This window comes from Panthera tigris, chromosome D1 (genome assembly GCF_018350195.1).
Source record: "Panthera tigris isolate Pti1 chromosome D1, P.tigris_Pti1_mat1.1, whole genome shotgun sequence".
NCBI lineage: Eukaryota > Metazoa > Chordata > Mammalia > Carnivora > Felidae > Panthera > Panthera tigris.
Window position 1 is genome coordinate 88097436 of NC_056669.1, and position 60148 is coordinate 88157583.

Genomic DNA, 60148 nt, shown 5'->3' on the forward strand with positions numbered 1-60148 from the left:
TGTGGGCCTTTGTTCGAACCACTCATGCTGCTTCATTAGCTTACTCTGGTTATTTTCCATCTGCAAACTTTTGAAAATCTTCTCCCTGAACCGGAAGTGGGGAAAGGGGGGATGGGAGTGAAGAGGCTTTAAGCAGGCAGGCCCGGACTTTGTATTGTGTAATAGACTTTGCTGTGTACAAAGCAAATAGGGGTTGGAGCTGGTTGGGCCTCTTCTCTGAACTCCACGTCGTTGCCCTACTAAGAGCTGCCAGCTCACAAGTCTACTGCTTGCTTCTAGGTCTGTCAACCAGAGACAGTTTGTTCACTCACCCCCGTGTACCTCACTCCCGGTGGGGAAGAGGTGTCCTCCCCATTCTCTCCTGCCCCTTTGCTAAGTATGCTTTCTTGCTAAGCAACCGTCTCTCTCTTTCTCCCTCTCCCTCTCTCTCTCATCCCCTCTCATCTCAGCTTAGATTCCATGGACCACCATTATAATCACTCTCTTGCAAATGCCCCCAACTCCCTTGCCTCATCCTGTGTCCCATGCATCTGGCAAGACTCCAACTCCTCAACGAATGCAATGTTCTACCTCGTCCCTTCTCTGTGTTTCTATCTGAACAACTGGACATTGCAGAAGAAAATCAAGGAATGAAGTTCGCTGGTGTCACTAAAAATTCATGATCCTAAATCTCAAAACATGTCTAACAATTCTACCACTCTTCTCTAGATGAGTAGCCTTCGTGGTTTCCGAGGTGACTCTTTCGTACTCAAAATACGCTCTCTTCCTCTACTTTCCTCTGGGGCCCTGCCTGCCCCCCATACTTCACTAAGAAGGTAAAAGTGACCAGACAGGCACTACCTTAATTTCCCTAAGCAAGAAACTACAAACCTGTCTTCACGGTGCCCATCTCCTGCCGACCTCCTGTTTCCAAACACAAAGTGTCTCCCATCTAACCAAAGACCCGCCTTCTCTCATCCTTGCAAGGACTTTGATACTTGACTTATCACCTTCCCTCCTCTCTCCCCAATGCTTCCCCTTCTACCATGTTATTCCCATCAATACATAACTATAACGTAATAGTATTTATCTTAAAAAACAGCTTGAGAGTCCTTCATTAACTTAACGGCCCGCCCCCACCAATTCTGCTCTCCTTAGCCAAAATTCCCCTAAATTTCCCACATACCCCACATACTCTATTGCATATCTTCTCCCACTTAAGCTTCAGCTCAGTCCAGACTGGCTTCCGTTCCCACTTCTTACGTGAAGAAGCCACTTCTGTCAAAGTTACTGCCAGTTAGTAACCCTCCTGGGAGCTTCCCAGGTGTAATCTGAAGCTGGCCCCCTTATGCAGAGGGCAGGGAGAGACCAAAGAAAGAGGCCGCCACTCCAGGCTAGGAAGTGGCAATTTAATAAGCGAAGGGGACTTACTTGGGCAGCAGCAAGATGAATGGATCCCCGCTGCCAAATCTGAAAAGTTTATAAAGAGGCCTTAATTGGGTTTCAATCATGAATACTGCACACACACGTCATTCTTAACACCACATCACTCTCTTACGGCCATGTCCCTGGAGCAGCTCTGGGAGCAGGAGAGGTAAGCAGAACCCACGTTCCGAAGACAGGGTAGGGGGCGAGGATGGCTCGGGTCCAGCTCATGGGTCAATCGTGGTCATGTCTTCTCGCTCACCTTCCCCCATAGTTACCTATGACCTTGAAATTCAAGAGATGTTTTTTCTATCCTCTTCCTAACCCAGTTGAACCTCCACTCCTTGAAATGCTTTCTTCTGTTGACTTTCCTCTTACCTCACCATCTGACCCTGCTTAGTCTCCTCACTGGTTTCATCTCATCTCCCCAGTGTCCCAACAATAGAGTATCCAAGATCAGTCCTGGACCCTTCCTATGTATATGCTCATCTCAAGTCTTTACATACTGTCTATGTTGGTGTAGCCATCTCTATGTTGATGGCTCACGAATTCCTATGTCCCATCTGAAGAGCTCTCATGAGACCCAGACCGTGATAATAATATTATTAACAATAGTAACAACAACAAAAGTAAATAAAATTCAACTGTTGACCGCATGCCAGGCCTGTTTGAAACCCTTCACATGATGGAATCATGGATCTTCATCCCATACCTTTGAAGAAGGTACAGTGTAATCCTCACTTTATAGATAGGGGGACGGAGGCAGAATGCTTGTGCATTTTGCACCCCACAATTGGTAAATAGTATTTCTGGAATTTTAAACCATGCAATTGATTTTATCCCCTGGACATACATTTTAATACCTATTCATCCAGCATGTTTTCCTGATATGTTGCTCAGGACAGAAGTCTGAAAGCCATCTTTGGATTATTTCTTTTTCCCATACTCCACTTTTATTATTTTATTATTATTTTTTAAATGTTTATTTATTTCTGAGACAGAGACAGAGCATGAGCGGGGGAGGGGCAGAGAGAGGGAGACAGAATCTGAAGCAGGCTCCAGGCTCTGAGCTGTCAGCATAAAGCCCAACACGGTGCTAGAACTCACAAACCATGAGATCGTGACCTGAACCGAAGTCGGTTGCTCAACCGACTGAGCCACCCAGGCCCCCCCTCCCACACTCCACTTTTAATCTCTAGAATTCTTTGTCATTTCAATTTAAAAAAATGCATCTTGAATCCAATTCCTTCTTTTCAGTTCTCCGGCCATCACCTAATCCAAGGTTTGTCTATGTTGGTATTTTTGACATTTGGGCCTGGATCATTCTTCATTTGGGGGGCTATCATGTGCATTTTTAGGATGTTTAGCAGCATCCCTGGCCCTCTACCCACCAGATGCCAGAAGCAGCCCCCAGTCGTGACCATCAAAAACTGTCTCCAGACATGACTGCCCAGTGTCCCCTGGAGGACCGAGGTCAACTTGGTCCGAGTCCTCACCATCTCCTCACTGAACGACAGTGATCTCCTACCTGGACTTCTTGCTTCAAATTTTATCTGTATTCTTGTTTTGTTGTCCGCAAAGCAAACAGAAAATGGAAACAAGATCATCATTATTCCTGTCTAAAATGCCTTAGTCCTTGCCTATTGAATTTGCAAAAAGTTGAAGAAAAAAATATCAGATTTTTGAAAAGGCTTTGTGTGATCTAGCCTCTGCCCAGCTCACCGGTCTCATCTCCTATCACCTCCCCTGTGCCACACCCGCACAGACCTCTCGCCGCTCCTTCCACCGGTGGAGCTTTCTACCAACGCGCTCTTCCCCCCTCTGCCAGTTTGGCTACTGTTTTCTCCCCTTCTCGATGCATCTCATACACACACACACACACACACACACACACACCCCCTCTGCATGCTGCTCCTACTCTATCCTGTGTTATATGAAACTGGCGACTTGTCGTCCTTCGGGTCTCTGCTCTAACGCTACCTTCACGGAGAGATGTCTAGTTGCTCTAGGCAAACATCTTCCTGGTGGCCCCCTGCCATTATTGTCCACTGCTGCACCGCCCTCCGCTTCTTGTTTTATGTCCCTCGTTATTTGTTTGCTTTCAATCTCCCCTGGCCTACAAGTCCCATAAAGGCCCAGGCCATGTCGGTCCCGTTTACTGCGGTGATCCTGATGCCTGGTCCGGGGACTGGCACATAAAGACACAGCCAGTCGCTCAGTGGAGAGGCGGGTAAATGCACGTCACTTAGAATAATTTCCAAGACTTCCCCCAAAACCCCGATGATGGAGCACAGTGCACTCTTGGGGATAAGGATGTGAGTAAAGGAGGGGGATTTAGCCGCCACCAGGAGATTAATCGAAGCCGACATGGTTTGTCTTGGAAAAAAGGAAATCCTAGCTGGGCTACCACTGTGCATTCCCGAGCTATGAACTGGTGTGCCCCAGGTCAGGCTTATTATTTCTGGCCCCAGTTACCCACTACTGGCTAGGTCCTTGGGTAGCATGGTTTTCCCCCTTTCAGTGTGTGGTTAGTCACTGGGGGGAAGTACCCCATTATCAGTTCTGCTGGACCTCACATCCAGGATGTGAGGAAACAGGAATTAAGTACAACTCCCTGGGAGCTATTTCAACAGCTGTGGTTGGTGAGGAAGTTCGTCTCTTCCAGAGCCAGCTTCAGGGTAGAGGAGCTGCGCAGCAGGGACAGTATTTTGAGACTTCCTTCTTGGAACACACTTGCAGAATCCTCCCTGGTGCGTGCGTGCTTGGGTGTGTGTGTGCGCGCGCGTGTGTGTGTGCACGTGTTTGTGTGTGTGTGTGTGTGTGTGTGTGTGTGTAACGCAGGCATCTGAAGTGGACTAGACAGACATATCCAGAGTTAGAAGACTCTTTAGGCAATACTTAGCCCAATCTTCTCATTTAATAGAGGGGCTTTGAGACCCTGAGAAACTTGACTTACCTAATGTCACACATCTGGTTAACGGAAAAGCTGGATTCAAGTAAAAGTCAGGCCTCCTTCTACCACATCCTGCTGTCTGAAAGGTTCATTTCAAAGCATAACATTTGAATTTTTTTTTTCTGATTAAAGAGTCATAAGTAGATGAAGAATTCAGAACTGCCACTCTGAATGCTCTGGGTTTGGCTACCTCTTGGAAAAACCACTTCCGGCTTCCCTTCTAAGAGGCAGCACCTGGCGAGCCCCTTGCCAGAAGAGGCCCATCTCTGGGTGGAACCTCAGTCTTATCCTCTGACCTCACCTTAGCCCTTGCATCCCTACCCTGTTGGTTTTGGCCATGACTTATTAACCACTGGGAGGCCCGCTGTGGTTCCTCTTGCCGCCCAGTGTCCATGGTCCTGCTTTAGCCGCTGGCCAGTCCCTGCCATGACTCTAGCCCCCTTCACTAGCCTAGTTCTCGCTTGTCATGAACACATCTGAGCCATGCTCCATACCTGTGGACCCAAGCAACCCATCAGGCCTTAAGAGAATGCGAGAGTCCAGAATGACCCCATCTTCCTTGGTTAGCCTCCCGCTTCCCTGGAAATACTGAGAGCAGTGGCCACCACACAGGGTCCCAACTGGGTCATTTTCATTTTTCATCGACCTGTTTTATAACTTATTAAATTTTGTGAGCCACATCAAATTTGTATTGGAAGTGTCCAAAGGAATAATAGATATGAACATAAACAATGTGTTTACTGTGCCAGAAATTGGCAGAAGAGGCCAGATAATGTGAAAAATAAGGGCTATGCTCTACAGCCCAAAGTGGGTCCTTTCAGCTAAGAGTTTTTCATTTTTTCTTTTTTTAGTGTTTATTTTTGAGAGAGTGTGGGGTAGGGACAGAGAGAGAGAGGGAGACACAGAATCTAAAGCACACTCCAGGCTCTGAGCTGTCAGCACGGGACCCAGTGAGGGGCTTGAACTCAGAACCACGAAATCACCGCCTGAGCCAAAGTCAGACGCTTAACCGACTGAACCATGCAGGCATCTCAAAGAGTTCTTCTTATGTGTAAGATAAGACCCTTAAAAGATCTGACTGGAGAGATAGCTCTGCAAGGAATAACTATAGATTTGGCTTTTTTGGAGGAGATTGAAATACGTGGTGGATGCTTATTATTTTTGTTGGCTCTCCACCTTCCTGCTCCCCTTTGGGGGAACTTCCCCACCCCGATGTGTTTTGCATTGGTAGAACCCGGTGCCCTACCTCCTCCTATAGAAGCCTGAAGAGGGAACTTCTGAGTTCTGGCAGCGTGGGCTGTAACCTCCGCTTATCCAGTCAGATGCTCCTTTGCAGGACACGGAGTCTCTTGATCATGGCGTAGGATGGAGGGACACAAAGAAATACTTTAATCAGCAGAAATGGTGGTAACAGCAGAAGGAGGTCAGCTAGACCACCGGTAGTAGCCACAACATGTCTTGAACGAGTTCTTCCTAAGACATGATCTTGACGGTGCTTACTGTTCCCTGGATCCTCAGACCTGCTCTAGTTTCTGCTTTTTCCCAAGCCTCCCTCTCCCGCCTTCCTGTCTATTCTGTGAACGTCGCTAAACCCCACCAACAAATATCGTTTCTGTTTCAGTTAATCCAGACTTGATTTCTGTTTCTTATGCTCAAGGACTCAGGATCATACAACACAGAAGAGGTGACTTAACCCTCCATGGTTAATTCTCCATGGCACAGTTAAGTCGTGGCCTTTAGAAAACAAAACAGAGAGGTACCTGTATGGTCTGTGGTCTCCAAGGAGATGAGAGGAGTTGTGGTTATTGATGGCTGTTGATCCTCAGATCTGATGACCACAAAGATAAAATTAATTGAATGCATGCATGAATGAATGAATGAATGAATGAGCGAAATCTTTCTTCGGAGAAAAATTAACTCGCTTTGAGCTTCCGGCCCAGGGAGAGAACTTAAGTTGGAAATGACTGCACCGACGACTCTCAATTTTATAATCCCATTTACCTAAGAGGTTCAGAGTCTTCCTTGGCAGCGAAAATACTCTATCTGATCACTGACATACAGAAGAGAACTGGATCCTGGAAGTCCTGGTTCCTTAACCTCTGCTTCCTTCACATGTTCTGGAAGAAGGGCACCGGAAAAGGGATCAGAGGCAGCCGCAGACAGTCCTGGCTGAGAGCTCTGTTCGGGAGGTAGATGAAGACAGAAGAGGGATCGATTGACCTCTGGTTACTTGAGTCACTGGGGCTGCCGAGCACTGGGTTTATGTCATGTTCATGGATCCACCCTGAGACAGGTAGCTCCCGAGTTAGATGCTAATTCCCAAATATGATTGAACATGTTGCAGAAGGAACATTAGGCGATCTGCCGTGTGCCATCGGGCAGCCCTGTGGAATGCAAATTCTTTTTTGAGGCCTGGGGACCAGGTGAGCGGACTCCTTGCAGGGGCCCCACCCCCACTGCATCATTTCAGGGGCAACACCCCATTTTATTCATGGGGACGCTTTACCCATCCTCCTCTGTTGTTGTCGTTGGCTTGGTTTGTTCTATTTCAGTAGTCTTGCAATGAGCACGCATTTGCAAGTGTTCTAGATCACGCTGTCTCTAAAATCTAAGCCAGACAAGCAGCAGTTCTGGAAGACAAGAAGGCATTTCCTCTTCTGGAAAATGAAGGTATGGTGGACTAAAGAATTCCTGAATACATTCCTCCGGGAAGGCTGGGGCAGGCCTTTGAGGAGCTTTAAAGGCACAGGCTGCTATACACGCTGTCCTTTGCCTCCCGAATGGAAAGCTGTGCACGCCTTGGTAGAGGGATCACCTGAGGGCGTGTGGGGTCAGTGTTGGAAATCAGCGGGGAACAGGCTTGATCTTGATAGAGTGTAAGGGTGTGGGGAAGTATCTTGAACTAATTCTGAGTCACCAGGAGACCGATTTTTCCAGCAGGGGGAGGATCGAAAGAGGTAGGAACACCCAGTTCAAGCTGCTTCACCTTGGGTGTATCTAAGAGGGCAATCTGATTTTGCTGCCTAGCAGTGTTCTCATTTTGAACGTGCATCCCCCTCAGATCAGTGTCTTAAAGGTGCTGCCTTGTAAGGCTATGATCAAGGGATAAGTACACTTGTATTTAACATAAAAATTTGAGAACTTTCGTCTTCAACTACTCGCATTTAAATCCCTTGCTGCTTCTCACTGGGGCTGGGAGAACAACAACAACAACAACAACAAAAGAATACAATTCGCTTAGCTACCCACTTCAGAGAAAATCTGGGCTTATCTTTAGGTTGTACCGTTCCTGCCCAGGTGGTGCCGCTGAGAGCGAATGGACCATGGTACTATCTTGTCTTCACGGTGCCATTCTCTACAAATCTCCGAGCCTTGTTTTCATAGCAGAAGCGTGTTTTCCTCTGTTGACCAGGTGTCTGAGTTACAGAGAAGGTTGGATCCTGAAGGGTCCTAGTCCCTTAAGCTCTGCTTTCTTCCGACTTTTGGGAGGACAGACATCGAGGAGGGATAGAGAGTGAGAGGGTGTTAGGAAGATGGGCCGGGGATCCCCCATTAGGAGTCTGTTTACGTACATGGTGGCCCAGACTTTCGGAGATCTGGGTAGAGACAAGGGTGAAATAAGACTGTGTTTTGGAAACTGTGGTAAGAAGGAGGCAATGACTCAGTGCTTACTATCCCCAGAAAGTGATACTGCTCACTAGGGAGGCTTTGGGGCAAAGCCCGTACATGTATCTGGAGGTGGAATTGGAAAAGCAGATTGGCACCTGGGAATTTGGAAGGAAAGGCGTGGGGGGGTGGGGAGAGAGACTGTGAATGAACAAAACGGGGAGGGGGGGGAAACACATTGGGGAAATAGTACCGAAAATGGGTCCCCGAGGTAGAAAGAGCTGTCAAAACAGAAGCAGAACTGCTGTGTTGTACTGTTACAGAAGGGAGATTTGCAGGTTGTGTGGGAAACCCACAGACATTTATTTCATTTTCTTTATGCTTCTAATTTTAATTTTCTTTTCACTCCAGCATGTGTGAAATAATTGTGGTTTAGAGCAATGTAGTCTTGGGAACCTTAGGGCTATACTTAATGTCCAAGTTTAGGGTTTAACCAAACATAGCATACCTGGAAACAGTCCTTTATTTATCAGTGGCTGAAATAGAAGCTGAGTCACAGAAGTGACACAAACACATGTGGTGCCTTTCTCATACGTCCTAAGTCCCCGCGGTGTTGACGAGCCTTGCCTTTGCCCGCTCGGGCCTTGCAGTCTCCTCTCCACCCACCTTGCCCGGGGACAATGCCCCTCACACTGGTCCTTCTCTGATCGTTGCCCAGACATCAGGCCCACATGCTGACGATTGACTTTCAGAGTTGAGCTAGAGAACATTCCAGCAACTAAAGCGTCAGCAGCTCCACTCATTGTTCTAAACATTGGAGCTCAGTTTTGAAATATCAACTTTGCTTAAGTTGGATTTCATCTGTGCTCAAAGGGGAGAGGGAGAAAGGATCCATCTGGTCTGGAAAAAGACATTTATTCTTTCCCCACCGTGTAGTAATCAACGACAGTCACTATGCGCTCTACCCCTAAGCCCTAGCCCTGGTACAGAGGAAGGAATGGGCTAGGACAGAGGGTGCCGCTCGCTATCTCAGTGGCTCGGGGGCCATTAAACACCGTGGGATGGATTTACACCTGTAAGCAGGGTCGCGTCATCCCCTCCTTTCCCACACGTTCTTGCTATCGTAGATAAGACTGTGAGAAAGCTCCAGTGCAAGGTGTGCCTACATCAGGGGAAATCAAGATGATCCCTTGGGTGCAAAGAGAAAATACTAGAGCCTCTATTACATTTATTTAAAATTTTCTACTTTTGTGTGTATGTTACAATATGCATTATATATTAGTATGTTGGTAAATATACTATCTATCTATCTACCTACCATCTATCTATGTCATCTATCGTCCAGCCACCCATCCTATCAGGGGGCGCATTGAGCAGCATTGTGGAAGAACACACTCCTGGGAGATTCTATTTCAGTAGATTTCAGGGGAGACTGAGGAAACTGTAGTTATCGGACGCATTTATCTTCGTGAAAGAACCTTTTCTTAAATGTAACCTCACACACAATCCTAAGAAATACAACAGATAAGGATGGGACCACTCTTCTGAAGGAAGCTGGAGGCAAGGCTAGGGGATGGCCCGGCTTTCCTTGTCTCCCATCTCCCCTCCGCTCTCCTTGGTCTACGTAGGCTCTCCCTTGGAAACCATCATGGTAGCTGCTGGAAGATGAATCTCTGGAGGTTAACTGTTCCCGTGTTTGAAACGGAACTAACAGGCCATGGCCCCCATTCTCAGGTTTGATGTCGCAGATAGTTTCCACTAGCTGGATCGCTTTCGGTCTTTTTCTTGATGCCACTTGGTCAATACACCCTCATAGCCCAGGCTAAGTGAAGGGACTGACCTTAGAATAGACTCCTTCTTCCTAAGGCTCCTTCCCGAGGCTGCTTCCTACCACCCTGGGACTGCTTCATCTTTCTTAGCAAAGGGACTTCCCCACAGTAAACGGGCAGGACTCACCTATTCACGAGGGTTCACGTTCATCGGCAGAGGATGGCCAGACTGCTGCAGCAAGCCCTTCTCTGATCTTATTTCAGATTCGCAAGGCGCTCCCTCTGCAGAAGGAGACTCTGCTTAAATGAAACGCAGTCCCATATCCTAGGGGCACCTCACCTTTTAGCTGATTCAACTATACTGACGTATGGTTATAACTTTCTTTCTAATGTTGCTGGTTGAGAGATGGCCTATTTCCCAAGGGCAATTCACACACTGTCATTTATAGAGTTCTGTTGTCTTCGTGAAGAACCACAAAGGGTAAAATCGCCTCACAGAGTCAGGGGGAAGGTGGGGTGTGGCAGATACAGATACACTACCCAGCTACCCCTGTAAGATGGGACTCCCTGCCCAGCGATGGAGAGGGTAGCTAGCTCACAGCCTCCTCTGTGAGCAACTTTTGAGCCAAAGTCACACACGGTTCTGAGTGGCACTAGCCAGTAAGTGAGCAAGGCCATGGAACAAAGACCTGGCCATTTCCTCCTGATGAGGACTCGGATCCAATAGGTGCTTTTGCTCCGTATCCTGATCGGGTGCCTTCCTCATGACCATTCTTGCTTCCTCACATTTCCTCCCAGGTGTTACTCCCCCCAAAACCTTATGTACTCCTCGTCCTGTCTCGGCATCTTCTTCCCTGAGAATCAGAGGCGGGGGAGGGGGGAGGAGGAGGAGGAGGAAATGAGAACCAAATACAGGTTGCAATAGATCGCTTAGGTTTACAGTCCCCAGCCCCCGGGCAGGAATAGCTTGTGGGGAGCCTCAGAGTTATTGCAAGGAGTCTGTAAATATACACACGTGTCTGTGGCCTGAACATATCATATATTTAAATCTTTTGAATAACAGATGTGCTGTTTTTCAAATGTAGGAATCAAAATTCACTGAAGTCGTTTTTTAAATAGTGCATTTTTAGATCGGTGGTCACTACCAGTTACACACACACACACACACACACACACTCACACATCGAGGGACATTCTCTGTCCCTGCAGGACAGAGTTGTGTGGAAGACACTGGAGAGGCCCCAGTTCTGGGGACAAACGGTAGAGTTGAGGGCAGTGCGTGTCTGAAGCAGACTTTCCAAGAGAAGAAGGGGCACTGAGAGATGGCGAGGCTGCTAATTACCAACTTCCTTGCCCTCATCAGCTTGCCCCAGGTTGCCTATGTGAGCATAACACCTTTCCTATGTCCGTGGGTGTCATCTGAATGATACCAAGTCCTATCAAACCTTTGATCTTATGTTATTCATAAGATCTTGTCTGACCTGCCTTGCCTCGCCAGCCTCTGAACACTACTTTGACAGTGACGTTGCTAGCCTAGGCTGTTGGGTTTCCTGCCACATTTGGGTGTCTGCAGGGCCGTGCAGACCAACATGGCAGAGATACACGCTGCAGAAGGACGTCGACTTTGGTTTCAGCACGAACTGATTAGATCCTGGACGTTTCCCAGGCTACTACTTTTGTTGGCCTGGCACACTCAGGCCGAGGTGAGCCAAGGCTGGGAGTTTTGTGAGCGTTTTCGAGCTGAGTGTTTACCCCAGGTCTGTTAGCCATCTGGGCCTAGGGAATGAACTGGGGCACCCTCTCCTTTGAGTTCTTGCACCTTTTCACTCTGAGCCAAAAATATTTGTGAAGAGCCACTTCCGCGCATGGTGAGTGTGGGATGTTTACTCTCAGACTCACAAGTGTGACACGTGGGGGTCAGATTAGAACAGAGCAAAGCCTAAGAGTCTGGCCAATTGACTCTAATGGATTTTTTTTTTCTTAAAAAATGGACAAACAGTCATGTGGCTTTCTAGTCCGGGGCGTGACTTTGGAGTCAGACCGCTTGAGTTCATATGCTGACTCAACCATTTACTAACTATGTGGTTGTAGGCAGCTTACTTAATCTTCCCGAGCCCCAGTTCCTTTACCTTGAAAACAAGGACAATTGCATCTACTTCAATAAATTTGAAGCCCCTAGGGAGCGCTCAATAAATATGAACGATTACTGTTTCTGCTGTGCTGTAAAGAGATTCTGGGAAAGAGGTCTGGTAATTCGACGTCTCTGACCACCATTGTTATTGTCAGGAATAGTCCTCCAAGAGCGAACGTGATGTACTGCCACTTGCTTCGGTCTTCATACCCGGAAAATGAGACTAAGGTTGCGGGCTTTTCATACCTTATGGGATTTTGAGATGCATCAAATGCAGGAAGAGATGCCTTGAGATGTAAACATGTCCTCTGGAGCTGGGAGATCTTGTCCACGCTTGTCCAGCAGCAGTGGCTGTGGTGGCAATCGAGGGTCCTTGCCCGTCCTGCACCGTTCGTGTTGATGTTGCCTTTGCGTGTAGCTGTGATGGAGAAGAAAGATTTTGCTGGGGTGGGTGGGGCTATTCTTCCGGCACTGCCTGTGACACAGCCCCGTGTGGTTGAGAGCACTGCTTTTTGATGTCCGACGACCTCTCTCATAGGGTCTGAGGTGCTTCTGCTAGAGGTGACCGATCTCTGAGGTCAATGCCAGAGCCTGCTTTACAGCTCGAGGACCATAGGATGAGCAAAGCCAGGTCCTACAGCAGCAATGCGTGAGACTCGGGTGGTGGGCAGGCCCTCACTCCCTCTCCTCTCTGAAGGGTCCTTTTGAGAGGAGATGTTTGGCTGCCCCTGGGTGAGACATGGTAAGAAGTTTGCATTCATGGAAAAAGGAAGGGGAAAAAAAAATCACCAATGCTTTCATACGACCCAGCATGTCACAGTTCCTATTTAAGGGGGAGGACTCATTTTTCCCTAAGCTGAAAATATTTGGGCTAGGATGTTGAGGCAGAGGGTGTGCGGGGAGAAATTGACTTTCTATCCAGAGCCAGACAGAGATGAGCATATTCAATGAAATATTTGGGGTTCTTATCTGAGGGGGAGTTCTTTAGTTCCAAGCAAAGAAACACCAACATGGGCTAACGTAATCCAAAACTAAATTCAGGGTGCCTGAGCGGCTCAGTCGGGTAAGCACCTGACTCTCGATTTCAGCTCAGGTCATGACCTCACGTTCGTGAGTTTGAGCCCCATGTTGGGCTCTGCACCGACAGCATGGAGCCTGCTTGGGATTCTCTCTCCTTCCCTTTGTGTTTCCTCCTCCCCCATGCTTTCTCCCCCTCTCTCTCTCTCTCAAAATAAATAAACTGTTTTAAAAAATTAAAAAATACACACACACACACACACACACACACACACACACACACACAGAGGTTAGCTATACCATAGGGTAGCTCACAGAATCAAATAAAAAGCTAAGGAATCTGGCTTTGTACAGGACAGGAAGCTGGGAAACCTAGGTCGGAGAAACGAATGGGCTCCCCCTTAGCTAGGGTTCCCTTATGTCACTTCACTCAGGATTTCTCCTCCCTGGAGAGACTTAATCGGCCTTGCTTGGGGACAAACCACTGCTTGACCCGCAGGAGGTCAGGCACCTTGCTTCAGGCTTTGTCAGAAGGGCGAACAGAATGCTGAGCAGGCCGTAGAACAGATGTCTTCCACGGTCTCTGCTTTTTACCATCAGCCTCGTCACTATAATTAGTTCCCTGAGGCTGCCCGGTTTTACGTGCATCCGAGTGGAGTCGACACGTTCCTGTTTTAGAGCATCCTTGGTAAAAGTCGCCCGCGTAAAAAGTGGATCACAATCTTGTCGTCCAAGACGAGATGCCTGCCTCGTCTTGCTGGCCCACCTGGAGAACAGGTGCTTGGGCCTTCCCGACGAGGTCCGCCTACCTCGCCTTGCTGTCTCTTTAATAGCTCCATGCTCGGGGTCGTAGAAGCCTAGGCCTCAAGGCCCCTGGTTACCCGGCCTAACTGTTGCTTAAACAGCAAACTAAAAATACGTGTGCCCGGGACCGTTCATGCTGGCAGTGACAGTTGGACGGCCACCTCACCACAAAGACACTTGTCATTTGGGGGTTTGGAAAAGGGAAACACTTAAGTGCTAGTTTATCGGCCCAAAGAAGCTATGACAAAAAAAAAGACAAAAAACAAAAAACACAACACCCATCCCACCCACAGACTTCTGGTCAGAGTATCAGCTTACAGGGGCAAGTTTAGCCTGTTATAAATTAAAGGCATAGAGATGTTGCTTTATTTGCACATTTGCGGAGGGAAGAGGGGACGGTGCAATACCGCAGCAGCTGCCTTTTAGAAGTTTCCAGGGAAACTCTGAAAGAGAACAAAAGCGTTTTCTTTTTAAAGTGTCAGAACATTTGCAAACTGCAGAGGGGCAACGAAGAAAAGCCTGCGACGATGTGCAGTGTTCATATTTCGGTGTGGCTCCAGTCCTGGCTTTTAGATGAGGAGGAACGACTCAGGGGTCGGCGGCGCGGTGCTGTCTCTGACCCCTTCCAAGCCAGTCCTGTCTGTCCGCACTTGGGAACGGTGCCCGAAATAAAGTAAAACTTTAACAAGGGCTTTTAGCACAAGGACCGTGTGAACGCATCCCATTCAGAGTCCTCGTTTATGCACTTAACTGGAACGTGTGATGTTTTGGAATTTCCTTGCCCCTATCATTCTAATGGCTTTATGATAGTTCATCCAATGGCTGTTCCGTAACCTATGAAAGCAGGCCCCGGCCTTGGACGTGATATCTTACGAGGACTGCCGTGACGGACAACTTTGTGCATAAACGGGAGCACCATCTGTCAAAGAAGAGTCCAGCCTCGCCACCTGTCGGGTGTGGGGCTTCCGCACTGTCCCCTCTCTCTCCGTTAAAAAGCAGTGCTTACTTGAACGAAGTCTAATGATCCGTTTCGTGGGTTATTCTAACCCAATTTTTCTTCACTCTTGTCCCTCTTCTCATGTCTCAGGAAGTGATTTCTCACCTTGTGAGCAAGTGCACTGGCAAGTTAAAAAAGAGGACAAACTTTGGCTTAGGTACCTTTTGCTAAGTAATAGAAAACAGGTGATGCAGGACTGTAAGAGCCTGGGTGAGGTTTATTTAAGAAAATCAGATGGGGTGCCTGGCTGGGTGGCTCAGTCAGTTAAGCGTCTGACTCTCGATTTCGGCTCGGGTCACGATCTCACTGCTCGTGAGATCAAGCCCCACGTTGGGCTCTGTGCTGGCAGCCGGGAGCCTGCTTGGGATTCTCTCTCCCTCTCTCTCTGCTCCGTTTCCACTCATGCTCTCTGTCTCTCTAAAAATAAATAAACATTCAAAAAAAAGGAAAATCAGGTTTAGACACTGCCTTTAACAATATATTAAGTACTCTTGTATTTTCTCCAGATACATTTTATGTTGCTATTGTTTTGTATACTATCATTAGACACAAAGTAACTGCGTGTGTGACAATAGCAGCTGACAACTCTTGTTTTAAGGCAGGGAAAAAAATTTACAAGCCCACATTCTTATTCCTCTGAAAATAGCTCTCTTAAAAGCTCCTGGGGGCCCCGATATTGATATTATTACTCTTTCCTACTTCATTTAACTAATCACCTAGGCGTACAATTTTAGAGTATCTACTAGAACAACAATGATCAAAGCAGTTAACAGGAACTAACATTAACTGAGCGCTTACCGTATGCCAGGTGCCGGTCTGAGTCTTTGGGTGGATAGACTGATACACTTAATCTTAGCAGAGGGAGGATGTCTAAAATGCAGATCCGGCGGGACTCTTTGAGGAGGTCGCAGCCACGGGAACGGCAGAAGGAGACCACCCCGGCACGAGCGAAGGGCCCCAAGTGTGGAGGCGCATGGCTCTTCTGCTGTGGCTGGGGGTTAGTCAGAGAGCGGGAATATGGCATCGAATCCAGCTGGAAGACAGGGACGAGATCCAATCCTTATCTTAAGAAGCCCACACACATTTTCCACTTGGAGGTAGATTGCACACGAAGTGGGGTGTGCTCACAAAGCACAATTGATGCTGTTGAGGCAGTGGATGGTGGTAGCCTGGTGGAGATCATGGAGTGGACAGAAGTAGACTCAGGATGCATTTTTGGAAATGAAATTGACAGTACTTGCTGCTAAATTGCCATAAAGGATGCAGGATAAGGGGGTAACAAAGACCCAGCTCTGGGTTTCTTATCTGAGTACGAGGCTAATGGTGCCATATTCTACAATGTGCAAATCTGAGGGAGTAACTGATTCATGGGTAGGGAAATGGAAGGTTCTATTCTTACCTTGTCATTTGCCAAAATTGATACTCTGACCAAAAATAAAGAACACAAAACTGGAAGGTTGAACTTTTTAGTCATTTTTTGTTTAGCAAGAAGAGACCAGGCAGACCTAGGGCTAGGTTCAGACACACCTAACTAGGATTGCCCTTTTCAGGTTGCGTGACCTCAGTCAAATTCCTTGGCCACTCACCACCATTCGATGCTTCAGTTTTCTCATCTCTAAAAAGGAATTAATGTCCAGTGTCCCACAGAGCCGTTGATAGATTGGGTGTATGGCTCCTAGCTCAGTTTCTGGCACATAGCAATTCCATTTCTTTCTTTCTATTATTATTAATTTATTTATTTTTAAAAATTTTAAAGTTTATTTATTTATTTATTTAGGGGAGGAGGGAGAAGGAGAGAATGAGGGGGGAGACAGGCAGAGAGAGAAAGAGAGAGAGAGAGAGAGAGAGAGAGAGAGAGAGAGAGAGAGAATCCCAAGCACGCTCCACGCCATCAGCACAGAGCTGGATGCGGGGCTTGAACTCACAAATCATGAGATCATGACCTAAGCCAAGATCAAGAGTTGGAGGTTTAACTGACTGTGCCACCCAGGCACCCCGATAATTCCATTTCTTAAATGTTAGTTGCAGTCCTTTGAAATAACCTCACAAGATAATGCTGTTATGTGCAATGAATTCTTCCTTGTGGGGTTCCTGTCCATGCCTTAGCCTGGGTGACAGGCTATGACATAGATCAAAAACACCTGAAAGGCAGTGGTGCCCCCAGATGTCTCTCTTACCTGCTGTCTGAAGTTCCACATTTAAGTGTTTCATTCCTTTGGGAAGGCTTGAACTGAAACACCCACCTAGTTTTATTATTATTATTTTTTAATTTGTATTTTAAGTAGGCTCCGTGCCCAACATGGGGCTTGAACTCACAACTCTGAGGTCGAGAGTCACATGCTCTACCAACTGAGCCAGTCTGGCACCCCAACCCTTACTGAAATACCAATGGCCTTGCAGAAGAGAACCGTTTAAAGCGTATTTGTCAATAACAGAAAGTCACCATAATATAGTGGTTAAGCACATGGATGCTGGAGCCAGGCTGCCTGGGTTTGGATCTCATTTTTTGTCACTTATGAGCTGTGTGACCTTGGGCAAGTTACCTGACTTCTTTGTGTCTAAGTTCCCTCACAGGTGAAATTGGGACATTAATGATTCCTACCATATGGAGTCACTAAATGTTTTCATGGAGCTAATGTATATAAAATGATGCCTAGAAAATAGTAACCACTATATAAGTACGTGTTGAATAAAATACAAAGAGTTCAGGTGTTAGCAACAGATGACTTTGAGGAAGCGAGAGAAAGGCAAGGCTGGGGAGGCAAAGGGGGGGCTGAGGTTGCCGGGTGTCTGGAGGAAACAGGAATATGACACCGTGGACAATCATAGCAGAAGGTGACAGCAGACCTTTCTGCTTCTCAGTTTTGTCTTGTCAAGCCCCCAAAGCAAAAATCCCAGCGTGGCCCCAGTCCCAACTACCAGAGCTCAGTTTTTCCCACCTGAGACGCAGCCTTGAATCCAGGGTGCGCTCTGGCAAGATAACATGCGTTTCTGCTGTTTTTGCTTCCATCTGTGGAACTCTCTACCTGGAGACATGTCAAGGTGTCCTCTACCCGCTTGATGTGGCTTGAGTGCGTGCTTTCCTATGGCTTATCAAGGTTTTGACGGAAATCCGGCCATAAGGCTATTCCAAAGCTTCAAGCGATGCTCATCATTTCCGATGTTATTTGAAGTGGACTGGGAATGTGTGAGTTTCCTTTCTTGTCCCCTCTTAAAGGAAAATGCTTGGTGGGTTGTTCTACCTAGGTGACAGTTGGTTTTTATCGTTAATCTCCTACTGAGCTAAACTAGGAACAGAGAACATCAGCCTTTTGAGAAAAATAGGGCGGGAAAAAATCGGTTATTGAATTCCCAAACACCCGGACCCGTAGTAGCATCTAAGGAATACCCGTCTGTTTTTTCCAAGGGCAGTGCGAATGTGAAGGAGCTAGATCACTCAGACCCTGCTGCTGGACTGTAAAATGGTACGGCCACTCTGGAAAGCAGTGTGGCTGTTTCTCAAAAAATAAATATATAGGGGAGGGTGGGTGATGGGTATTGAGGAGGGCACCTGTTGGGATGAGCACTGGGTGTTGAATGGAAACCAAGCTGACAGTAAATTTCGTATAAAAAAAATAAATACGCAACTGCCGTACCACCCAGCGATCGCACTCGTGCCCTCTTATCCCCATGAAATGACAAATTAACTGTCACACGAACACCTGTACTCAAATGTTCATAGCAGTTTTATTGGTAATATCCTCACATTGGAAACAACACAGGTGTCCATTCACGGGTGAATGGTCCAACAAACTGTGGCATCTCCATCCCATGGAGTATTACTTAGCAATACAGAAGGAATGAACTGGAGGCATGCCTCCGAGGTATTACAGGCTCAGTTCCAGACCACTGCAATAAAGTGAGTCAAATGACTATTTTGGTTTCCCAGGGCATATAAAAGTTATGTTTGCATTACACTGCAGTCTATTAAGTGTGCAATAGCATTATGGCTTAATAAAAAAAACAAGGTGTTTACCTTACTCACAAGATAATTTATTGCTAAAACTCACATAATGTTGTGATATTATGCCATAGTTTTTGCAAGGGGTACCACTGGAAGAAACTGAATACGAATGGAAGGGAACTCTCTGCATCCGTTCTTAAAGCTGGATGTGAGTCTACAATTATTTCCAAATAAAAGTTTAATTTAAACCAAGGAGAGAGGAGAAAGACTGTTAACTATCCCCAGACTCACCTTGAACTCTAGTAAGACCTAAATAATGCTTCTCAAGTTTCCCATATTCCACGCTCAAAAGAATTTCTAGTTATAGAAAGACCTAACCAGATCAGAAGTCAGGCAAATGAATGTTTTCCTTGCCACACAGTTATGTCCTCAGTTCACCGGCTGTTCCTTATGTCAACTCCACTCATTCAATGAGCATTTATAGTGCCACTCCTACGTACCCAGGACTGTACTAGGTGCCGTGGGTCCAGTGAGACAAATAATAGACTGTCTGTACCTGAATGGAGCTTACATTACAGCGAGGAGATGAACAATATATAACACACACATAACGAGACCATTTCAGGGAGTGGTAGGTACTAAGGATCCAGTAATGCAGTCATGTTAGCAGATGGAGCCTCTTTTGAGAGGAAAGTCAGGAAAAGCCTACCTAGTAAGTGTTTTGATCTGAGACCTAAATGACGGAACAGCGTCCCAGAGCTGGGGAGAAGAGCATTGCTGTATAACCTTTGGAAAGGTCACTCTTGCAGTGTAAAGAATACGTCGAAAGGCAGCAAGAATAGAAGTGAGGAGACCACTTCACAGGCCATTTCTGTGATGGTTCCCTCAACTAAGGTTTAGCAGCGGAGACAATGGTGCCGCTTTCTGGGATGAGAAAGACTGTGGGGGAAGGAAGGAATCGGTTTGGTTGGAAGAAAGAAATCAAGAGTTCTGTCTGGTCATGCTCATTTTGATATGTCTGATAGACATGTGCCTTGGGTCACAAACATTGTTCAGCCTCCTTCTTTTCCTCAGTCCCAGTCTGTGCTCCATCAGCTCTGTGCATTTCCCCACGTCCAGACTTTAATGGCATATCACCCTGCAAGGTGGCTTCCCACATGGCGGCAAGGGTTGAGATTACACATACCAGAAGTATGGAGTTAGCAACCTGAGGGTGGACCGTGAACAAAGGGAAATGGGGCTAAAAAGGAACCTGACAAAGTCTTCATGTTTCCTCCTCCTATGGACAACTCAAGGATATAATAGCCTCAAGCAGCTCTTCCAGAGAAGTCCCATATGTTGAGCGAACACAACTTCTGAGTGACCTCCTGGGTCTCTTGGCAGCCTTCTAAGGTGGAAGCCAGAATGATAATGCTGCTCAGCACATCGTATCACACCTCTGCCTCCTTTCCTTTTTTTCTCCTACACTCAATACCAAGGACTTGCACATCCTGATTAAAACTTCAGGATCCTTACTCCTTGCCTTGGGCTCTGTTTTACAGAGGACTCAATTAAGACAACCTCCAAACGGAGATGTTAATTAAGAAGTGAAAAGTCTAGAGCGCAGGAAGGAAGTCAGGATTGGAACTACTAACTTCCAAAACTACTAACTTGGGAAACATCAGAAGTTGCATAGTACTTAGGGCCAGAGGACTAATGCAGTCACATTGAAAGAGGGTGTGGATGGAAATATGGGTCAAAGAACAACCCTGAGACACTCTGAAACCTAATGTTCAGGCGGGGGGTGGCCGATCCAGCTGAGGAGAATTGAGAAAAAATAGTCAGCGAGGTAGAAGAAAATCTGAGGATGTGTAGTCAATCGAGGCGAAGGAAGGAGAGCATGTTGCAAGAAAAATGGGAATAAACAGGTGGGTCAAAACTAGCTGAGAGGTCTAGAAATATGAGAGACACTGGGTTAGGCAACAGAGAAATGAGAGCCTTGAGGAGAGCAGTTTCAGTAAGGAAGTAGGATTGGAGTAGGTTGAGGAGAAAAAGGGAGATGAGGAAGTGGAAGTAGCTTAACAACATAGACAAGTCTTTGAAGAAATTTAAATGGAAATGGGGAAGAAATAAAGTGGGTTACAGCAGGGCATCTGTTTGCTGGGCATGATAGCTGGAAAATGTGCGTGGGAGAAGCATAGCGATCGGTCGTCAAGAGACCTAAGTTCTAGTCCTTTTACTTCCACGAACCAGCGAAGGGGGCTCTAGGTAAATCAGTTCCCTCCCTGGGCATTAATTTCCTTCATTTGCCAAATCAGTTATCTCTCGGATTCCTTCCAGCTCGGAGGAACTATGTCCTGTGGAGACGGTGAAGCTGGCAGAGAAGGGAAGTAGGGTCCTCAAGATGACGGGGAGGGGAAGGATTTAACAAGATGGTGCATGCGAAGCACTTAGCAATGTGCCTGACTAATAGTAAGAACACAACATGCTTCATTTATTACTAGACGTAATAGAATAGTATCAGTAGCAGAAACTTGCAGAACATTGTGGTGCAGTGTTCTACTTACACACAAGAAAGTGCTGTTTGTATAAAAAAAAGGAAGGAGGAGAAGGGAGAACGGACCAGACAGTGTCTGGTGAGGCAGTGAGGACCGCGCTAGAAGCAGCCAGCAGAATCAGTTGTGGTATAGCCTTTATGACAGTGGCTCAGAGCTGGTGGCTTAGGTGACGTGAGGCTCCACCGAAATGGAAAGACATTCTACTTTAAAACATGCTTTGTATTTCATATAAAAAGTAAGGTAGGGGTACAAAGAGCCAAGAATAGCCAAGACAACCTCAAAGAAGAACAAAGCTGGAAGACGTACTCAACTAGATATGAAGAAGTTTTTAAAGGCACAGTACTGAAGACAGTGTGGCGTTGGCACAACAATAGACAAATGGGCAGAAAAGAGTCTAGAAACAGAGCCATGCACACATAGGCACTTGATTTATAAGAAAGGCAGCACCTCAGAGTAGTGGAGAAAGGACAGTCTTATCAATAAATGGTCCTGGGTCAAATGGATATCCAGATGGAGAAATAAGAATAAAATTCAACTCCTACCTCATACCAGGAAAAAAAAAATCAATCCTCTGTGGTCTGTAGATTGTAGGTGAAAACTTCTAGTGATAGCATAGGAGAATAACTCTCAAATACCCATAAACAGGACACAAAAATACTAACCATAAAGAAGTGCATCTATGTATTGCATTTTATTAAAGTTAAAAATGTTAGTTCATCCAAAGATACCATTAAGAAGGTAAAAAAAAAAAAAAGCCAAGTTACAGAGTGAGAAAGATATTCTGATAACTGATAAAAGGCTCACATTCACTGTATACAAAGAATTCTTGCAGAAGAAAAGAAAGCTACCTCATTTGAAAATAAACAGGCAAAAGACATCAATAGGTACCTCACAAAAATAGAATGGCCAATAAACACATGAAATGGTGCTCAATTAGTCACATGAGGGAAAACAAATGAAAATCATATCACTAAACACCCACCTGAATGAAAATGAATATAATTAAAATGACAAATAATACCAAGTGTTGGTGAGGATGTGGAACAGCCAGAAAAAGTACCCTGCCAGTGGGAATCTACAATGATACAGCCATTTAGGGAAAAGTTTGACGTATCTACTAAATGTAAATGTGACAAAATCCATCAAATCTATTCCTGGATATTTATCCAGCAGAAATGAGGGTTTATATTCATCAAAGACCTGCACAAAAACATTCTTTGTAACATTATTCATAATACTCTCAAGATAGAAACAACCCAGATATTCATCAAGAATGGGACAAATAAGACACTGTGGTATAGTCATTGAATGGAATACTCTACACAATGAAGATAAATTAACCATCACTATACTCAACATTGAGGAATCTCACACATACAGTGTGGAATGAAAGAAGCTATTTACAGAAGCCTACATTTTGTCTGACTTCATTTATATCAAGTTCAAAACCTGGAAAAATTCATCTCCAATGTTGCCAGTTAGAATAGTGATCCCCTTAAAGAAGAAGGAGGTAGTAGTGGGAAGGGTGTGAGGTGAACTCCGGGTGCTACTAAGTCCCATTTCTTGACCTAGAAGGTGGATGCCAGGATGTGTTTTCTTTGCAATAATCCATCAATAACTCACTTAAAGTTCGTGCACCTTCCTGTATGCATGCTCTACTTAAAACAGATGGTCTATCTATAGAAATGAAATTCGAGGGGTAACACTCATTTTAACAAATGACAAAATGTTTCTCCCCTCCTTGTTGCCAACATTACTCCCCCAGCCACATTCCCCACTGCATGAACTTGTTGTTCTCACCAAATGAGTCAGTCACAATGGAAAAAATTTAATGGACTTTTACAGATTCTTTTTTCAGTGTAATGTCTTCCTTGTAAGGTCTTTAAAAAACACGACCTTCAAATAAAACCACCAGACCTCACCCTCCCTCACTTTATGGGTATGAATGCTGAAATGCTGGGTCCAAGAACAATACTCATCCTGGGATCAGAAGGTGAATGTAGATCCGAAATGTATGCATTCATTCACCTGATAATATTCCCCCCTTCGCTGGTTCATGGAAGTAAAAGGACTGGAACTTAGGTCTCTCGACAACCGATCACTATGCTTTTCCCACGCACATTTTCCAGCTGTCATTCATTCACCTGATAATATTCATTCACATGCTGTAACTCAGATATTATTCTAGGCACTGCAGATACAACAGTGAACAACAGAAAACATCCTATTGTGGTAGAGATAGAAAATGCACATGAAAACAAGCAAATCCCATGCAGAGAAACAAGGCAGGGGGGCATGGGATAGCAGGAACCAGGGGTAAGGTTTTGCCACGTGTGGAGGGTGGTTAGGGAAGTTCTTGCCCAAAGGTGAGAGATCTGAAGGAGAAGAGGAGCGACCATGTGGGTGTCTGGGAGAAAGGTGCCCGGTGCAGAGGGAGCCTCAGATGAGGGCAACGGCCAGGGGGCCAGTGGGACAGGAGGGGAGTGAGCAAAGACCAGATCAAAGATGGGAGTCTAAGATCACGAGGCTTCCTAGGCCAGTCTAAGGGCTTTGGGCTTCCCCTCTGAGTGAGATGGGAGCCCGTGGAGTGTTTTCAGTAGAAATAATGACCTGATTTGACTTAAATTTTAAGAGTCACTCAGGGTGTTGGGAAAGAATAGACAGAAAAGCAGTAAGGGCAAAACAAGTGATTCTGTGACACAGGTGAGAAGCGATGTTTCCTTGGACCAGCTGTGCAGACAGTGAGAACTGGATATATTTTATGGTAGAGATAAACAGGGTTTACCATTTGGGTTATGAGACAGACAGAGGCCAAGGGTTTTGTCCTGAGCAGCTGGAAGAACAGATTTCTCATCAACCAACATGTGGGTGGAATGGGTGTGAGTAGAAGGTTCTGAAATACTGTTTGCGCATGTTAGTTTGAGACGTCTATTAGCCATCCAAGGGGAGATTGCAAGGACGCAGTGGGAGATAATGAGGCTGGAACTCGAAGAAGAAGTTGGGACTGAACATGTAACTTTGGGTGTTGGTGTATAAAGCCACAAGGCTGAATGAGATCACCTAGGGAGAGGATATAGGCAGAAAAGAGAAGTTGTCCAAGGAATGGCCCTCTGAGATCAGCCCTGCCCTAAATTCTGCTTCTGCTGCAGGAAGGCGATATATCCTCATGCTGGAAGAATTGGCCTCATTTCGCCTTGTGCCAGATGGCTGATTCACACTACAGGTGTGAGGATAAATGCAGCAATACAGTGTCCTGGAAATTAGAACCCAAAGGAGACCAACCAGTTAAAATTAAAATTTCTAGTTAAAATTTCTCATCTCCCTGACCACGGTTCAGTTGGGGTTTGAACTAGCAGCCTAGAGGCAAGCTTCTCCATCCTAGTACAGGTTTGCCAACTGCCCATGGCCTTCTCCTCTGGGGTTCTCTACGCCTGTCTCCAGGTCCCGCCCAGGGTATTCTTCTCACCCAGAAGAATGCTTAGTCCCTGGCCAAGCAGGACATCCTTTCACACTGAGCTGGAGACTGAGGGCTGGAGAAAGGGGCCCTCCAAGGCAGCAGGGGCTTGGATGGGAGCCATCCTACACATTTTACCCATTAGTTGCAAATCCTTTCATAATGTTTTCCATTCCCCTTATAATGAGTCATCAAATGAGCAGGGCCTCTGCTAGAAAGTTCATAAGAACCTTACAGGATTTGATGGTTTGAGCAAAGAGAAGAAGTGGCTGATGGTAGCCTTGCAAGGCTGCAGTCAGAACCTCTTTTCAGGGTTGCTCTTTATTTCTAAAACTAGATTACAAGGGAGATAAATGAAGAAGAGTGTTGAGGAAGCAGCTCTCCGAGTGCTTCCTCAGCTTCCCCGCTTCCTCAGCTTTGGTGTCACCACTCAGGCTCCCTAGGACTTATCGGAGGGAGTTCCAGCCAAGAAAAGCACCCACGGAGAGGAGAAAAGGTGGAAAAACAATAGCAGCAGAGATGGTGTTTATTGACGGAAACTTTCCGGCGCCCCACCTCACTTTCCAGAGACGCCATTTTTTTCCCATCTTAGCTGTCATTCTTTAAAATGATTCTAACATAGACTTGGTTGACCTGCCCACTCCTGCCCTCTCTTAGCTTGATTCTCTTTTTCCTTTTGTCTTCCTCTTTGTGGTAAAGGAGCAGTGGACAGACATAGCTGTTCCACAGCTTTTGAAGTCCCAGTTGGCGGGTGCCTGTCCCAAGGCCTCCCACTCTCCTTTTCTCTCACATTCACCAGAGACTCTACTCTTTCGCTTTTCTACCCAAGAGGGAAGGTGGGCCAAGGAGCCCACCACTTGAAAGCAGAGGCAGTGTTTATGTAGCTGGTGCCCAGCTGTTTCAGGATGGGGTTCCCTCCGAGTCAGCTCTGGGAACTCAGCACACAGTAATAAAAACTGAGGAGTTTGTGATCCCTGGAGAGTTGGAAAGACAAAACCCATTTTCTCTTATATTCAGTCAGGGTCCTGGAATACAAAAGTGAATTACAGTTTACTCTCTGCTTCTCGTAACTGGGAAGAAAGGAAATATTTTTGATGTGTCTAAACTCCACATGCAAACATTTCTGGAAGTCGGTGGAAAGGGTGCCTTTGTTGGCCCTTCTCCACGAAATGGTTCCTACTATGTATCAGGGGGAATTCTTAGCAGAATCCACAGAGGCAAGCATTAAAAACAATCTTTTGTGCTAAACAAAAATTTGCTAAAGACATTGATATTACTAGGTACCCTTTCTACTCCAAAGAGCTACCTCACGGTTCAGGCATCCAAAATTTTCATTCCTCATTTATTCATTCAGCATCTTTTTATTGAATGACTACTAGCCCAGGTTTGGTGCTATGTGCCTCAGAAAAAATGGAGAACAAGGCAGATGAGCCTTACAGTAAAAATGATGGGAGAGGCAAAGAAAATAAACACATCCAAATTATTACACATTTTAGTAAGTGTTATGAGGTATCTGTGGGCTCCTAGCCCAGAGGGTGAGGTTTGATGAATTACAGGCTAAACATAGAAATAAATGTGACTTGCATTAATGACTTGCTTTTACATGTAACTTAGGAAATATTCTTTGGAGAGTCACAACAGGATTTTAAAATGGAATCGCTTGCCCCAGAACTATAACATCAGCATTATCCATGATCTCACGAAGGCAGATCACATCTCCTAAAATGCCTTTCATGTGATGTGGCTTTGCCTCTGTGAGGGAGAGAAATCAAAGAAACAGCCCAATTGCCCCAACGACAGACTCTACTGGTTGTCTACCCAACAGCTGTCTATCCAACTCGCCCGCCTTTTTTTCCTTGATCTTGTGTAACGTCTGCAGAGGTCTTTGTGACATTGTTCCCGAGACAATGGTCTAAAATTCACTATTGGGAACTTGTTTGGGAAAAAAGTGGATAATGTCATCTCCTTAAGAGAGGTGGTATTATGGAGGTCCAAAGGAAGCGATGTAGTTTGACACTTTCTCTTCTTATATTGCTTTCCTGGACTTAGCAAATGAAAGCTATACCATAGCCCTCTGCTGGTCCTTATTTTAGCTCTCTGTTTTAGTTCTAGGGAGGGCTCTATAGTTGACCCAACTTGATACAAATCTCATCAGCACAGGACTTGTTGACCCACTCCAATTCTTTCTCTTTCTTCTATATCACCACTGACAAATGTGGACTCGTATGGGTGGTGCTTCCCCAAGAACACACATCAAGCTGAGCATAAGGGGGATGCCTCGGTGACTGGGTCATGTTTGTAAGGTTAGTTCCTGAATTGGTTTTCAGTCTTTCCACTTCTCCTCTCATCTCATCTTGATGGTGCCCTTACCACCTTTGCTGCCTACTAGTCCCATCCTGGAAAACTCCCTATCAATTAATTTGGTCCTCAGCCTGCCTGCTCCACATCTCATACTTGGACTAACACTCTCCCTTGTGAACTAGTGTTATAGCCTTTTGTTCTGAGCTGCCAGCATCCTTTGTTAGGGAGAAACCACTCCTCTCCTCTCCTCTCCTCTCCTCTCCTCTCCTCTCCTCTCCTCTCATCTCTGTCTCTGTCTCTGTCTCTGTCTCTCTTCCTTTAGGTGCTATGTCACATGGTCTAGTCTATATCCAGCACAAGAGTGGGAGTGAGGACAATCATGCAATTTAAAATCGAATCTGACTCTAAAACTTAACCAATAAATAATCCTATTGGTGAAAACTGGGTAGAAATAGTGAGGACGTGTTTGGGCTGTTAAGCTCTGTGGTTGAAAGAAATGAGGAAAAAACCAACTGAGCAGTGTAGGTAATACAATAGCCAGTGGCCAGTCCCCTTGGAAAGGCCAATGGGCCTGGTTCTCCACTGTGAAGTAACTTGGTCTTGATATAATCATCTCTTTGTGTTTCCTGAGCAGCTATAATCATATCTAGAACTGCTGCTGAATCCAATACTTCTGGGGATGAGCCCAGGTTTGAATAACAGCTATCATATAAAGAATGAAGTTATTATGCAGCTAGGTGGCCTCCTAGATTATACTGTCATCAAAAGAACTTTTTTTCTGGACACAGGCAGTGTTACCCTTTAGGAAAACCCGATATGAAATATTACGTAAACTGGAAAGTGACTATCTGCTTTTTAAAAGGAGTACCATATAATTCTTTTAAACCTGGAACAAAAATATTGCCTGCTGGAACACATTATTTTTCACACACACACACACACACACACACGGAGAATAACTCCAAAATAAACAAACAAAACCAAATGAGTGACTCCACTTATGGGAAGGTAGAGTAGATAAAGTTTTCCGTATTCTTCCTTGGAGGAACAACTGAAAAATACAACTAAAAACCCTGGACATTATATATTAAAGAAATGTAAGGAGATGCTAAAACGGGAGAGAAGAGGGTATATTGTCTAGGAACATTGGGACCCATGGGCAAACAAAACATTGATGAGTTTTCATCTCATATATCCCAGCCTTGGAGCTGAAGAAACTGGCAACCTGGAAACGCCAACAGGTGCAAACACACACACACACACACACACACACACACACACACCAAAAGTCTACTCCCTCTGGCCAAAGTTGTAGGAAATGAGTAGCCTAGCAAGATAGAAAACTTTTAGATAATAACTTCTCTACTCTAGACAAACACCACCAAAAAAACTATGACCCCACTCCCACTCAGCAAAGACCTGGTAGAAAGCTTAGACTCCACCTTCACCAGGCTGGAGCAAGCCCCCTAACATTACACCCCTACTTCCCCGATTCCCTCTCAGGGTGGTGTTAAAAAAAGCTAAGTAGGGAGCTAGGACTTTCATCCTGCCAGGTGGTAATTAGAAGCCCCATTCCAGTATTAGTGAAGACCAAGGAAACCTAGACTTCCATCCCCACTCAGCAATAATGAGGTGCCACCACCAGGCCCCCAAACAGGAGTGGTGGTAGAGGAAGCTTAGTGAAGAATCAGTACCACTGTGGCAGAGTGTGGCCACTCTTCCAATGGTACCAGTGAAGGCTACGTGGGAAACAGTAATGAGACACTCATCTTCCTCCAGGGAGATACCAGTGGAGGGGCACCCACCTCTGGCCAGCAATAATGAGGAGTCCCCATTGGGTATCAACAGAGGTCAAGTGGGAAACATGGCAGTAATTAGGCAGTGGACTTACCCCCTTCTCCTGCCAGAGAGATGTCAGCAGAAGCCAGCCAAAACAGAAGGCTTCGATAAGACTCAGAGTCTTATTGAATCATTAAGATTCAAATGCCTAGGTTCCAATTCCAATCATTCATCATACCAGGAACCAGGAAGATCTCTGAAAGAAAAAAGAAAATCAATAAATACCTTCACCTGGATGGCAGAAATGTAAGAATTATCTGACAAATATTATATGGCAGTCCTCAGAAAAATGCTTCAAGGAGCAATTAGGAACATATCTGAAACAAATGAGACTATTGAGTAGCTCAGCAAAGTCTCAGCAAATAAATGCAACATATAAAGAATCGAATGGAAATTTTAGAACTGAAACATATGATGAGTGAAATAAAGGCTCAGTGGATGGGCTCAACAGGAGAATGGGGAGGACAAAAGAATCAATGAACCGGAGGATGAAACAATAGAAGTTACCCAACCTGAGCAACAGAGAGACATATGCTGGGAAAAGTAAAACCAGAAATGAACAGAGCCTCAGGGTCAGTGAGACTGTAACAAAAGATTTAACATTCATGTCATCAGAGGCCCAGAAGAATAGAAAGAGGGCAGGGCTAAAAAGAAGTACCAGAGGTTGGAAACTTCCCAAATTTGGCAAAAACTACAAATCCACATGTTTAAGAAGCTGAGAAAACTCTCAAGCAAAGATTACTCAACTAAAGCCACCCTAAGATACACCACAGTCAAACTTCTGAAAACCAAAGATAAAGAATCTTGCAAGCAGTGAGACAGAAGCAGTGCCTTACCTGTAAGGGGAAAACAATTCAAATGACAGTAGATTTCTCAGAGGAAACTGCGGAGGCCAAAATGAAGCAACACATTTTCCAAGTGCTCAAAGAAAAGAATCGTTAATACAAAATCTTATATTCAGCAAAGATACCATTCGGTAACAAAGAGGAAATCAGTATATTCTCAGATAAAGGAAAGCAAGAGAACCTGTCAACCAGCCTTACCCTAAAAGAATTGCTAAAGGAATTTCTGTAAACAGAATAGAAGTGGCAAAAGAAGGAATCTTGGAACACCAGAGAAGAAGATGAATGGACATGGGAGGCACACATATGAGTAAACACAATAGACTTGCCTTCTCCATTAGAGATTTCTAAATTATGTTCGATAGTTGCAGCAAAAATTTTAACATTGTTTGATATGGTTCTCAACCTATCTAGAGGAAATATTTAAGACAATTATAAATGGAGAATGGTAAAGAAAAATAAAGAGTAATAAAGTGGCCATACGTCACACAAACTAGTAAATGTTGATGTCAGTAGACGGAGATAAACTATGCATATACAATGTGATACCTAGAGCAACCCACAAAAATACTACTATCCAAAGAAATGCACTCAAAAAGACTACAGATAAATACAAATGGAGTTCTAAAAAATGTTCAAGTGACCCCCAGGAAGGTAAGAAAGCAAAAACAGGGAGGTGAAAAACAGAGTAAAGGAACAGACAAGGCACATAACGGCAGACTTAAGCCCTGAGATATAAATAATTATAGTAAGTGTAAGTGGTCTACATATGCCAATTAAAAGGCAAAAAGTGGCAAAGTGGATTTAAAAACATGACCCAACTATAAGCAGGCTATAAAAATCTCCAAATATAATGATGTAGGCAAGTTGAGAACAAAAGAATAAATGGGTAGACCATGAAAACATTAATCACGTGAAAGAGTGACCACATTAGTATGAATTCAAGTAGACTTCACTGCAAAGAATATTACTAGAGCCAGAGAAGGACATTCTATTGATAAGAGAGTCAATCTACAAGAAGACATAGCAATCCTAAATGTGTGTGCACCAACCAACAGAGCAGCAAAATATGTGAAGCAAAACTGATGCAATTGGGAGGACAAAAAACCAAATCCATTGTTATTCCGGGATACTTCAACATCCCTTGCTCAATAATCGACAGAATACCTGGAGAGCAAATTGGCAAAGATGTAGTATTCAACAGAAGTTTCTTTTTTTTTTTTAATTTTTTTTAACATTTATTTATTTTTGAGACCGAGAGAGACAGAGCATGAACAGGGGAGGGTCAGAGAGAGGGAGGCACAGAATCTGAAACAGGCTCCAGGCTCTGAGCTGTCAGCACAGAGCCTGACGCGGGGCTCGAACTCATGGACCGTGAGATCATGACCTGAGCCGAAGTCGGACTCAACGGAAGTTTCAACCAATAGGATCTGACTGCCATTTAGAGAGCACTCCACCCAACGATAGCAGAAAATATATTCTTTTCAAGCGTCTAAGGAGCATATAGCAAGATAAACCACATCCTAGTCTATTAAACCGAAACAAAATAAACTCTCAAAAGTCCTTGTTAAAAGGATGAAAATATAAACTACGGAGTGGGAGGAAATATTTGTATATTATCTATTTGTGATATAATTTGGATCCAAAATATATAAAGAATTCTCAAACTTACTATAAACTGGCCAAAAAAGCCAATTTAAAAATGGGCAATATATTTGAACAGACAACTTGGCAAATAAAATATCAGATGCCAAATAAGCACATGAAAAAGTTCTCAATACTATTAGTCACTAGAGAAACGCAAATTAAATTATATAGAAATATCACTTACACACATATTCGAAAGGCGAAAGTGAAAGCTGTCTGGCCGTACCAAGTGTTGGCGAGGATGCAGAAAACCTAGAACTCTCACACCGGACTGGTGGGAATGCAAAGTGGCACAAACATTTTGGAAGACAGGTTCAACTGTTTGCTAAAAAAGTTAAACACACGCCTAACATGTGATTCAGCCATTCTGTTCCTGGGTATTTACCCAAGATAAATGAAAGTGCCTAAGCATACAAAGACCTGTTTATGAATGCCCATAGCAGCTTTATTTTTAATAACCCCAAAGTGGAAACAATCCAAATGTCCATCAACAGGTAAATGGGCGAACTGTTATCAAGTGATCACACAGCAACAAAAAGGAGTAAAATATTGATGCACATTTCAAATGGATTGATATCAAAATGATTTTGCTGCATAAAATAAGCCAGCCAAGCAAGAATTTATAATGTATGGTTCTATTTATATAAAATCCTAGAAAATGCAAAAGCAGACCAGTGCTTGTCTGGGGATTGGGGTGAGGGACAGATGGGGAGAGATGGGAAGGAGGGATTACAAAGGAACATAAGCAAATTGGCAGGTGATGAATATGTTCTTTATCTTGACGGGAGGGATGGTTTCATGGGTCTGTACATATGTCAAAGTTTATCGTACTATATGCTTTAAATGTGCACGGTTCATTACAGGACAATTATAAAAAATACACCTGTTAAAACAAAGTCTATGCTAATAAAAGTTTGACCGTTGGTCACAATTATTACAGAACTCTTTACCTCAAGTAGTATTTGTTGAGCATATATCTATTGCAATCAGTTATAATCAAACCACAAAATAACAGTAATGTAAAAAAATCTCTTCCAAAGTCATCAAAATTAATTGCAACATTTGACTGGTTTGAAGGAGTTCAGACAATTATCAAAAGATAATTCAAAAATACTCTTTTCTAAGAAAGCATAGAGAGTTTTAATTTGGGGATATAATGGTTATTGCAAATTTGTTATAATGAAAGAGGATAAATAGAAACAATTTTTTAAGGAGGGAATGAAGGCTCCAAAATTATAACTCTCTATTTAAAATAGTCTTTGGCTTACAAACCCTTTAACTGCACTCAACCTTTGAGATAAATACTTACCCCATAAAGTAAAAGGATACGTAGAACAAGGTGGTCAAACTGACCCAGAGCAGCAGCCAATGTCAATTAACATTATTGAAAATGTTTGTGCAGTTTTTTTCAAAGCTGTTGTCCTTTCCTTAGTTAAAACTTTATTTTTTTTTAAAAAATTCATTGACTAGATCCCAAAGTCCTACCCTATGAGTAGGTGGATTTATTCATGCAGGTACTGAGTTGCTTGTGAAATCTGCCCTGCTTGCTCACACCATAATAAGGTTTTTCCGAGGTCATATTATTACCTCTAATAACAGCATCAATACAATTTATAATGCTGATTTTTCTTCATGCTGAAGCACTGCATGTGTAGCCCTGAAACTGTGCACTGGCTGATTTTACCTGGTTCCGCCTGGGTTTTTTAATCAGCTAAGAGAGAAGGGTTTTCTCTAAATCCATAGCTATTACAAGATAAACCACGCCTAGCTCTGTGGGTAGTGTCATTGACTTACTATGCAGCAGTGATAAGCAGATGAACATTCCTCCAGACCCAGTCTAAAGCACAGGCAACTAAATCTTAAACTAAGATAGTATCTATGGAAAGAAAGAGGGTGGATCCTTATTGTAGTGTGGAAACAAAAGCAGAAGTTGACTCACTCGAGTGTGCTCATCCTCTAGACATGCTAGGACCTCAGAGCCTGGTAGAGGAAAAGAGAAGAAATCTGGGAACTGCCAGGCTCAAGACGAGGGCACCAAGATTGTAAAATAGGACTGGCCCTTAATGGGGTCCTGGATCAGCCATCGACATAATAGCAGGTGAAAAAGATGTGGCATAGGGCAGCATCTATATCTACGTGGAAGCCTTGGGGCAGAAACAGCTGCCCCAGAAACTAGGGTCTGTGGGCCTGATCTGGCTTGTCATCTGTTTTTGTAAATAAAGTTTTATTAGGACATGTCTGTTCACGCTACAGTGGTAGAATTGATACACTGTAGGGTGTACAAAGCCAAAATGTTTTATATCTGACCCTTTAACAGAAAATGTTTGGTAACTCCTGTCCTACCGGAGGATGAGGGTTGGAGTCAGCATTGTGGTCCCAGCTGCCATGTTTGGTTTGAAGACACATCCTAGGTGTGGGCTGAGGGAAAAGAGGGAAAAGATAAGGTATAGGCTGGATGTCAAAACCATAACTGAATGCTCTATAGTTCAGTACCTCAGGTATAGGCAGAAACCAAGGCAAAATTTCATTCCTATTGACAGGACAAACATGGTGGGAATTAAGTCAAGAATGAGGTTCGGTAGAATTGTGGGATTCAAGCTTACCTCAGTTATGGAAAATACCAAGTCTAGTACAGTGAGTCCAATTTTAGTGACCGGCTGGTGGGTGTGAACCAATGGTCAGTTTTAAGTGTTCAACGCTCACCAGAGCTGGAAGGCAGGGGCTGCTGCAGAAAGAAGGAACTATCAAGTCCAAATAATTTGGATCTTTCTTCTAGAAAATAGGCGTATGGTGTCATTCTCTCTATTTCCTCTTAAGTATGGTAGCTCGTCACCTCATCAACCCAAGGTGATGAGATTGAAATGTCTCCTGGGTCGGGTAACCAGGTTTAGCAAATAAAAATACAGGACGCTGAGTTTAACTTGAATTTCAGATAAACAATGAAAACGATTTAATATTAGTATGTCTGGCACATAGCATTTGACACATTTATGATAAAAATTCTTTATTTGGAATTTAAATTTAACCGGAATCCTGCATTTTGTCTGGTAACCTCATTCCTAGGACACTAGCCACCTTTGTTATAAATCGTGACTAAACAAACAATGTTTTGACTTCTGGGACAGCAAGAAATTTCTAGTCCTTTGGTTTCTCTTCTAGTCTTTTTTTTTTTTCCCCCTTCTCCCTCTCTCCACATACAGACTTCTTCTTTCTCACCTCTTTCCAGTTCCTCTCTATGACTTCCTTTCAAGGGCTGTCTGGCAGAAAGGACCAATGACATGTACCCACACTTCCAAGAATTATAATATGGCTTCAACTGCCATTGATTAAACCAAAAACAAGGCTGAAAACTGAGAAAGAAGAAGTCAATCTTCTTAATGTGACTCACAGGAAGGAAACCTGGTGAGCAGACAGTTGGATGATAGGCTTCTGACTCACAGAAAATTTCTTTGCTAAAGATTTGTAGACATCTATCACCGTTAGTTTGCCATTGACAAACCACTAACATTTCCCTAGGAGCACACAGAGCCTTGGCTTGAAAAAAACAAAACAAAACAAAACAGAAACACCTGGGTTTAGATTAACTGCTGGGCACTCGACGGTTCCAAACATTGGATTAAAGTGGGCATTCGGGGTATTTACAGAAAGCCTCAGGTAAAAAACAGAAGGCTCCAGGAGGGCCACGCTCAGGCTCGTGGTTTTAAAGCATTACGCCAGCGTTGTGCTCGGTGAAGATGTTCTTAGGAGAGATTCAGGAGAAGTCACGTCTGTGTGACTTGTCCCATGCTGCAGTCAGTGGAGAAGCCTCACCTCCAGTGAAGAGGATGTGGGCTGAGATTATTATTAGTCTCAGTGCTGGCTTTAAGAGCTTGGGTATTTTGTAAGATATGTCCAAAAGATTAAACTGGTGTGATTTTGCCATCCCCCCATCGATCATCTCTCTAGCAACACTTTCACACGGTAGTGGTGTTGGAGGTGCCCGTTTGGGCCTCCCTTCAAGAAAGCACTGGCCGTTCAGCTGTAAGGTGTGCAGTCAGCTTACAGCCTCCAGATATTAGCATCTTAGCCTCTGCTTCGTCTTTTGAGCTGGGGCAGCCCCCAGCTAATGCCTGAGCCACAGCCAGTGATAGGCCTGGCCGTTTCTTTTCAATGTGAGATTCCTCTACTGAGTGATCTGTGTTCTGGAATCCCCCACTGCACTGGCCAAAGCTTAGAGCGGTCTGAGGCTGTCCCTGTCCAATCTTGCTTTCTCCATCTTCTATCTTCACAAGTGTCACTCCCCGATAAATCTCTTACATTCTTAATTCTGTCCTAAGTGTCTGCTTCTCGGGGCGCACTTGACACAGCCATCAGGGCCCCAAGGAAGTGGGCAGGCCAGGTGCCAATCTAGCAAAGGAAAAGATATTTTGAGGGCAACATTCTTACCAGAAAGGAAGGCATGGGGAAAGGCCTACTCTTTCCTGCCCAGGACGGTACAGAAATGAGAAGAGTGGTGGGGGCAGGGTAAGACCTTCACATACTTGGGTGCCTCACCTCCTCCTTGGGGCCAAGCCCTGTTGGGGAGGGAACCATGGATGCGTTCAGAAAGGTATGGGGAGACTAATACCATTGGGGCAAGTGAACTATGTCCCCCATATAACCTGGAGGAGGCTGGAAGCGTCTACCGGAAGCCCCACATTTTTCATGGCTTGAGTAGGACACGGCAGCGTTAGAAGATGGAGGGAACTTGGTAGTCAGCGATGTGATATATCCTTGCGTTACCACGTGCCCTGCTGAAGGTCAGGGATGGTTGGCAATGCAGAAGCCTGAGGTTTGGAAATGGAGGCCAGTGAGATCAAGCAGTTTGATTTCTGGGAGGAAGGGCAGCATCAATGTCCCATGACTACAGATGCCATACCATGCCAATAAACAAACTAGACCAGGGGCAACTGAGGATACTAGCTGGGTCCAGAAACCCAGCAGGTGAGGCCACCAAGACCAGAGTTCGCCATGCTTATTCCCATACCCATAGACACATAGTAAGGACGCCTCCATCAACCAGAGGCTCAGGTGCTATGTCGGAAGACCAGGGGATAGTGGAAGAGGCCAAGATATGCTGACTGAGTGTGTAAGTCCAGGCTTTTCCTCCAAGTTCTATGTGGTTGGGAGGGGGCAAAGGTTTGATCAGTGGTAAAAAAACAAAGGAGCTGCATGTTTTTCCATGTCTGAGTGTGTCAGAATCAATTGGTGACCCCATTGCCCTTGAATAAAAACATTTTACGTTTTGAATGTTAGCCCAAGCAATGGAGTTAAGGAGAGGTCAGACTTAGCATCTCCTAAGTCATAGCTGAACAGCAACTTCCTGCAGAGAAACCTCCACGGGTTGGATAAATTACAGATTTGTGTATGGTGACTGTTGGGCTGCTCTCTGGACCGCATTTTTCAAAGGATGGGAGATAAACCACTGGTGATAGCCAGGGTGATTTTAGGTTGTGTGTAAACACCATCAATTAGCACTGAATCACACCCAAGTATCCCATTTTCAACTTCTTCAATTTCTCGGCCCTTCTAATCACATAAGAGCAAGTTTTGGCGGTAGCCTTGTCTCTGACCTCATGAGCACTTTCCAGTTCCCGTCTTTAACAAAGTGAGAGCAGGTGTTAGACTCAGAGTATTGGCGGCCTTCCATTCCCAGTCCATTCTGCATGAGACAGCCACCAGGACCCTTCAACAGAAGTCAAACAGTGCCCCTTCTCTGCTTAAGACCCACCAACACCTCCTCATTTAACTCACAGAGAAAGTCCAAATCCCTTCAGTGGTGCCGAGGCCCGACTTGAACTGACACTTTACGCTACAGCCCCATCCTCTTTCTTCCACTCACTTCCTTCCCTTCCTTGCAGTGGCCTCCGGTTGGTCTCGAGTATTCTTTCCCCATCACAGCACAGTTCACATCTCTATCTGTCAGGACTTGACTCAGATCCCCCTTGTTATTATTATCCTAGATGGCAAATCTCTTCTCCTTGCCCATCCTTTTCTGCTTTTTGCATGCGCATGCACGATATTATTTCACTTACTGGAATGTTTTTGGGTAATTTTGTCATTTGGTAATAAATTTGTCATTCTTATTTCCTGCCTTTGTCACCTGAATGTGAGTCCACGTGGGCAGAATTTCTGTCTATTGTGTTTACTGCTGTATCCCCAGGCCTAAAACAGAGCCTGGTATATAGCGAATTCTCATACATACTAATTGAATACATGAGTTCTCAGCTTGCTCCTACTAGTTATCGTCAATATCATGTCTTCCCTTTCTCAGTGCCTTGCTTTTTAATTCTCTTTCCTTTCCTGGCAAAGCAAATGCAAACAAAACAACAACAGCAACGACAACAACAAAAGCCCGCTAGATGCTATCATTCATGGAAATTCTGATATGTATTTACATATATATTTATGTTACAGATCTTCCTAAACTTACAGTGAGATTCCGTCCTAATAAACGCATCATAAATTGAAAATATCATAAGTCAAAAATGCATGTAACACCCCTGACCTACCGAATATCATAGCTTAGCCCACCCTACCTTAAACGTGCTCAGAATACATACCTTAGCCTACAGTTGGGCAAAATCATCTAAGGCAAGGCCCACTTGATACTAAAGTGTCGGCTGGCTCCCTCATGTAACTTATGAGTACTGTACTGAAAGTGACACACAGAAGGGCTGTGTGGGTGCAGGCTGGTTGTGAGCTTGACCCCCGCGATCGTGCGTCTGGCAGGGAGCTGAGGCTTGTTACTTCTGCCCAGCGTCACCAGAGAGGATCATACTGCGTATCATTAGCCTGGGGAAAGATCCAAATTCAGAAGTCCAAGTACGGTTTCTACTCAGTGTGCATTATTTGGGCACATTGTAAAGTCGGACACCACTGAGTCAAAGCATCATAAGTCAGGACTGTCTGTCCATTTTCCTTCTAGATGCAAGATTTGGCTTGTAGAACGTCAAGGGAAGAGAATGTGGAACATTCTTGGCCTAGCTGGTCTCTCTTATCCCCCTGGCTCCCATACCTCTTCTCTCCCTCCTGGCTGCCCCCTGCCTTTCTCCTGGTCAGTGATCCACGTGGTGAGCTCTTTGCTTCAGCAGATTGCAAATCTGGTCAGGGAAGGCTGGAGCCCTGGGCTGGGTGTCCCGACTTCCCCACGCCGCCTGGCTGTGCGGCCCAAGAAACACGTGCCAGGCTGGTTCTTCTGGGGCCGCGCCTCAGCGTCGCTGTTGTGCTAGACTGAAGCACAAACATGAACCTAGAACCCTGGAAGGGAGAGTGCGTCCTGGGAAGCCACCGCAGGCCCGGCTCCGCCCAGCTGGCTGACTCCCATTGTTTCCCCTCACCACAGCACCGTGTCCATGTTGTCAAGGAGATACGCAGGAACATTCCGATGGGAAAGAAACTCTTCAGAGCGTGGGTGGCAGCAGACAGGCAGTCATCGAGGACAACACCCTGATCCTTGGCTCCGCCCCTCCTCCCACCCCCCAGAAGGAGCCACACAAGGGGCTGGAATTCGAGGGGCTGACTTTGGAATTCAAACCCGGAGCTGGGCCCACACATACCCCTCGGTTCTCGGTGCCCCCTTGAGAAGGAGGTTCCTGCTGCTGGATTTGTGGACTTCTCCAAGCCTTGGGGGTGGATTTGCGTTTTAAGAAGACTCCTGGGTTTCTTCAAGGTTCAGGGAGATTAGTGGCTGAGCTGTTCTGCTCTCCTATGGATGTAAGGCTGTGCTAGGGCCCTTGATCACCACGGAGGCCCTGGGAAAACGGAAGGAGAGAGGCCAGGGCAAAGCCCCAGGGCCTGGGATTCCTCCTGTGAGTTCACGGCCTTCAATAGAGCAAGGTACACTGCGTGGAGACATCCACACCAAACTCCGAGAAGGAGCACTGCCGTCCAGCCGCTAACTCTCATGACGAGCTGCCCCGTTTCTACATGCCAACCCCTGAGTCACGGATCCAGTTTGACGAGCCTTTGGGAGCACACAGTAATGACATAACAATGTCACTAAGCACACCTAGTGCTCGCATCTTTCCAGAGCTTGTGTCCGTTCTCGTAATCCTCTACACGGGAAGAGGGCTTTATTTTCCCTGCTTTGAGGACGAGAAGATGGATGTGGAACAAGCTTCTGCAACCACAAAGTAGAAAGACAAGCATTGCAAGCCCGGGTCTCATGATCTAAATGTGGGGTGTTTCCCAGTCCCTCCCGGTAGATGAGTTCCTTAAAAACGAGCTGCACGAGTCTGACGCCTAAAACCACAGGGCTTACTGATGTGGCTGCAAACTGCTGCTCTGCTCGGCCAGAGAGAGAAAAGCCAAGTAGAAGAGGAACCACACTGCCCTGGAGGACATTAGCATGTCTCACACATGCCGAATATTTACATGTGTTCCCCCCACGGTCTCTATGGCAACCGGCAGAGGTACAGAAATGCTTGGTTGCTATTTGTAAGAAGACAAGACGAGGGTGCTCCAAAGTCCTCTTTCCCCCAGCGAGCAGGGCTATTTCCATCCACCGGCTTCATGACTCTCCCAGCAGCCACTTGGCATGAAGATCTCCAACGGCAGGGAGCCAGTGAATGGAGCCAACAGGCGTGTGGACCTTACAGGATGGAAGGACCTCATCTCCCGCTCCCTCTTCCAGGCAATTATGCACAGAGTCAGGAAGGGATTTAGTTATTAAGAAGTCTCAATGGTGAGGAGCTGAGAGTTTGTGGTTTCCAGTTTTCAACCACAACACTTAAGGCGTGTCTCCATTTTTCTTATGGTTTCCAGGGCATACCATTATCTAATTCTCCCGGAAGAGTCGACATGGCTTTACGATGCATGTATATCGCTGATGTGCACTGAGGCTCCGAGCCAACAGGCAACCTCTTTCTCAGAAACCTCCCTCCTCGGACCTCTGTCCCGCATCATGCCTTGAAATTGCCCCCTCCACCCTTTCTGCCACAGACGCTGCATGGAAATCTGTGGATGGGAATGAGGTCTGCGTGGCCACGACTGAAACTGTAATTCAGCTCCACATAATGTGCGACAGAATACCTCTCAGCACACCGGTTTGTGACTCGTACGACTTCTGTGGCGTTTGTCAGTGCCTTGCGTGTCGAAAACACCATTCTGCGTGCTTTGGGGAAAACAAGGATAAAGATGACTCCTCCAAATCTTACAAGCTAGTTTAGCTAGGCTCATACACAGCATTGAACAAAGCATTATACCCTCCACGTGGGACTGGCACATCTATCAAAGCCCATAGGAGAAAGAAAGCCCCTCTGCAAATGTCCCAGGGGAGGCTGGATTCAAGGGCAAGGAGCTGGTGCTGTCATCTGAGACTTGTGCTCAGGAGACCTTGCTTGAGTCTAACACAAGGCATTGCTATAGTCTTGCGTTTCTTCATTCATCTTTGAATCTGTGTTTTGTAAGTGAAGTTTGATGGGACAGTGAAGCTCAGATCACTGGCGATCCTGCCCCCTGCCCCCACCTCCTAGTGCCCCAGACCTCACCCAAATGCCTTGTCCCCACCACCATTCCATGAGTGCTGCCACCTTCACCCAGGGTGGCTTGCCAGGCCTTGTCTGCGGGCAGGATACCCCATGCTCCCATCTGCTCCCAGTAGGAGACCTAGGAGCAGATTCAGCGGGGGATGCGTTGGGGCATGCACCCCACGACATCTTGGGGGAGAGCATGGCAGTGCTGTCCCTGCCCTGGGCTGACAGTGCCATGGTGCATTTGACATGGCGGGGTCTTCTCATCTACCCCAATCTGTGTACGCTGGAGGCTAAAATCCTCTGGGGGGCGGGGGGTGGGTTGAGGCGGCAGGAAAGGGGAAGGGGAGATTCTCCACTTGCCTGCCGTATGTTCACCTTGCTCTTGAACACCACAATTGTGTAGCCGGATGAAACATACTCCAGCAACTCCCCATATACAGGTCGAAGCAGGTCTTGAATAGCTGTCATGAATAAAGCCAATCCTGACTTCCTACCAGTTCAATTACAGCAAATAACATTCTGTTCCCCAGAACCCATTGAAACCATAAACATACCAAAACTAATTATGAAAGCGAGACGTGAGTACTATGAGGTCACCTCCTAAGTACATTTAAGACATTTATTTGATCTATGTAATATATCAATACAATCATGTTCTTACTCTATGTTTATGCATAAAACGAGTTCCACGTCCTAAGCTCTTACAAGCATTTGTTTATTATGGAAAATCAAGCACGGTGTAAAATTTACACCGAACGCGTGCCTTGTGGGAGACCTTCTTGCAAAGACTGGACTGACTGAAGCTTTGTTCTCTCAACTTGGGCAGACATTTTAAGTGTTGAAAAGTGTCACTTTGATGATGATTTCTTTCAGCGCTTCCTTTGGAAAGGAAGAGTTACAAATAACAAGGCAGAGCATGAGATTCCCCTCAGAGGTATATTTTTAGCGAAATAACACCTTGTAAATTTTCCTCTTGTGCTCAACAGCGAGGCGGCTGCATAGAAGGTCTGTCCAAGCTGACACATGTTCACTGGGAGTCTGCCATGATTTGAGCCCGACCCTGGGCTGTGGGCAACATGGGGGGGGGGGCGTAGAGATAAATAAAAGGGTCCCTGCCTCTAAGAAGTGTATCAGCTGAGGAAGAGACATCAATTTGTAGAAGGGAGCTGGCCAAAACCTTAAGTCTTTTCATAGCGGCTCCCTTCACCCGGAACACCATATTGTCAGCAGACATTTCTCTTGGAAAGGCACTGTCTTGGGTCAACATGGAGACGACCCTGTGGAAGACCCTGGAAAAATTAGCCGTAAGTAACCAATATTATTGAGGGCTTGCTACATGGGAGGCACCAAGCCACAGTCCAGGAATATAATCCCTGTTTTCAAGGTGTCACGGTAAATTAAAGGAGACGTGTGTGTAAGCAAATGACAAAATAAGGTATGCATTGAAACTGGGCATGGGAAAGTGACGGTCAAAAGTTACCTAACCTTAAATTGCATCTCTGACTAGCTGGCTCACTGACTATAGTTAAGCCCTGTAACTTCTCTGGGCTCTGGTGTATTTGTAAGTGGGTTTGTGGCTGAGGGGAGAGAGCTCATCTATCTGGTTTCCAAGCTGCCTTTCTTTATTCCAATTGCCCGTCTCTTTGAACCTCCTAGAAATAATCTGCGCTCCATAGGCAAGATTCTCCTTGACCTGTGTTATCAGTTTTCTAGGGCTGCCATGACAAAGTACCACAGACTGAGGGGTCTAAACAACAGAAATTTATTGTCGCAGAGTTCTAGAGGCTGGAAGCCTGAGATCAAGATGTCGGTAGGTTGGTTCCTTCTGAGACCTGTCATAGCGTCTGTTCCATGCTTCTGCCCTAGTTTCTGATGGTTTGCTGGCAATGTTTGATATCCCCTGGTTTATACATCTCTGTGTTCATGTTCATATGGTGTTTCCCTGGGTGAATCTATGTGCAAATTTCTTTTTTTTTTTTTTAAACGTATACCAGCTTCTTGGTATCCTCGGTCCATCCCTATTCAATATGATAAATCTTCTTCATTTCAGTTGCCAGCTCTAATCAGTTGGAGTGATTACCTGGAAAGTTGCACAGAAAAGGGTTGTGAATTAACATCCAAGATTAATGGGAAAGGTGATTGGAATTGGTTTGGATTTTTTAATGGGTACCGGACATAAGGAATAGGGAGGTTTATCGTGTATCTGCTCACCCAACGAGCAGAAGGCTTTAAAATCCTGCTGCTCATTCCTAAAGGAGGGATCTCCCCAAAGAGTGAAAAAACTGCAAATAACTGCTTTTTTTTTAGATCTCTCCAATTGAGATGATCCCCAAAAGGTGGTTGCCCATTTACAGTCTTGATGCATTCAATAATCCTTGTAGGGCTGTTCAGGCTAGCCCGGGAGAATGATCAGATCTTCAGTAGGACTCAGCTAGTCCACGATAGGCGTGAAGGGAGTTAAACCTTCAGAAAGGCGTAATCAGTCTGTACTTCCTGAATGTCTTCCCTGTTGAAACTGAGAATTTGCTTTGGCTAAAGAGTTGCTGCTGGAACCAGATAGCTTCTGGAGGCACCAAAAATGAATCCTGACTCCCACTCTTGACACCTACCACATCCAAACCACCAGATGATGACAGCTGCTGTAGAAATCTAAGCAAGTGGAGTGATGCCCAGCTTGGTACAAGAGCCAAGTGATGGGGAGTGACAGGAAGTTGGTTGTCTGTGTCATTGTGGATACAAAGGAAGTACTTTCAGGACACAGAGGGGAAGTGTCTGGGGACCCTAAAGCCAGCTTTGACTATCCAAGGATGTCCTTTGTTTTTGCTTCATCTCGTAAGGTCCTTGAGGAAAATCTAGCAGACTGACCAAAGCCAAAGCCCGTTCAACACAGAGAGCATTTCAACTGAGGCTTTTGATCCTAAGACATTCAACCGAATTACGACTATCATTGATTTGAAACTTTTCCCATCATGAAAGGGAATCAGGCTCACATCCAGGCACTGTTTCAAATGTTTCCCACTGGTGAAAGCCACATCCTCTTCCATGGTATGGTAGATAGATTGCATTCATGGCCCATTTTCATGCCTCCCTGCATCTACCCCTTTAGTAGTATCCTCTTACACTAATTCTTGGTTTGGTCATGTAATCAACTTTGACCCCAACAGAGGCTTGAAAAACACTAGTCCATTTCTGCCTACCCTCTGTGACCCTGGCCCTTCTCATGAGAACATTCTCAGGCTAGTCTGCTAGAAGAGAGCCAAGTCGTCCTGTCATCTTAGACTGGGCATCCCCAGTCACCTAACAAACTGACCACAGCCACATAGGTGAGCCCAGCTGGCATCAGTCAAGCTGAACCCAGACCAGGAGAACCGCCCAGCTGACCTGTAGACTTGTGAGAAATAAGGAATGGTTGTTACTTTAAGCCACTAAATTTGGGACTGGTTTGTTATGTAGCAATAACTAACTGCTACATATGATCTCCCACATGTAAGGCTAAAGAGGGAGAATAAAAGATTATGTATAAGCTGTGGTGTCCACCGCTAAAATTCAGTCGTGACTAGGAAACTCTGAGGAGCTGACAGGGCAGGTCTAGTAGAAGGTTATTTGCATGAGGTGCCTCCCAGGAGAGAACTCATCCCAAGGGAAGAACAAGTCAAGCAGAGAAGCTTGGGCTGGGAACAAAGACTTAGTCATCAGAGGCTGAGAAAATCCACCCTAGTGTCTATTATTCTAATGGGTCTTTTGGCTTAAACTCAATGAAGTCTTGTCTGACTTTTATGGTGGAGGGTACAGGAAGAGTATGGGCAAAAGGTATCTCCCGAACAGCCCTGTAGGACACTGGAGTACAAGTTCCCCAGCTTTGGGATCGGTGTGGAAAATTGTAGGGCTAAAGCAGCAAGAGGGGATCTATGTGAACGAAACACAGCTTTGGTACCCAGAAGACTCCAGCTTTGGTAACCAGAAGACTCCAGCACCTCCATCAAAGATAGGGCATCCAGAAGAAGACTGAGCTACCTCTGTCTAAATAGCTACCTTAATTCACTGCTTCATCCATTTATGCATTCAACCAACATGGGGGGCTATTCAGACTATATCAATTAAGTTACATTGAGGGGAGACAAATGCATTCAAAAGTTAGGGTCTCTCCCGGTAAGGAACACAGAGACTGATTTACATTTAAAACCAGATCTTATCTCGTGTGCTCTGATTGATTTGTATCGACTGCTGAGAGCACTCTCTTGAGCATTTGAGGGGTCACATCCTGATTCCAAGGAGTGCTGTGATTGACTAGCAATGTCTGCTTTGGCCACATATTTGTCATCCCGGAGGTTGGTCTAGTTTTACATCCTGGCTCCATAGTAGCATTTAGTTATAGACCCATGAACTAGGCCTCTTGCATGTATTAGATGTAAAAGCCATCTCCCACCCCCTGTTTCCACCTTGGATGGGTGACAAGGGGCTGGACATATACTGAGAAAGGTGGTTCTGAGCATTTTTTTTTTTAATGGCAAAAGGGCATGATAATTTCTCTCATCTGTTTGTACTCCTCCCCTGTAAGTCAGAGACGTAGTCCTCAAAGCGGGGATGGGGTGGATTGGGGTATGGAGCCCAAACCTATGCTCCATGGTGACAAAAATTGTCCCACCTTCCTCCAGCAGAGGATAATGAGTTTGAAGATGTCAGGGACAATAACCCGGCCTCAAAAATAAGCACTAAAATATTATCAGCCCGTACTGACTTGGCGTCGTATGAGCAACAAAATAAAGAAAAACCCACCAGTCAGGTTTCTTGTATTTACTGGGTATGAATGTGGATGATCTGCTGACAGCCTTGGGGAGCCTGCAGGACCGGTAGGGTGCCAGGCAGAGCTCCCAGCGGGCATTTAACGAAGAACACCGTGGAGGGGTCCTCAGTCGCTCAACCGAGGAGCTCGGCCGGGATTTGGGTGCACAATCCTTGGGCGACTGCAGGGGAGAGAAAAGGCTCAAATTCACTGTACCAAGTTCACTGTTCCTAGATGGCTTTATGAGCCACCTAGAACTCGAAAGGCTGAGTACGTAATAAGAGCGTAATCGGATACGGCTTCCATAAATGGCCCGGCCTGTTCTCAAATCTTTGTTCTGCCGTTCTCTAATGGTGTCACTCTGGGTAAATATCTTAACCCTTTTTTGTCTGAAAAATAAGGATAATAATAGTACCTGTCTTAGGGTTTTTATTCAAATAGAATGAATATGGGAGGTGCTCAACAGAATGGCTGGCGTATGGTAAGTACTCAATAAATGAGAGCCAGAATCATCAGCGATTAAGTTCCGGACTCTTGGGTGTATCTCCCGTACCCCTTTTATGTCTTTTCCTTTCTACCCACAAGTGGTATCGCGTTCCAACTCCATGTAGCCAGAAGCTCCGGGCCCGCCTGGGGGCCCCGGGTCTCCCCTCTTCTTCTCCCCAGGCTTGCCCTAGGGTGTCTTGCCAACACAGGCCATGTGGCGGTGTGCAAGTTTCCGAAAGGAGACGCTGTCTGTCAGCGGCCCAGTTCTCACTTCCACGTCTCTTTTGGCACGTGTCGCTCCAGACAAAGCCGTGTGTATGTGAGGCTCAGGCCACTGTGACACTGCATAATGAGAGGGACGGGCAGGGAAGGAAGAGACAGAGCTCCTGCTCCCGCCAAAGCCAGTTGGCACCTTGGAAGCCGCAGTGCCTCTGGCCAGGGACTGTTTACACTCGCTGAGGACAACACCTGAAACCGCAGGACCCAAGCAGAGCCACACCTGCCGGACAGCTGGGCCACGGTGATCTGGTCACCTGGCACGGACAGGGTGTTGGGTGTGGGGAACAAGTTTTAGAGAGAAGGATCCTGGGAGAGGGAGGTCGGAAAGATGGCTTCTGGTTCTTCCTCTCTGGGCTTCAGTTTCCTTTGCTGTTGAGGAAAACAAGATGAAGAAACAGAGCGTCCGGCCCATCGTGTGGCGGAGCGGGGAAAGCACAGGGTTTGATGGACAAGTGTTCTGCTCCAACACGTGCCTCCGCTGCCTTCCGCCTACATAGTCTTGGACAAGTCCCACAGTCTCTCTGAGTAGGCCTCAACTTCCGTGTCTGTAAAATGGGCACAGTCACGAGGTTGATGGGAGGAACACATGGGATAATGCATGCCTCGGCCTTTTAAAGGAGGCGATTATGTACACAAATACTTCTTTAAAAAAATTTTTTTTTTTTAATGTTCATCTCTCTTTGAGAGAGACAGAGACAGAATGCGAGTGGGAGAGGGGCAGAGAGAGAGGGAGACACAGAATCCGAAGCGGGCTCCAGGCTCCGAGCCATCAGCACAGAGCCCAACGCGGGGCCCCACCAACGCTTCTTTTGCTTATTTGTCTTTCTCTCTGCGCCTCCTTTGTTCTCTGTCCTGCCTCCTTCCCACCTCTCATTTATTTCCTTTTTTCCCCCATACTTTACCTTCAGCTAGGGATTTTCAAGACGTTTCGGTCAACATGCCCTTAGCAACCAAAAAGAATAAAAAAGTTAAGCCTACAGTGCTCCACACAAGTGTGAAATTTCATGGACGTTGGCTGGCGAGCCTTTGTTTTGGCTCCATGATCCATCCATGGGTAGCAGTTACAGTTCTTGCTTGAAAACAGCAGAGGCCGTTCCTGCAAGCTCAGGCAGAACAGGACATTTAAGGGCAACTGTGGATTTTAAAGGAGAACCAGAAAGTCGTGCTCTCCACGCACAGGAACCATGCCCAAATCATCCGGCAGGGGCTGCCCCAGCGAATCCCCAGGGGCATCAGGCTTGAACACAAATGCCACAGCTCATTCCAGATGGGTCTCCTCACTCTGATCCCACTGGAGATGATACCGGAGACCCAGCACTACTGCATGTGGAAAACGACGCTTCTGCCACCATGGTGCCAAAATGTGGAATCCTCCAGGGCCCCTCTCTTGGAGGGCTTTCTGCCAAGCTGAATGTATCTGCCTGGCATCACCTAAACACAGCCCCTAGCCTAGCTACAAGGGAAAGTGGAAGAGTGAATCCCAGCAGGACTCACAATAGAAGACATTTTCCCAGTAGAGAAAGACTTTCAGAACATACGATATGGTCATCAATAGGCCTCATTGATATATTCTATACTTTTTTTTTTTACTTTTTAAAAAACTTTTTATTTATCTTTGAGAGAGAGAGAGAGAGAGAGAGAGAGAGAGTGAGCAGGGGAGGAGCAGAGAGACGGAGACACAGAATCTGAAGCAGGCTCCAGGCTCTGAGCCATCAGCACAGAGCCTGACGCGGGGCTCGAACCCATGGACTGCGAGATGGTGACCTGAGCCGAAGTTGGATGCTTAACCGACTGAGCCACCCAGGCACCCCGGTACATTATATACTTTACCGTTATTTTTTAAACTACCAACCTGCAAGTGAAAAGAATGTTCCAGAAACATATGCTCTGTTTTCCTAAACTTCGTGAACCTGTCATGGTGCATGGAATTCCAGGGGACAGTTACTCCAGATTGAGAAGCCAGGCCTGGGCCCTCCAGACGCATTGCCCAGCCTCATCAAGTGTATCTGGGGTTAAAGATGAATCATCATCCCCCAAAAGAGAGCACGGTTTCCATCTCCTAAAAGTGGAAGCACATTTGAGACATTTTGAATAATGCCAGCTACGTAACTGTCCTGTTGGGCCAACGGATCTGACTTGTCTTAACTGTCTCAATCCCACTGCGTGGATCATCTAATGTTTCAATTGATATTGGTTTTTGTGGCTTCCTTCCAACCACCTTTTCCTGGGCAGGCTTACATCCTCTCTAGTGAAGATAACACAGGCCCATGCAGCACATCTTATGTTCAGTTTTGTTTACAGTAAGGCATTTCTCTTCTGTCCATGATTCCTCCTAGAATTGGAACCCATTGGGAGAAAGTCACAAAAGGGCTGGCATTCTTCTGGGAACTCTGACTTTTCTTCCTTAGGCGTTCTAAAGTTTCATCATCTTCATTAACAGAAAGCCCCAAGGCCATAGTTGAATCCCAGAGGGAAACAAAACATAAATCAAATTTCCCTGTGGCTGAAGGTGATAGGGTCGGCGCCGGGAAGGTTAACATCTTTTCTGCAAAATACAGGCTAACATTCTCCTTAAAGCACGGTCCTGTCATTGTTTGGAACTGATTCTCTCTTGCAAACTCTCTCCAGGGAGTGGACTCTGAAGTCACTGGCCAGATTTCAAATACGTACACGCAGAATGAGAGATATTTTTCCAGTTGGTCACTAGAAATAGAACCTAGGCAAGAGCCCTAAAATTGGAAAGTACATTTCATTGCAGTTTTCCCCCTAAAAATAGAAAGTTAGCTTTGTCGTGCAAGAGGCAGGACTTGGGGCCCTAGCCCAGAATGGCAGGAAAGCTACCTGGCTGGCAGGCCATCAGGGTCTTAACTCGGTGAGATCTTGCTTCCCCCATTTGTGGGGGAGTCCGATCTCCTGAGAGGTGACATCAAGACCCTGAGCATGGCCCTCCTGGTGCCCAGCCCTGCTGTATTCCACACGAAAGGTATGATCCTTTCTGTCTTTCATAATCCTGCCCGGACCAGCATGCAAGGTTGGTTGGCAAAGCTTGCTTTTGGCACAGGTCTGGGGTCATTAGTGCTATGTGTACGAGCTCCAAGAAAAACCAATGTTTTGGAAGAGCCAGTAGATAGGTACTTAAGGTGGTGCCTGTGTATTTGCTGAATGGACAAGGATATGGGTGCGTATATTTTCACCTGGATTTTAAACGTGACTCGTGCTTCCCGAGAGCACACCAGACAGGGTGGCAAAAATGGAATGCAGGTGACAGCGAGAAGTCACCTTTCACTGGTCTCGCCGGCTACTATATCCTTCAGCTCTTCTCAAAGTGTCACTAAAGTATTTCTGAGCTCTCTTGGTGTTTTATTAAACGCTCTCATAAACGAGCCCTTGTCACTTCCATTTGGGGGCTGCTCGTGTCCTCTTGTCCACCTCTGACCTCTCCCACTGGAGTCCTGTGTCCATGATTCTTCAGCCAACAGGCACTGGAAGGACATACATGCCCAGGACCTTCTCCGTGCACTCAAGGCCACCGCTCAACTCATAGTACCTACAAATCTTTGCTGCTCGAGTTTTTCTCGTAGCTTGTCTCTCCCCAGATCTCTTACATTAAGTCCATATGGAGTCGGGCTCACTAATATAGCCAAGTGACATCACCATTACTGGGTCCAGAATCATCCCGCCCTTCCCACAATGAATGCTTTGTTATCAGGCCAAGCTTCTCTGCTGACATTCTCTCTCCCTAGGGTTCCTGGCCCAGCTCTGCTGCTAACTTGCTGACTGATCTTGGGCAAAGTGTTTAACCTCTCTGTGTTTCAATCCACTCTGCTCTAAAATATAGGAGATGCACCAGCTGGTTTCTATAGTCCCACCTTCTCCTGCGTTTGATGACTTTTGGAGGCACAGTGCCTTATCAACCAATACACAAGAAGGTATTACATACCACCATGTGCTAAACACTGTCCAGATGCCCTGTAAATAAGGAATTACTATTTTCTTTCTTCTGTCTGACAAGAAACAGACCTCTCTGATTGCCACTGTCCTTAAAACCCTCCAATGGCTTCCCGTCATACTTAGAAAAACTCCAGACTCGATGGCATCCTACCTTGGTGACATCACCCCATACTTCTTTCGCTCTGGTTTAATATATTCCATATGCACCAGCCTTCGTTCTCTCCCTGGAACATGCCGCATCCTTCACCCCCTGGCTTTTGCAAGTGCTCACTGTCCTATCTGGACTGCTTTTCTCCAAGACCACCCATGATTGGCCATTATTATTATTATTATTATTATTATTCAGGTCCCCAGGGTGTTTAACATCCTTCCCCCTCCTCCCAGCTTGTCCTATTCCAGGGCTTGGCAAATTATGGTCAGAGGCTCAGATCTGCTCAGACCCATTTATTTACATGCTGCTTGTGGCTGCCTTTGTGCTACAAGAGCAGAGCTGAGTACTATTTATGAGAGGTAGCAGCAGAGACCAGATGGCCCGCAAAGCTGAAACTATCGTCTGACCCTTGAAGGGGAAGTTCACCAGCCCCTGTCTATCCCATAGACTCTTTTCTTCACAGCACCTAGCAGTATCTGAATGGATGAGTCAGTCTCCTTCCTCGTTTTTCTGTTCTTCTGCCTCCACTAGACAGATGTAAGTGCCATGCAAGCCGATAGACTCATCTGTCTTATCTGGGTACTGTTCTCATCCCTTCAGTAGCTTGGAGCAGAGGACTGTAGTTGACTCCCTGGGTGCTGTCCTCAGTTCTTAACACAGAGCCTGCCACCGAGCGAATAAATAATGGTAGCTCAGCTGGATGTAGGTCTATTTCCTTTTGCTTTATTGCAGCAACAGTGAAGTTTAGCACGAGACCTACAGTAAGTCCCACCACCTCCATGGTCACTTCCGTGCCCCCATTACCAACTGCTAAGCTCCTCTCTGCTCCCACCTCTTGCCACCATTATCCCTGTCTTATTCTGCTCTGACACTTCTGGCGGCCAGTGTCTGCTTACCTTTCACTCTTCTTATGTTTTGAGCCCAGCTCTTGCCCTTGGGAAGCCAGCAGCCAGCAGCCCTCCAGGGAACAGCTCATTGCTAGGAGGTCAACCAATGGACAGCACTGAATTCCGGTCAGATATTTCAAGGTGGGGCTGAGATGTGATGGGCTTGCAAACTCAACGCATGTTTGAGAGGGCTTCATACCTTCCCAAGTTGAGCTTTTCTATTTGGGGCTATTTGAAAAAGGAATCCAGGATCTAAGGGAGTGGAACTCAAATGCCAGGAGAAGTCTGGATCTTAGGAGCTCTGGAGGTCAGATGTGGAGACACTCTTGAGAATCATTCAGTGCTTGCTGAATTCCTCCACCAAAGCCCACGTGGTGACATGTGAGAATGATCATGTCCCCAGCACAGAATGGGGGGGGGGTGGCACTTAAACTTCACCTCCCTAAATGCACAGTATCTCAACAACACAATTAGAAACGTTGTGCTTGATTTCATAATGCATGTTAAAGAAATAATGATTTGTTTCTCAAACCTTCAAGCAAAACTCAAGACCCACATCCCACCATAGTTGGAGCCAACCCTAGCGCTCTCCTGCCTGTGTCCCCAACCCCACTGGTACTAAGACAGTTGGGCAAGCATGGAAACTAAAACTCCTTTATAGATGAGAAGGATTGACAGAGGTGGTGATAAAAGTGGAGTCTCCTAACATTTAGGCCAACTCTGTTCTTACCTTCTTGAGAGGATGGCATGTGCTGAAAGGTCCCCATCTGCCCCTTCACATCCACCTGCCACCCTGGTCCACATGTTCTGTAGTTCTGGAGGCTGACGTGTGTGCACATCAGCAGCCTCTCTTGCCCTCTGACATCTGGTCGATGGCGCGTGGCAGACGAGGGCAGGGGGGTGGAGAGCGGGTAAGAGCGTGCTCAGAGTGTTTACTCCCCAGCTCCCTGCCAACCAGACCTCCACAACAGCTGTGCTCCTCCTGGTTTCAACAGAAACCAGCTCTCCCTTACGGCTTGAGGCCCCACTAGGTTCTGGGAACCACTCCATTCCTGTCCTCCTCCGATGCAGGAGTGGTGGTGGCTTTCTCGTTAGTCACGCCCAGAGTGCTTTAGTATCCCAGCCACACGTTTGTGAACAGTACCCTCTTGAATTCTCTTCAGTCCCCTTAGTCAGAGTGCTGTCTGTTTTGTGCCAGGACACTGATAGTAAACGGTACCAGAGGTGGCCCAAGAAAACAGCCCTTCAAAACGGGAATCTGGGATTGGGTTGCTAAGACATTTATTAAACACACATGCAACTATCTTGTGAGTGGAGGGGCACTGTTTATTGTGGTTTGCTGTGGTCTTAGGAATACTTGATCGTTTCCGCTATGGCAGGTGATGCAATGGGTATTGTTTTGAGATCAATGGCTGTGGTTTTAGTCCCTTAGGTGACAAGGATGATTATAAAGATTATGGTGCAGGCAGGCTATCTCTGGAGACCCTAAAAGAGTATACACGATGAAAAGGGCAAGTTAGAAGCTTTGAATATTCAACTGAGAATGCAGGTAGAAAATCAGCAAGCAGGGGCACCTGGGTGGCTCAGTCGGTTGAATGTCCAGCTTCGGCTCAGGTCATGATCTCACGATTTGTGAGTTTGAGCCCCGCATTGGGCTTGCTGCTGTCAGTGCAAAGCCCGCTTCGGATCCTCTGTGCCCCCTCTCTCTGCCTCTCCCCTGCTCATGCTTTGTCTCTCAAAAATAAATTTCAAAAAAGAAAGAAAGAAAATCAGCCAGTTGTGTGGTCTGAAAGGCACAAGTACTCTGCATGAGCAAGTGTCTCAGATCCCAATGGCATTTAGTCCTTCTCCTTGCAGCCATATGGATGCCTTCATGGAAATTTGTCATGGTTAGTTAAAGAAGAAGAGACAATAACGGATCAAGTTTATGGATGGGTCTGCATGGGATCCTGGCACCAACAGAAGTGGATGGCCACTATTACAGACACAGTCAGGGGTGTCCCTAAGAGACAGCGGTGATGGGAAATGCTCTGAGTAGAACTTCTGATGGGCTGGGGACTTGGAAAGAGAAGAACTGAAAGACTAATGACAAGGAGGTTGGGGAGAGGTATGGGGATGGCTCTCTGGGAAGAGGCACACAGTGGGAGGATATCTGTGTCCTCTATACATACTCACCAAGGGCATTTACTGCGGATGGGGCTCCCAATAATCAAATGGACAAGGTGATCTGTCTGAAGGATATCAGTCTCTTCTAGATGACCCTGTGCTTGCTCCATGTGAGAAACAGTCATGGCAGTAGGAGTGAGTGGCAATGTGGGCCCAACAACATAAATGTTCCCTTACCAAGGCTCATATAGCTATCACCATTGCCAAGACCACTCTGCCCCAAAAAGAAACAACTATAAGCCTGTAATGTGTTTCCATTCCCCGGGGACCAGCCTGGTAGCAAGATGATTAGCAAGATGAGTCCCTTTTATTATGGAGAAGGCAGGCTTTTGTCCTCATAGGAAAAGACACCCATTTCATTTACAGAATTTTCTTTCCTTACCCTCAGTGCTGTGTAGCATTATCTTTTGGGGTGGTATAGAGAGCTTTATTTGCTAGAGTGGTGTTCCATATGACATTGACTCCAAGTAAGGGAATCATTTTGTAACAATAGTACAGCATGGGGTTCATGACTACAGAATTTACTGATGTTTCCATATACCCCAACAACCAGAAGAAGTTGGCTGGATGTATTAGTTATCTATTGCTACTTAACAAATGACCTCAAAACTTCACATCCTAAAGCAGCAAATATTAACTCCCAGTTTCCAGATGTCAGGACCATGGGCATGGTTTCTCTGGGTACTTAGAGCCCCTCACAAAGTTAGAAGCCAGATATTGGCCAAGACTGTAATCATCTCAAGACTTGACTAGGGTTGGAGTCACTCACCCACATGGCTGTTGGCAGGCTGCAGGTCCTGGCTGGCTATTGGCCGCAGAAATCAGCTTCTTGCCATGTGAACCTCCCCCAGAGAGCCGCTCACAACAGAACAGCCGGATTCCATCAGAACAAGCCAACAAGAAAGCAGGAGGAAGTGAGGAAGACAGAAACCAGAGTCTTTTTGTAACTCAATCTTAGAAGTGACATCCCATCCCTTCTGCTATATTCTATTCATTGGAAGCAGGTCACCAGGTCCAGCACACATTCAAGGGGAAGAGAATACACGGGGACATGAATACCTGGAAGCAGGGATCATCGGGAGGCATTTTAGAGACTGCCTATCACCCTGGGAGTAATAGTAAGACAGCCTGCAGAAGCCTCAGTTACAGATCTATCTGTCAGGCACTACCCTGTGAGGTTAGGGTGCTGTCCCACAATCTGCAGCATATGACAAATAGTGAACATATGGTACCATTGCCCCACCTGGAGAATGCACAGATTTGGAAACCCAGGGGTGGTGGTAAAAATGCCCCCTCTCATTGTTACAAGAAATAACCTTCCTAGAAAAAAAATGTTGCCTCCTTTCCCTGTGTCTGTGAGCTTAATAAGATTGGAGGTCCTAGGGCCCGAAGGTAGAATGCTTCCCCCAGGGACCACAGCTATTGTTCTAATGAATTATCAGCTGAGCTTGCTGCTGGCCATCATGGGAACCTCATATACCTGAACCGAAAGAGAAGAGAATCACTGTATTAGTAAGGAAAAATTGGCATGCTGCTACCCAATGGGGCCAAGAATGACTATGGTTAGAATTTGGGGGGATTCCAAACAGAGGAGACCAGGGGCATCTCCTGGTACCCTTTGCCTTTTAGTCCTGATCATGGGATAACTGTGGCATGCAAATGAAGAGAGCTGCCCTCAGGACTCAGATCTTGTGGCAATGAAGGTTTGGGTCATAAAAGGTAAAGGATTTCATCCAAACATGGTGCTGGCAGAGGGCATAGAAAGCATAGAATGGGTGGTAGAGGGAAACTATAGTTATTACCTTAGACCTAACGGCTAGGTATAGAATTGGGATCTGTAGAAGCCAATTTTGTATCAATTATTTCTTTGCCTCTGCTTTCCTCCATGACCTCATAAGAAAAGCTCTGGTGGGGGGCTAAAGTTTTAGATCTCAGGTGACAGTGTGATAGAATTCATCACCCTGAAACAATACAATCATTGAGGGACTTTGAAGATGCTGAGGGACAACAGGGGTGGGCTGAGATGAATAGTTTCTATTTGCTTCTCCAAATTCACCCTACCATTCTCCATCTGTCTCTGTGCCCTGTGAGACTGATCGCTACAGACCACATCAACTGGGTTTTCTCACCTCTGGCTTCCAAGAGGCCCTGGAAGGACATGGTAGGATGGAAAGAAGCAAATGTCATAATTTATTCCCCAAGTTCCCTTCATGCCAAGTTGCGGACTGGTGGTGGTTGTGGTTCTCCACACAAGATTGGCTTTCTGTGTTTTAGTTTGAGTTCCCTTGAAAGCAGCCCCTGAGAAAAGAACTTGAGTGTCAGTGGTTTACTTGGGAGTTGGTCCCAGACAGTAGAAGGGAGGGAGAAAAGCCAATAAAGTTTTTATTAATAATCTAGTTACTTCCATGGACAACTGGGGCTCAGTCACTTTGAGGACTCTCTGAGGAACTGTTAGCATGTGCCTCAGAATGACTACCACAGAGGCCAAGGACTTTGGTGGTTTATCCATTGAAGCCTATTCATTACTGATTGAAATTGCTCCTGGAAACACAAACTCCTTGAATTTCTGTGTTGTACCTGTGTTGGCTAAGTGACCTCTTGCACCTTGGAGAAAGCCCAAAGCAACAAAGAAGAAAAATTCTTTGAATAGCCTCTGCTCTTGATCTGGGACCCTGGTAAAGTGCATGGAACTGCCCAGCATGCGGTGCTAAAGCCTGGTGGACTGAGTGTGTGTGGTATAGTATGTCATCAGCCTTCTTGCTCTCACAGCTATAGGAGCTGGGCTGGCTTCTTCCCTTTCCCCCTTCAGACCTAATCAACCTAACACCTTCTTGTGCCCTAGGGTACTTCATTATCACTTGTCTGTTTCCACCAAGGAGATCTACACCTTCCTAAATAGCCCTTCCTTAAACTCTCTTCAATCATCCTTTGGAGTGGCCATCTGTTTTGTGCCAAAACTCTAGCAGGTAGAATGAATGAGTCTCCAGAGGCAAACATATAATGAGCTAAAATGCAGACAACTAGTCTAGACAAGGTCTCGTATTTCTGCAGCCACCCACCCTGCACATATCAGTTCCTCACTGAAATGTTCAGAGCTACTGAATCCCATTTTCTGACCCCTCCAAACCCAGAGACTCTGGGAAAAGATTTTTCATAACAAGAAAGTACATGCTTCCTTTCAGAACTAGCATGCAAATTCATTATTTAAAAAAAAAAAATCTGTATGACTTTGAAATATCTGAAGAGTAGAATTGTTAAGGAAAAGAAAATTATACAATGTTTAGTGGCCTAAAAGTAGCCAAATGGACATCTATTGCCCCATTTGACTGCCCAGCACCTCAACCTCTTTGCTGTATTTGGAGAATTTCCCATCTTGTGACTCTCGGTGGAAGGGAGAGACTACTTCCCAGGCTCCTTTGCAGCAAAGGCAATTGTATGTGACCTGGGCTCTTCCAAGCAGACTCACTTATACCAAGCTGACTGGCTTGCTTTCTTTCTCTTTCTTTCTTTCTTTCTTTCTTTCTTTCTTTCTTTCTTTCTTTCTTTCTTTCTCTTCCTTTCTTTTTTCTCTTTCTTTCTCTTGCTCTCTTTCTTTTTCTTTCTTTCTTTTTTTTGCTGTCCTGGCCAGAATCAGTTTCTTTACTTTGCAAATAAGTACCCTGAACTAAGAGGGAAGTTTTCATTGATAGCTCTTTGCAGGTATGTAATGCCTTATGAAAATAATTATTAGATTTAGTAGTGGAACTGATGAGAGTAAAACAAATATGAATCACTAAATTCTAGTCCTGAAACCACTAAAAAAATCAAACATCTGTGGCTCTAGTTAACATGTACCTTTATTTAAAAAAAAAAAAAGCAAAACTTACCTTTCTTTTAAAAAGCACAAAACAAATAGTGGTAGTAATGCTACATCAAAGTTGTCCGTTCTACTCAATTTCAAAAGCTTTATTATCACTAGAATCATTTACAGTATATGCGTGCCTGGGTGTATGTGTATGTAAATAGGCATGTGTATGTATCACAAATATGAACTTATGGGATAGTGAGGTCTGTCTGTGTGGAAGACGGTAGGAAAGTGTTCCACTTAGATCACTGATAAGGGGTTCTATTTTCCTTTTCTGGGAAAAGGAGAAGCTCCAGGTGATTGAGGAGTCACAAAGTGTCATCAGACTTCTTTACTTCAGCTACCATTTATTTTGTGCCTCCTTGAGATACCAAATCTGATTCTCCCACTTCCCCTCTAAATTCAATGAGTATACGTGTGTGTGTGTTGATATTTAGATCATTCCTTCTACCAAGACACTCCTTCCTCCATCTCTTGAGTTCTACTACTCATAGTCACAGGTGTCTGGAAGTCTTCTCTCTTCTAGAAATGTCCTATAACTAAAGGATAAAAATAAAGAGAGGTCTATCTACACGGGGCCATGTCTATACAAGGTGCTCAATAAATATTTGCTTCTACATGCTAGCTCAAACCCGAGGATTAAATCCTCCCTTGTCCAAACATTCTTTCCTTTTCTTGTTCTTACCTAGGTTGGACTGAACAATGAAGCAAACTCAGTCTGAACCTATTGAAACACAAAGTAAGCAGGGCCACCTTATCAAGTATAAAGGCCTGCATGTCTTTGTTTTCAATTCAATCATACCCTCAACTATTAGTGACTAATGTTTGCTAGGTATGATACCAGTGATGGCTGTTGTTACTGATGCGGATTTACAAGTCTACACCAGTGGTTCTCAGAGTGTGTGATCCCTGAACCAGTAGCATCCGCCTCATGGGGCAACGCATTAGAAATGAAAATTCCCAGGGGTGCCTGGGTGGTTCAGTAGGTGAAGCGTCTGACTTTGGCTCAGGTCATGATCTCGTGGTTAGTGAGTTCGAGCCCCCCATCAGGCACTGCGCGGACAGCTCGGAGCCTGGAGCCTGCTTCAGATCCTGTGCTCCCCCTCTCTCTGCCCCTTCCATGTTCATGCTGTCTCTCTCTGTCTCTCAATAATAAATAAATGTTAAAAAAAAAAAAAAAGAAAGAAAGAAATGAAAATTCCCAGGTTGCACCCCAGCTCTGCCAAATCAGAAACTTGGGGAGGGGAGTGTGGAGCCCAGAAGGCCATGTCTAAACAAGTATCTCACGTTTTCTGATGCACACTCAAGTTTGAGAACTCTTGTTCTACGACTGTGGCTCTTAACTCTGGCTGTCCTTTAGAATCAGCCGGGCTGCTCTTTCAAAAAGAGCAAAGTCTGAGTGCCTCCACCAACAAATTGAATCACAGCCTCTTGGGGTGAGGCCCAACCACTGGGAGATTTTAAAAGCTCACCAGTTACTTCTGTTGAGAACCATTGATGGAAACACCCACATTCAGAAGAGTCATGGATTGTAAGTAGCTCTAATACAAAGTAAACCATGGCAGCATTTTAGCACACCGATGCACAAAAAAAATGCTACTGATAAGTAAAGAGTAATCTACAAATAATGCTGGCTGTTATAACAGATAAACTTCCAAAGTCCTGGTTTGGTACCATTACATTGATTTCTTGCCTGTAACAGCCTAGAGCAGACCTGCAGGTCTCTGTGTCATGTAGCCACTCAAGAGGCCCAAGTTCCTTCCATCTGTGGCTCCATCCTCTAAATCTTTGGAGCTAGGGGCGCCTGCGTGGCTCAGTCGGTTGAGCGTCCAACTTTGGCTCAGGTCATGATCTCACAGTTCGTGAGTTTGGGCCCCGCATCGGGCTCTGTGCTGACAGCTCAGAGCCTGGAGCCTCCCTCGGATTCTGTGTCTCCCTCTCTCTCTGCCCCTCCCCCACACGTGCTCTGTCTCTCTCTGCCTCTCAAAAATAAAGAAAACTAATAAAAAAAAATTTTTTTTTAATCTTTGGAGCTCTTCCCATTCAGCTGGCTGATGAGCAAGGGGAGTGAGGATCTCAGTTTGTGTGGCCCCCAAACTTCATGGGTGGGTGTGAACCCAGAAAGGAGAAACCAAGAGGGCATTAGCAGGCAGCCTGTTGCATCACCTGTGATTTTCTTCGAATGACTGTCAACATACAGCTTGAATTGATGAAGCCATGGCTGCCAGGACTGGGCAGAAAGAGGGAAACACTGCGAACTCCTCCAGCCGGGAGGGAGTGAAGGGAAAGCAAAAGTGGGGCTGAGTGGGGCAAAGCCAGGCCTTGCTTCTCCAAGGGCACTTCAGAGCGCCTCCACCCCGAACCCAGGGGACAGGCTACTGACGGCCAAGGAGGCCTTGAACTCCAAGTTGGGAAATAGATGGGCTTTGCATTCTTATTTTTAGTATATGGACTTCCTGTGCTTTTCAAAAAGAAGAAAGATGAAGGCGTTATATAGTTGGGTATTTAAGCTGGATAACTTGGATACAGAAAAAGTCAAATGTTTTTTGGGATGTAGTGAAAATAGCTGGTTTTTAGGAGAGAGTCACAATAAAGGAAAGAGGAGGAGGAGGAGAGGAGACTGTCAGAACCCTCCAGAAGTCATGGAGAAAGTAACTGTGCAAGTCTAGAAATAACTGAAATGTTTAAGATAGGAAAATAACCTGACAAATATGTCTGTGAATGTTTCCATATACACACTTACGTACATTCAGTCAAACTCTCTATATGTTGTGGGATGTGCCGTTTCTCAGCTGTGCCAATCACTTGGCATCAGAATCTGCCAGAGCATTTACATGAATTGCCTTCTGGGTCATGTAATGGC

The 60148-nt window shown here is 45.6% G+C and overlaps 1 long non-coding RNA gene across 2 annotated transcripts; it reads right to left on the reverse strand.

Moving 5' to 3' along the window:
• Positions 1-14068: 14068 nt before the first annotated feature.
• On the reverse strand, positions 14069-38654 carry LOC122231394. Of its 2 annotated transcripts, none has more exons than XR_006208614.1 (5): positions 38281-38654; positions 33588-33662; positions 28808-28951; positions 15480-15714; positions 14069-14802 (listed from the first exon to the last, which is right to left on the reverse strand). It is a non-coding gene; the product is annotated as an uncharacterized LOC122231394 (long non-coding RNA). The 2 variants fall into 2 exon arrangements; XR_006208613.1 differs by lacking the exon at positions 14069-14802 and adding an exon at positions 15066-15098.
• Between the last annotated feature and the right edge of the window lie 21494 nt (positions 38655-60148).